This window comes from Rattus norvegicus, chromosome 7, assembly GCF_021556685.1.
Source record: "Rattus norvegicus strain SHRSP/BbbUtx chromosome 7, alternate assembly SHRSP_T2T, whole genome shotgun sequence".
NCBI classification, from domain to species: Eukaryota; Metazoa; Chordata; class Mammalia; order Rodentia; family Muridae; genus Rattus; species Rattus norvegicus.
Genome location: NC_141540.1, coordinates 143,796,539 through 143,857,486, shown reverse-complemented (window position 1 = coordinate 143,857,486; position 60,948 = coordinate 143,796,539). Strand labels below are relative to the sequence as shown.

The 60,948-nt window shown below is 49.8% G+C and overlaps 3 long non-coding RNA genes across 7 annotated transcripts; 1 reads left to right on the top strand and 2 right to left on the bottom strand.

Moving 5' to 3' along the window:
* Nucleotides 1-521: 521 nt before the first annotated feature.
* LOC103692988 (uncharacterized) lies at nt 522-5,519 on the bottom strand. 2 transcript variants are annotated; one of them, XR_015626079.1, is made up of 3 exons: nt 5,147-5,519; nt 4,548-4,616; nt 522-1,405 (listed from the first exon to the last, which is right to left on the bottom strand). It is a non-coding gene; the product is annotated as an uncharacterized LOC103692988 (long non-coding RNA). The 2 variants fall into 2 exon arrangements; XR_015626078.1 differs by having other exon boundaries at nt 5,361-5,519.
* LOC102547667 (uncharacterized) lies at nt 5,215-46,127 on the top strand. The gene is made up of 11 exons (XR_015626077.1): nt 5,215-5,282; nt 13,468-13,604; nt 14,931-15,141; nt 17,944-18,261; nt 38,077-38,995; nt 39,721-41,283; nt 41,650-41,939; nt 42,794-42,968; nt 44,647-44,782; nt 44,865-45,007; nt 45,976-46,127. It is a non-coding gene; the product is annotated as an uncharacterized LOC102547667 (long non-coding RNA).
* Nucleotides 33,391-38,685, bottom strand: LOC102547478 (uncharacterized). 4 transcript variants are annotated; one of them, XR_015626073.1, is made up of 3 exons: nt 38,210-38,685; nt 35,850-36,115; nt 33,391-34,208 (listed from the first exon to the last, which is right to left on the bottom strand). It is a non-coding gene; the product is annotated as an uncharacterized LOC102547478 (long non-coding RNA). The 4 variants fall into 4 exon arrangements; XR_015626075.1 differs by having other exon boundaries at nt 33,391-34,204; XR_015626076.1 differs by having other exon boundaries at nt 35,889-36,115.
* Nucleotides 46,128-60,948: the final 14,821 nt, after the last annotated feature.

The following is a 60,948-nucleotide window of genomic DNA, read 5'->3' as shown; positions in this document are numbered from 1 at the left end:
TTTGTTTATGTTATCTTATATGTATAAATGTTTTGCTTGAATGTATGTCTGTGTACCACACATATGCCTGGTGCCCTTGGAGGCCAGAAGAGGGTATCAGATCCCCTGAAGTTGGACTTGAACCACCACGGTTGTGAGCTACCGTGTTGGTGCTGGGAATTGAACCCAGGCTCTTCGAAAAATCAGTAAGTGCTCTAACCACTGAAAAATCTCTTCACTGTTTTGAGTGTGTTACATCGTGTACGTGTGTTCCTTTAATTTCATTTATAGGTTGAAGAGATGTCTAAGTGATTAAGAGCACTTGCAACTCTCATGGAAGACTCGATTTTGGTCCCCAGGACTGATATGGTGGCTCATAACTGTCTGTAACTCCAGTTCCAGGTGATCGGACACCCTTCTATGACCTCAATGGGTACCAGAGATGCACATGGTGTACATACATACATAAATGCATACATACATACAGACAGACATACAGACACGAATATATCCGTACAAGCACTCATGCACATCAAAGTAGATACATCTTTAAAATTATTTATTTATCATTGTGTGTATATATATGTGTATATATATATAGACATACACATGTGTGTATATGCCATTGAAGGATCATTTGAAGGTCAGAGGACAATTTTATGGAACCCACTGTCTCCTTCCACCTTTACCTGGATTCGGGGATCTAACTTAGGTCTAAGTACCTATACCCATCGAGCCATCTTGCTGGCCCTGCCTGACCATGCTTTGATGGAGGGCAAGGAATTGGTGCTGGGAACGGGACTGATAAGCCTTCTGGAATGGGGGGAGACTTGTTTATCATTTGAAACAGACTCTCATGTAGCCTAGGCTATATTGGTTTATTATTTGGAACAGTCTCGTGTAGCCTAGGCTATCCCGGAACTCATTATGTATCTGGGGATGACTTTTAACTCCTGATCATCCAGATTCCATCTCCAGAATGCTAATATTGCCGGCAAACACCACCCGGTGTGGCTAGTGAGATTTTTAAAGCTGCTATCTGTTTCCCTTTATTTTTATGTTAGGAATCTGTGGATTAAGTTTCAGGTTCCTCTTCGGTAGCTGTACATTCTGGGCTTTTCTGTCCAGGAACACTTCTCATTCTGCTTCCTTATCTGTTCCGGTTCTTTCGTGGGTGGGTCTTAGATGGCAGGCCATCTCTGGTCCTCTAGGTGTGGAAACCGGGAAGACTGAGGTCCTGAAGGTGCAACGTGACAGCGGTCCCACTGTGCCACAGCGGCTGTGTGATGTGGTTTCAGTTGAGTTGTTGCCCTTCCAGCTCATTCCCAAGTGAAGGGGCTCCAGGTTCTACGCAGCCGCACCAGATTCTGCTGCAAATGCCTGGGACGCGAACAGAAGGCCAGCTTGAGGTTTGCGACGTGGCCTACTAGGAAGAGAGAAGTGAAGATTGGACAATAGAAAGAGGGTCAAGGAAAGAGGCACAGTGGGGCAGGGGCATGGGGTCTCCTGGACTCGCACCACCAGGCCTTAGCGTGCCTCTGTGGGACAGGTATGACAGGGCTGTTTCAGGAATCAGTCAATCAATACCCATAATGTTCTGGAGTGTGTGGTGGCCATAATGAGTAAGGCAATGCTGTCTGACTCACAAGGGTTCTTTCCTGGAGGTCAACCTGCTGATGAAAGGGACCTGCCAGAAGGAGGCTGACTATCTGGGCTCTGCTCTACTTTGGGGGTCCTCTCACCCTGTGATCTGGTACCCAGAGGCCAGGCACCCCAGGATCCCTCTGGGCAGGCTTGGTGGCGGTGGAGGGAGGGAGGCCGAGGGAAGCCAAGCGAAAGATGAGCTGGGAGGAGGCCATGGAGCCAGCTTCAGATTGTGATCTGGCAGAAGCCTGGCAGCTCTGCCTTGTGGTTCCCTCCTTTGTCTTAAGCCTGTTTCCCAGTGTCTTGCTTCTCTACTATCCTGGCTTCCATTGCTCTCAGTACACCTACTCCAGCTCTAGCTCCTCTCACTTTCCCATATCATCTCCATTCTCTACCTTGCCATTTATTTCTATTGGGGTGGAGGACTGGGGGTGGGGGAGGGGAGGTCGCCTTCATCTCATCCTTGGCTTCCTCCTGTGCCTCTGGCCCATCCTTCTCTTTCTCCGCTGCGAGTCTGCCATACTTTCTATTCCTGTCCGTTCCTGTCTTCCTCTTAGGTTTCTGCCTCCTTATTGACTCTTCTAGTTATCCACACAGCCTTCCGTGTGTACCTCAGTCCTCTTGCACCTCAGTATCAGTCACACCATTGGGTCCAGGGAGGCTACATTCAGAGTCCATGCTCAACCTTCACTTGCCCACCTGAGGAAGTCATAGTAACGGCGGGGCTAAATTTAATCAGTACTTACTCCATAACTGTGTTTAATCTCGTGTAATTCTCTTGGTAACTCCGGAAAAAAGACTCTTATTGTGCCCATTTTGTAGATGAGCAGAGCAGGTCTAGAGAATCAAAATAGCTTGCTGAAAGCTTTTCAGTCAATCCCATTGGACAGGCAAATGGAGGATGCTCAATCAGAGCCCTGGGGAAGGTTGGTTTCACTCTCTCAGTGAGACTGAGAATCTCGACCTCAATAAATCAGAGTTTGCCTCTGTGTCTGTCTCTGTCTCTCTCTGTCTTTCGTGTGTGTGTGTGTGTGTGTGTGTGTGTGTGTGTGTGTGTCTGTGTGTGTGTGTGTCTGTGTGGAGGCTAGAGATTGGCTTCAGCTATCCTCTCACCTTGCCCTTCTCCTTAGCTTCTGAAACAGTCTCTTACTGAACCTGGAGCTTTTCAGCTAAACCGGACAGGGAGCCCTGAGATCTGCCTTTCTCCACCTTCAGCACTGGGGTTCCAGCCATGCCTGTGTTCTATATGGGTGCTGGAGATCCAAACACTTTCTCATGCTTGCAACATAAGCATTTTACTCACTGAGGTAACTTCTCAGCTCCCTCCTCTTTCTTTAAACATTCTCCTGGCCCCCCTAGAGTCTTCCAAGGGTCTGACAGCCCGGCCCCTCCTTTAACATTCCTAGCTTGGCCTCAAGAGATTGTTCTGTAACTTGAGGCACAGATGTAGGCACTATATCTCATTTAGTCACAGAGACTCTAGGAGGTCTCTGCTGGTGAGACAATGGCCCAGGGAACTTGCCTAGGGGGTCACACAGTAAGTGGCTGAGCAAGGATCTGAGCCCAGGGAATTTTGGCTGTCCAGAACCTACCCTCTCATTAGAGACTCTACTTCACACAGCCCCTCAAAACAGAGTTGTGGCATCCACTGTGACTAGCCCAATGCTTTAAGCTGTTCTTGTAGTTCTACCCCAGCCCTTGGCTACAGTCTGCTTCTTCAAGCACTGCCCGCTGTGGCATCCTCTGTGTCACCAGCACTAAAGTCTGTTGAGACTGCTCTCCCTAATGGGTGCCTGAGGGGGATTTATAGACAGGGATCCCCAGGGAGCAGGGACAAGTGTTTTCTTCTCCAGCCCCACTGTGCAGCCTTGCAGCCCAACATCTCCCTCGTTCCGGCCCATCGCAGCAGCTGATTTAACTCAGTGGCTGGGGGATTTAGCTTTAGTGCTGGTTCCTACTATAAATCCCCCGGGCAAATAACCAAGTTGTGCATCAAATCTGCCCAGGAGTGAGTAGGAGCAGATGCTTGTATGGCCATGGCACAGGGCAGGTGGGGAAGACTCCAGGCTTTACCATCCATCTCTGGCCACACCACCAGGACACAACACCTTGTTCAGGCCCACCATCCAGTCAGTCAAATCTTACCAGCCCTATGTGACATCCCTCGGGCGCAGGCTCTGGCCGGTGGCAGACTCCTATCTCTACAATTCCATTTGGAATTCGTTCACCTGATAGCCCTCCCCAACTCCAAAAAGGATAAAACTGACTACTGCTTTAGGTTCTGGTCTTGCTTCCCAGTTGGGCTTTGCTTGGCCTCTCCTGGGCTGACCAACGTAGGCTCAGTGTGAAGGGATGAGATGTAGAGACCATTAGGGCTGAGGCAAATTTGCAGGCCCGAAAGGGGTGGGAGAACCCCAGAAGGTAGAGGCATTTCCTAAGAGCAAAGGGGGAAGGGGTGGGTAGTCATAATTGGGATCCCAAACTTTCTATACTTTGGCCCATATTCAGGAAGGCAATGAAGCCTCTGAGGTCTGCATGGATCTGGGGGGCTAGGTAACATTGGGTGGGATCACATTCTGTTGCGCCTGCTGACTTCTCTGCCGCTTCCAACTCCTCTCAGTTTTTCCAGTGGCTCCTCCTTGAGGCTCCCCTCCTCTCCCATCTGCTTCTGTGTTTTCTTGTTCTTTTCCCACAGCTTTCTCCCTCCAGACCTTGAAAGCACCCCTCCCTGGGCTGACAAGCTAGGGCCAATGAGCTCGAGTTGGAGCCTGGTTCTGGTTCCGCTCCCTAGAAAGCCCCTCATTCCGAGCCCGTCCCTGGTGTCTATGATATCTCCTTCCTCATCCATCTTCCCTGTCCTCCTCCCTGCCCCTGCCGACCACCTCTGCCTTGGATATTACAGACACTGAATCAGCAGCCCTTACCAGTGTTCTGCTGACAGGGAACTTTCTGCCTCTGAAGGCTCCTGGTGGGATCAGAGTCTCTCCGGGAGCCTGCAGACATGGGGTTGGGGGGGGGGGAAGGAAGGAAGAAGGAAACAGGTGGATGCAGAGGGAGAGATGAAGGGCAGATGGTAAGAGGGCAGGAGGGAACTTGGAGAAACAGAAGAAGAGCAGAGGGGACTTGGGAAAATATGGGGTGGTATAGTGGTATGGACTTAGATTCAAGCAGAGGCAGGTGGAGTTCTGTGAGTTTGAGGCCAGCCTGATCCACACATCAGAGCTACATAGCAAGACCCTGTCTTGAAAGAAAAGAAACAAACAACAACAACAGAACAAAACAGGGTTGGAGAGGTGGGTTCAGTGGTTAGAGCTGGGTTCAATTCCCAGCACCCACGTAGCAGGCTCAACCTGTCTGTAAAGTCAGTTCCAGGGATTCTGACAGCTTCGCATAGACATACATGCAGGAAATACATGCACCGATGTTTTTAGACATACATACATACATACATACATACATACATACATACATGCACCAATGAATATAAAATAAAAATAAATTTAAAACAATAGTGACTCCTTACCCCATTGACAGGACAGTGAAGGATAGTTTGTTTTGTTTTTTTTTAAAAGAGAGACATGAAAGGTGGGAGGAACATGCAGGAAGGAAGTGAGAGGCGGAGGATGGGGAGAGAGGCAGGACGAAGGATGGAGTATATGGTAAGCTTGTCTTGCCAGTGTGTGAGCCTCCCCACTCCCACCCCTGAGCTTGCCCCAACCCTTGGGCCCAGCAGGTACCTTGGAAGCCCATGCTCCCTAGGCCTAGGTTGAGGGGTGCAGGCTGGGCCTGCTTCTCTCCCCTGCACCTCCCTCTCTCCCTCTCACGTGGTGGTTTGCACTTCATCTTGTTTGCGGGGCGGCTGGGCCTGCTCTCGGGGTTTAATGATCTGTGCCATTATTTATAGCTTTGCACGCCGAGAAACACACTGAATTTATCGCTTGCTTCTATAAATAACCCTGGCAAATGGGTACCCAGGGATGAGGGAGGGAGGGGGGAGGAAGAAGCAAAGAAAGGAAAGGTAGGGGGTAGGGCAGGGGAGGTCTCTGTGGATTCTGTCCCTAAAACGGGGTGATATGCTTGCACAAGGATAGCAGAAGCTGGAGAGAGCGTGGGTGTGTGTTTAAGAACAAGTTAATATGAGCAGGGTGGCCTGTGCCTCTGTGAGGTGAGCAGATGCTCCTGTGTTTCGGAGGACGCTTGTGGGTTGACTGTTACTGCTTGTGTTTGTTTCCGGTGCCATGTTGATGACAGTGAGATTGAAACAACATAAATGAACCCCAAGAAATGGCTCATTTGTACATGGTTGCATACAAGAGCAGGGGCAGGCAAGGGAGAGTCTGACTCCCGACTCCCTTCTCTATAATTGGGGTGACAGACTGTGGAATGGGTCCCCCTTCTTCTTCTGGTGTTCAAGGGCAAAGGCAGGGAGAAATGAGGCCTTGAGGATGCATGTTAAACCAGTAAGAGGGAGGGAGCTCTCCGTGTCCTGTGGGGCAGAAACCAGGGTCATACTTCACGAAAGCCAGAAGGACCGCAGCTTTTGGGCTTGGGGGATGGAGAGATGAGGGCGTGGCGAGGAGAATGGTGCACTTGGCCCCAGCGTTACTCCTGCTGGTCCTGTTCCCGACAGGAGCAGAGCTATGCTCTGTCCAGTTTGCCCAAGCGTAGCCAAATATCCTATGCAAAGCCTATAGCAGAAGCCTGCTGGTTGCTGTCCTTTGTCCCTGCCATAGGCTCCTCCCCCTTCCCCTCCCGAAGCCTGCCAGGGATCAGCCTTGGGGGATGGAAAGCCCTGGCACAACTCTTCTCCTTCCCATAGTCCCCTCTCAGCATATCTTCACAGAAACGAGGCAGCCATTAACTCAGGAAGTGTTCTGCATTGCTAATGAGAGAATTTGCATATGTAATGAAGACCCTTCACAGGTGTTGGGGAAGCCCCCCCTCCTCTCCTCCCTTTCTTCTCTCTTGCCAGCTGCCACTTTGACCTGTGGCTCTGGGGCTGAGGAGGGAGTTCCTCATCTGGTTTGGAGATGTGCCAAGGAGTTAGAGGCAAGTAAGCCGGGGTTCCCTTACCTGGGTCAGAAACAGTCAAGGTGAAGTCCATCGTGTTAGTGACAGGTCCAGGGACATGGGACCGTAAGCTTGTGCATGCTCACAGAAATAAGGTACAAGGTCATTGTGTCCAGCTCTTTCTCGTGCACTGTAGCACATTAGGTAACGTGTCCCATCAGTGCCAAGTGTTCAAAACGCATCCCGGGCTGCACCCACGCCATGTGTACAGCTGCTAGCATGCACTTCACACACACAGCCTGGCACGGCCTGGCACAGCCTGGCATGGACGTGGGCAATTGGGGATCACACCTGCATTGGCATTTACTCCTGTCAGCTTCTTTCCCTTTTCCGCTCATGGAGGTATCAGCACCCATCTGGTTAGGCCAGAAAACTCTTCATCTCATTCAGACTAGGTAAGCATACAAGAGGCCACCGTTCTTTAGAAAGAGAAAAATAATGGGCCTAAATCAATGACGTGTAAGGGCAGGAGAAAAGGCTAGAGCCAGGGAGGCGGGCCTCGGATGAGGAGCTGAAGGCAGATGGAAGGATGTCTTGGGAGACACGGTAGAGCCAGGGGCACTAAAGTCCCTACAAGGTCATTCTTAGGTTATCCCCAACAGCCCTCAACTCTCCAGCTTCAGTCCAGCCAATCCCTAGCTCAGAGGCCTCCCCTCACCCTCCCGTTGGTCCTGCCCAGTCACGTGACTCTTCCCATCTCTGGCAGCTGCCCCTGATGATGGATGCTGCTGCTTAGCTGTACCTGTTGGGGGACAAGGACTGCACAGCTCCTAATTACCTCCTTCTAGAACGAGGACTGGGGGCTGGGCTGTGTGAGGCAGCTTTCCCTCTGGGGCCAGGGCTGCCATCCTGAGCTGGAGGCAGGTGTTCCTCCCAGTGCCCCTGGTGATGGGGTTACAGGAGCACCAGTCAGGGGTGTGAAATGAGGGGAGCTATTCTGCAAGGCTGGAAGTCTGAAAGCTTTTCAAAGCCACGGTGCCAGTGGCCTGGCATATTGGCATAGGACTTAAAAACAGATGGCCTTTTCCTCGTGTCCTTCTCACAGAGGGCAAGATCAAGGACAAGTGTCACAGAGAAATGCCTGGTATAGTCAGGGCTAAGGCATATTTGAACAAAAGGCAGAAGTGAGGGCCTAGAAGCACAGTGACACTTGTGAGGAGGTGGATCTCCTTCTCTTGCCCACAGACCTCAGCCTCAGAGATAGTGTGGGGTTAGAGCAGGAGGGCAGGAGAAAAAGCCTGAATCACTGTTCGGAGGGGAGGAGTGGGTGACACTGGCTGTCTGAGAAGGGTGTCTGTTATAGGCTGGTCCCGGAGGCTGGGTTGGCCTGGAGAGGGAGGAGAGACCCTCCCCAAGGATTGAAAGGTTGGTAAGCTCCTGCTGACCTTTCGCCAGGGCACCAAGGTCTTAAGGGTCAGAAGCATGTATTCAACAATTCCCCATGTCCAGAGCTTGAGAATCAAGGAAACCAAAGGACCAAGCTTTGTCAGTTCTCTGGGTGGTGGAGGCTGCGGTGACGTAGATATGATAATTGCTAACCACTGATAATTAATGACTCATTGATAGCTCAGGGATGCCTACTGCACCAGGATCCCTATCTGTGGGGGTCTTGGGTGAAGGAGAAGGGATAAGGCCCGACCTAAGCACCTGGGCACCAGGGTCCCAAAAAAGGGCAAAAGAAACCAGTTGTCCAGAGTGGTGATGTGATCGTGTCCTCGTGACCACAGTACCTGACAATCAGCTGAGAGAAAGATTTATTTTGGCTCCTGGTCTAATCCATCATGGTGAGGGAAGCACGGTGAATCAGTTTAGTTTACAGTGGGAGGGGTGTTTGGCAGATGTCCCTCATGCCACAGCAGAGCAGGAAGCAAAGAGGAACCGGTGGTTGGGTATAAACATCCAAGATCTTCCCATTGTGACCTATTTTAACCAGGTAGGTCTACTTCCTGTACATGTGCTTGTATTCACACGTGTGCAGGTGCACGTCTATTTGTGCATGTGCACACGAGTGTATCTACAGATGGAGGTGAGAGGTCAGCTTTGGGTGATTTTGTCTTCTTGAGACAGGATCTCACTGGTCAGAGGTTGACAGTCAGCCTAGGTCGGTTGACCTAGCCACAGCATCCTTCTCTCTCCGTGTTCCCATTGCTGAGGTGACAAACATGTGTCACCACACCTGGCTTTTTACTTAGTTTCTGGGGATTGATCTTAGGTCCTCACACGTGTGTGTTGAGCACTTTACCAACCTGGCCATCTTGACATCCCTGGCTAGGCTTAACCTTCTAAAGGTTCCAAAGCCTCCCAAAGTAATGCTACTAGTTGAGCAACAAGCACTTGAAATGTGAGCCTTCGAGGGACTGAGGGACGTTTCAGATTTAAACCATGCCAGTGGATCTCCCTGACCTCAGCAAGGAGAGAGAGAGAGAGAGAGAGAGAGAGAGAGAGAGAGAGAGAGAGAGAGAGAGAGAGAGAGAGAATATGAGAATGTTGGGGGGAGGGACAGGAGGTCACTCATGTCCCCCACTGATTCCTCTTCTGCATAATTCCCCAACTCTATTTACGTCTTATTTCATATCTATTTCAGTTATGTCCCCACCTCAGAGTTGACATGTCCCCTGGGTTGGCCCCCATCAGCAATGCCCTTCATTTCATCCCAGCACCCGATTCTTCACTACCTTTAGGAGCTGACATCAGACTGGAAGATGGTCATTCCCCATCTCATGCTACGGTGTCAGCCACTACTGACATTAGATTTGGGAGCATTACCGGGTGGGGGAGATGCTCACTTTGTTCCCGGCTGTGTATGCGTCTGCAGGAGTAACTGCAGGAATAGACTGCAGTTAGAGCAGGTGAGGGTGGGCCTGGATACACCAGGCGCCTGGGGTGGTGGTGGCAGCTGCATTCTTGCCCATCCAGGTAGTTAGGAGGATGCAATGAGGAAGGGAGGTGATGGTTCACAGTCTCCCCACCACAGCAGGCTGGGGCAGTTTGGTTGAAAACAGGCTCTCCTAGACTGAAACAGGCTCTCCTAGGTTTATGTATGTATGCATGTGTCTGTGTGTGCGAGCACACACTCACCACCAGAGACGGTATCACACCAACATGCTTGTTGCTTAAAGTTTTCTCACAGGCAGCCTGATCTGTGAGCAGCTTCCAGGGCAGATCTCTAGTCCTGTTGCACGAGGCTCCTCTCTCTCACTCCAGACAGAAGCCTTCTGTCACTCCCCAGGACTGATGAAGGGTAGTTAAGACTTCCAGCAGGAATTCACGGCTTTCTCTGATCTAGTCCCAACTTGCCTCCAGCCTTATCGCATATGAAGATAAGTCTCCAAAGAAGACTAATTATCTACATTTGCACTGCCTCTGCCTGAGTGGCCAAAGAGCCCCTCAATAGCTGCTGGTTTGTGCTTGTACCCTCCAGGAGGCATGGGGACTCGGCAGAGGAAACCTTTGGTGTTATTTCTCAGGCTACCCCCACCTTTAAAAAAATATTTCTTTTTATTTTATATGTGGATGTTTTCTTCTGCATGTTTGTCTGCTTAACATGTAGTACCTAGAGAGTCCAGAAGAGGGCGCGTGATCCTCTGAAACTGGAATTAACAAATGGTTGTGAGCTGATGTGAGGTTACTGGGAATAGAACCTGGGTCCTCTGGAAGAGCAGCAAGTGCTCTTAACTGCTAAGCCATCTCTCTAACCCCTCTCTAGCCCTGGCTGTCCTGGGACTCACTGTATAGATCATGCTGGCAACAAACTCACAGAGATCTACCTGGCTCTGCCTCTCAAGGGTTAAAAGCATGCTCCAACATGCTTAGCTCTCTCAGGTCCCATTTTTTGAGGCAGGGTCTTGCTGTGTAACCCAGACTTGCCATGAACTCCTGATATAGTTCCCTCCTCTTGAGTTCTGGGATTACAGAAGCTTGTCAATATACTTGGCGCAGGAGGTGGGTTTGTTTGAAAGGGTCTCATGTAGCCCAGGCTGGATTTGAACTTAATATATAACCTTAGACTCCTGTTCTGCTTTTATTTTCCAACACGTGTTTATCACTACACCTGGCTCATGCAGTGCATGCTTTTTGATTGTTCTTGTTTATATTAACTTCTTCCTTAGGACTTTGTGCTTGGCATTTGGAGAGGGTATGTCTTTTTGCAAGTCCCCCCCCCATGCTGGTCCTCAGAAGCAGGGTTTCTGTTAATTTCCATTTCCCTGGCCCTACCATGGTGCCTGGCATCTGTGTGTTTAAATGGGCCGAGAGCCTGGCTCCAGAGGAAAACTAGGCTTGGTGGTGCAAGCCTTTAATCCCAGCACTTGGGAAGCAGGGGGCAGGTGGATCTCTGCGAATTTGAGGTCACTCTGATTTATATAGTGAGTTCCAGGACAGCTAGAACTATGCAGAGAAACCCTATCTCAAAAAGCAGACATACAGACAAACAGGGGAGCTTAGCTCTCACACACAGTACTAGAAGGACTCCAGTACTGAGTTTTGTCTGGTCCCCTCCCTCTCATTCCCCTCATGGGGGCTCTACTCTGTTTCTCTTCCCCTTGACAACTGCTCCAGAGGATCCACACTTCCCTCCCCTAGAACCAGCCCAGTGACTTGGCATCAGGCCTTCTCGGGGTCCCCACTGGGAAGTCTGGGCTGCAGAAGCTTGGCAAATTTCCAGTGGGCGCCCCTGGTGAGGTCTCCTCTGCTACTGCTGCTACCTCAGGGACCAGAGTTTCCCATCACCCTGGGTTCCCATACTTCTGTTTTCCGGCCCATAGCCAAGATATCCTGCCTTCTATCCCTGACCCTGACCTCTGGAGCCCTTCTTAGCCTGAGAACAGGCTCCTTGTTTTATCACCCCTTCTCTGAGAATACTGAGGCTGGAATTCTAAGAGACCAGAAAACATTCTTCCAAAGTGTGAAGAAGGGGGAGGGCTCCTGAGCGGATGAGACCCTCATCTGACATTTCTGCTTCCGAGCAGCCCTCATTTTCTCACATCGCCCCTGGGAGAGGAGTTGGCGGAAGCTCCAGAGAGTACCCCCAAACTTCTGAGCTTTACATACCTTACAGACAGGAGATGTTCCTCGCAGGGAGCAAAGGGGAGTTAGTACATGTTCAAAGCACCCTAGGGTCCTGCCCCAACATCTCCCACTCTCTGTGGTCCCTAAGGATCTTGGATAAATCCAGAGACCCAGGAGCAACTGCCCCTCGGCCCTGCCCTAGAGAGAAGAGGAGAAAGGCCATGGGAAAATCCCCAGGAAAAAAAAAAAGTTAAGGAAGGGTGGTGGCTCCCTCTTCCCAGCAGCCTAATAAAATCCACCTTTGAAGACAGGCAGAGGAACCCAGGGGTGATGTAGAGGGCAGAGGAGGGTCTGTGGTTGCTGGGGGCTGAAATTGCTCTTAGTGAGTCCTGGCAAGATCCCAAAAAAGGAAAACGCCAGGGCTCTGTACATAAAATTTGGCTGTGAGCATGAATATCAGAGAATCTCATCTTGAGTAGGTGTGAGGGCCCCAGAGCCTGGAGCTGAGTCACACATTTCTTATTTTATGAGCTCTTCACTTACAGGCAAGCCAGAGAGGGAAAAGATCCAGGCGGAGTCACACAGCATTTGTGTGCTCCTCATGGTTGGCTGGGCCTGACTTTCTCCTGCTCTCATTTTTTTTCCTTTGTATAAATTAAAAAAAAATACTTCTATTCTTCATTCTTACTTTAGCAAACCCCATGCTTATTCCAAAAACCCTCTTCCTCCTCGATAGTTACCTGTGAACTTCGATCTCAGGAATCCACTTTGGGGAGAGCACTTTGAGAAAACGAGATAGATCCCCTTAACTCCCAAGGGCTTGCAGACGGCCTGCTAAATTGCCCCTTCAAAGGAAAATTAAAGCAGTGTGTTTTATGGAGTGTTTTCTTGGGCTGTAGCTAGGGTGGAGTTACAGACTCAGGACTGAGACACGTCAGGGTGAAACACCTGGACCGGCAGAGCATTTGCTCCACTCCCCGGCCGGTACCCCACTTCCTGTCAGAGTAGAAAAGCACGAAGAACCTACCCCAGCTACCCCAGGAACTATTTCCTGGGGTCTTTCTTCTCTCACAAGGAAGCCCTGAGGAGCACATGTCCCTTCTGGGGCCCCACCTCTTGGAGCATCAGTGGTGGGAATTCTGAGACCACACTGTCAGAGTCTAAGTCTGGGATCTGTGACACCTCAGGGTTTTTATGACAGACTGCCAGGGTAGAAGGAAGAGGACCCCTCTGTTTAGGCCCCAGGCCATCTTGCTCTTGGCCCCCCGCATTGTTTTCTTCTGACAGTCAACCCAATTCTCTCTCCTCTCTCTCTCTCTCTCTCTCTCTCTCTCTCTCTCTCTCTCTCTCTCTCTCTCTCTCTCTCTCTTCTATTTTTGGCTGTGTGACGACAGGGTTTCATTTAACCTAGGTTGGTTTGGAATTTGATATGTAGCCAAGGATGTCCTGGAATTTCTGATTCTCCTATCTTTACTTCCTGAGTGCTGGGAGTATATGCCTATATCACCACACCCATCTTATAATGTGGTGAGGATTGAACCCGGGGCTTTGGGCGTTTTAGGCAAACACTTTACCAATTCTCCAGCTCCTTGGTCCGCTTTTGTTGTGGGATTCAGAGTGAGTCATTTTTGTTTTTCTTCTCATTCATTATTTCCAGGGAGGTCTTTTTGAAAAGAGGATCTAAAGTAACCATCCTAATAGAATGCTCACGACAGAGGAAGCCACTGCCTGCTTGTTATGGTTTTAATATGAAATATTCCCTCACAGGCTTGCATGTGGAACCAATTGGTCCCCAGCTGGGGGCGCTGTTTTAGGACGTGGTGGAAACTTTAGGAGGCGGGGCTTAGATGGAGGAGCGCAACTGGGGCATACCTCTGAAGGGTCCTGTTCCTGGCTGATGTAAGGTAAGTAGCTCTGTTCCCTACCTCATCACAACTGTGATGCTCTGCTTCAGTGGACACAGTGTTGCCCCATCCATAGCTAAAGGCCTGGGACTGTGAGCAGAGACATGGCCCTTTAAGCTGTTCCTCAAGGTATGGTCACAGTGACAGGAAACCCAACACTACCCCAGATGAATTCTTCATTGTTCAACTAAGGGCGGCATGTCTCAGGGAAAAGAGCCTGGGTAAAAGAAAATCTAGGTTCTGATTCGGACACAAGTCTCTTCTTTCTGGGCCTTAGTTTCCTCATGTGTAAGACATGGAGCTGGGATCTGTAAACTTCAAGGGTCCTTTATAATGAGTGCGAGACAGTGATAATAGCCAATGTATTTGACCCCTAGGATGTGCCGGGTGCTACGTGCTGTGCATGTTCCATAGGTTGTCCTATTTAAGATTCAACCACATGATTGCGCAGTATTGCGTAATTACATAGTGAAACTTGTTCTCCAGAAGAGACAGTCCTATGAGGAAACTAAGGCACAGAGAAGCTAAGTAACTGAGGCCTGTATGCAGCAAAGGCAGATTCAGGACCCAGGCAACTCCTATCCAGGGCTCTCAGTCACATGGGGGCTGGATCCATGTCTCTTAACCAGGGTTGAGAACCTAGCCCTGCTGTCTGTGGGCCAATATTCCACTTGGTTCGGCCACCTATTCACTCAGGACAGTGGCATCATCTAGCCTTTTGGAGGCCACTGGGGTCTGCTGAGCTCAGGCTGGATGACAGAGTGCCTTACCACATACACTTATAGAAATGGCCTTATGGCAGCATGGGGATTCTTTTTGTTTGTTTTGTTTTGTTTTCTTATTTTGAGAGAGGGACTTGGTGTGTAGTTCAGTCTGATTTTGAACCGGAGATCCCCCTGCTTCAGCCTCCTGAGTCCTGGGATTGCAGGCACATGCTGCCATGTGAGGCCAAAACATGGCTTCTTGGAGGAGGCCTTGGAAAACTGAGAAGAGGTTTAACTTTGCAGAGAGGGGCTCGGGAAGCTCTGAGGGTTCTTGGCCAGAGCATCACATGTATAATACTGTAGAAAAATCTCTTCCCTGGGTTGGGGATGTGGCTGCATGGTAGAACACTTCCCAAGCAACAGTGAGGTTCAACTCCAAGAACTGGAAAAAAAAAAAAAAAGCTGGCTTTTTAGCCAGGTGCAGTAACACACGTCTCTAATCCTAGTGCTTGGAGTCTTAGGCAAGAGGATTGTGGGTTTGAGGCTGGACTGTGTTACACAGTGAGACTTGTTCTCCAGAAGAAAAAGTCCAAAGCCCTTGTCTGTCTCTCATCTGTCCCAGGAGGCCTTGTGCCAGGAGTGGGAGTAGCCCAGCCCACAGAGCCCTGAGTGCTGCCCCTACCCCACCCCATGCCACACACAGTTCTTCCGCTCAGTATTACATCCGATTCTGCAAGGCTGTGCTGCTTGAACTCCGTGTTGGATTAGACTTCTTCCTCAGAAGACAATTTATGGCGACATGTCGGAGACTCTGTTTTAATGAAGTTGCAAAAGTAGGTTAATGGGCTGTGGGTGTTTTTCATCCCCTCCCCCTGCCCCATCTCCACCCCTGGGCAGATGAGTGATGTATCTACCAGTAAGAGGCAGAGTCGGATCCAGCCTGGACTCACAAGCTCACACATCCATCCTTGGCAGCCCCCTAGGCTCCTCAGTCTCGGTCATCTCTGCCACTAGGTAGGAGCTCAGGATGTCTAGCCCTAGTTCCTCGGATGCTTGGATGGATCTCCCTCTCCTGCATTGAGGGAGGGGTAGGCCATAAGTTGAGTGAGGATTCTGGAAAGAAGAAAGCTAGAATGCAGGAGAATGAGTGTCTTTGGACATTGGGGGCCAGGATGTGTAGACCTGTGGTGAGCATGAATGCTAGTGGCCTTAAATGTCTAGGTCAGGGAATGGAGGGGGGAAACTGAGTTTCTGGAGCTCTTCCGGTGCCCTTCCTGCCTCTCAGGTTCATGTCTTTGTCTCCTGGTCCTGTGCCTGCTGTATAGCTGCTCTTACCATGAACCATAGGAACAGGAGGCTCTTTCTCTACCCCAAGTCTCAAGGGCATCCTTGCTTGTCTCTGAATGGACCTCAGTTTTCTTCTCAAAGACTGTCCCTATGCACCTCTCCACCCAGTCCCTGCCCATACATCCATCTCAGGAAGTTTGACAGGATTAAGCTGTGGAAAACGTTCCTGTTTGCTTGCCTGGATATTCAGTGAAGGTCTGTCATCCCTGGTAGTTTGGGATTTCCTGTGAGAAGGCTCCAGATCTTCCTCATGGACTCTCCCTGTGTCAGGAATACCTAAGGCAGGATTCTCAGCAAGAAAGGGAGCCCAGAGCTTGCTTGGGAACACATAAACATACCCTGCAGGATCTTGCTGGAAACCACACCCCTCTGCCTGGTCCTTCCACCCTGCAGGAAGTCTGCTCTGTAGTCACCCAGAGCAGCAAGGGTCCTTCCTGGGCTTAAGACCTTCACAGCCAACGAATGAGGCTGTGGATCACGGTTTGGATTTGGACACTGGGACAGGGTAGAACATGGCTCAGCTGCCTGGCAACTTCATTTCCTACCTCTGTGGACACCTTTGTCCTCCTTCCCAAGGCCCCTCACTCTCTCCTGCCTTTACAAAACTCTTCCCCTTAGAGATCAAACACTGCCTGCAACTGAACACAGGCTGCTTTGGATGGGCTCTCCCTCCATGCACGTCTTCTCATATCCTTCCTACGCTTTCTCCCCAACTCAGACAGGTCTTCACAACTTTTCCTGGTCCTTGCTCCTACTGAGTGTTGCTAGGGGCAAGCCATGGTGTGTCCACAGAGCGCCCCTGGGCTCCTACAGGACTTAAGTTGTGACTGCAGGATCTAGTCAGTGCTTCCTTGTCAGGTGGTCCAAGTAGCGCGGCAGGAATCAACTGGGTCTGGTCGTATCTGGAGATTGGTGATGGTATGGCATCTTTCCCTGGTCCCAGTTGAGGGACTCCTTCCCTTAAGATGTCAGACAGGATTCAAGAGCAAGGCAAGTCAGATGTCTCCTGTGTATAGAATGAAACCTAGAACTATGCTTGTATTCCCTGGAGCTTCTGTGGGATTTCCCCTGATGCAGAAGGGCCAGGATTTCCATGGCCACACATGTACACATGTGGAGCTGTTGGGGTGTGGGTTTATAGGGAAGGGAGCAGTAGTGAACACATAGGTTAGGGGGAGCAGAGCCCATGTCTGGTGAAAGAAAAGAGACATCTAGGACCTGACTTAGGAATGGCTCAAGGTGTACAGGGAGAGATAGGAGAGTAGAAACAAGGGTTTTAATTCGGGAGGGTTGTGTGGAGGAGGAGAGCTGGCTTCGAATCGAAAAAGAAGACACCAACAAAGGGAATTTCTGAGATGGGGCAAGCATATGAGGCTGAGTTGGAAGACTTTGAGACCCCAGTTGACTGCTGCTTTGAGGGTTCTTTCCCCCTCGTTTGTAAAGAGGGATAAATAGCATGGGATATTCCTGATTTTATTCAAAAAGCTCTCTCTGTCTGTCTGTCTGCCTGTCTGTCTGTCTCGCTCTCTCTCAGTGTGTGTGTGTGTGTGTGTGTGTGTGTGTGTGTGTGTGTGTTTTGTCTATACGAAAACTACTCTAAAGTCTACAGGAAGCCTGGGATTTAATATAAACAAACACTGTCAGCTTCTTCCTTCATGTGACAGAGCAAGTATTAATGTAGCTAAGACAGCAGTCCAGCGTTAAGTCTGCCACCATCCAGTTTGTTCAAGAGGCCTCAGTTTCCCCTACATCAATCTCACATAATAATTTATAAAATTCAAGGTCCTAATGAGTATGGGGAAGATCATAAGTCCCAGGAGCCACCGTGGGCTCCAGGAAGGGTGAGGGCTCCTTGGTGGGAGAACCAGGGGCTTTGACATGACTGTGAGTCTCAGTCTTTCTAGGCTAGGACCCCTGGCAGGAAAATGGGCATGTAGCCCACCCCTCGAACAGCCTGTGCGCCAAGGCTACATTCCCTTCCCCCTTCCCGATCCACTCAGGATGGAGGGGGGGCAAAGGGGGTGGGAGCCCCCTCCCAAGTGGCTTTGAGCCGGAGCACAGCAATTACGCAGGAGGATTTATGTCCCTCTGCCTTTAATCGGAAACTCCGTGTCAAGAAGAAAAATCTGCACTGTCCTCTGGCCCAGCTTCCTGCTTTATCATTATTATTGCAGGAAGGTTGATTTGGAAACTTAAAGAAAAGTGGGGTTGGGGGTGGGAGCCACCCGGGAAGGGGAGGTGCGGGGCACAATGATGGCCGTCTTTGACGTGTCTGTCTCTATTTCCAGACCCTCATTGCCAACAGATGAAGCTGTGGACCATGGTTTAGACTCCAATATCAAGGCAGACTGGAACGGGGCCAGGGTGACGGCAACCTTCTTGTCCCCTTCTCCTGGACACCTCTGTCCTCCACTCTAAGCCTCCTAGCTATCTCTCACTGCTACAGACCCTTCTCCTGGGAGATCTCAAACTTTCAGAGACGAGAGACCTTTATCACGAACCCAAGCAAATAGGGGACTCTACTGCAGCCGTTTCATCCGAGCCAGGTGGTGGGGTATGCTGCGGCCTTTTAAGGCAAGACCCCAGAACATGACAAAGGACAAAGGGTAAGGCAGTATCTGGGAGTTCTGAGGGGTAGGGTAGAAACTAGAGGGGCATTAGGAAGGGCCAGGGCTAAGTGTCCCATGAGGCAGCTGGGGGGACACCGAGAGAGAGGGGCAGGGTGGGCAGTCACAAGAGACAGCTAGGGACTTGCATAGAGAATCCAAGAGAGAAGGAGAAGCCAGAGGCTGCGGGAACTCTAGGTGGGAGGGGAGGAGGTAGTTGGACCAGAGGGGGCAAATAGAGACCTATCAGGGGTGATGGTGACTGGAATCTGCCAAGGAAGGGGTATTCCGGCAAAGATGGAGAGAGAGGGCAGAGACCAGAGGAACAGCTGGTGGATGGCTTGGGGGGCAGGGCTTGGAGTAGGGATGCTGGAACCAGTTGTTACGGTCTGTACTCCTCCCATGAAGAACTCTCCTGGCTGGTCCACTCAGCATGCACGTCTCCCATTTCTTCTGAGAGGAGCTTCGCTTCTCTCAAAGCACCTTCTACTTTGGAAACTGTCATTTGGGTGACTGGGAGGAATGAGCCCCAGGAAAGAAGGTTCCCTTCAGCCACCCCCCCTGCCCGCCAGGATTTCATCCTGACAGATGGGAAGGGCAAGGACCACCCTTTGGAGTCAGTTCTCTGACATCGATTTCCTGTGCACACTTCTCAGGGCCCCAGGTTTTGCACCTGTGGCAGGACAATAGCAATAGTTACAAGTCAGGGTGTTACAAAGTGAGTGGGCATGATTGTATCCAGTTTGTGTGTTTGGACAGCGCCTGTGTCATACATACTAAATTTCTTTAATAGTATGCGTGAGCCTGCCTCCTCTGGTCCTCACGACAACTTCTTGAGGGGCTCAGGCAGCTGACATCCTGAATAAAGCATAGAATAGAGGAGCTGGGTGACTTGCACAAGGTCACACAGTACATCCCAGGAGCAGCCAGATGAAGCCTGGGGGCTTCATGACCTTCCTTTGGGTCACCTTCCTCCATGATGCACTGGTATATGGGGTTAATTTTGGGGTATAGGAGGATCAGAAGCTGAACCACTTCCGATCTTCCTGCAGCCTGGGCTCTGTGCCTCCTCCCCAGCTCCAAGAGGTTTTATAGCTGTTTATGAGCAATTTCTGCCCGTATATCACTGGAGATATATGGCCAGGCAAATATTAGGGACTAGAGTGGAGGTTTTAAGAGGCACATTTTATTGCTGCTGAAAGTAGGCATGATAGACAGCCCATGGAGACCCACCTTCCCTCCTGCCTGGCAGTGGCCGGGTGGTGGCAGCATGGACTGGGGTTCAGCTGAGAACCATCTGCCAGACTTGAGTATATGCTGGCACTCAGAGGTGCCCTAATCACCTCATACTCAAAGGATAAGCTGTGTCTTTCAAAGAGTCATGAAAGTAGGGGTGTGTGTGTGTGTGTGTGTGTGTGTGTGTGTGTGTCACACATGAGGTCAGAGGGCACAGCCTGTTTGACAGAACTCTCTCTTCAAACCCAAGTGGGAAGACACTGAGTTCCAGAGGATTCTATTCACAGAAATGCAAATTAAATCAGGACGAGCTTGCTGGGGTGGTGGTACAGCTTTATTCTCAGCACCAGGGAGGAGGCAAAGGCAGGCAGATCTCTGGGTTCAAGGACAGCCTAGTCTACATAGTGAATTCCAGGACAGCCAGGGCTACATAGGGAAGCTGGGTCTTGGGGGAAAAAAATTAAAACAACAACAACAACAACAACAACAACAACAAAAAAGACAAGCTCAAGGGAGAACCCTGACAAGGCAGGCCCTTGGGGACAAGCTGCACCTTTATCTTCTTTATCTTTGATGAGAGTCTTTAAGACTCTCAGGAAAGAGACCCCCGCCCCCCGCCCCCCCCCCCCCGCCCCAGCCTGAGGTGGCCGGGTACCATGACCTCATCTGCTCCGGGCTCTTGTTAGGAGCCCCTGGAGGGAAATGTCTACTCAAGCAAACCTGTCCTCTTCGGCCTGCTCATGCTGGGGAGCCGCAGAGGGGCGAGGAGAGGCTTCTTGGTTTGCAGCATATGGAGAGAAGATGTTCGGGGGAATCCTCATTCCTGATTTAAGCAGCTCCGACAGCTTTATGGTGCCTCCTTGAGTGAGCCCCCAACGTTGGCCGTTTAACTTTTTAGCGTCGTTTAACGCTTAGGCTCCAGCCGACAGGCAGGCCTCTCAGCCCCAGAGGCAGATGCACTAAATCAGGACACTCTGAGGCCTCGATAAATAATTTTTACAGGGCACACAGCCCATAGATCACCAATGGGGGAGGGGGAGGCTGTGATATTTCAACCAATCGTCATATGTGACTACCCCATGCTTTGACTCCAGATTGTCCACACAGCAGCTGGCTTTATAACAGAGGATCCCCAAGAGGGACTTGGGGAGATGGGCCTTGCACAACCTATTACCCTCATGGGCCTGGGAGTAAGGTGCGTAAGTAACTCAACTTGAGGTTAGCCAATGAGCACCAGTGTCCCGAGCCTCCACCGCAATGGGACCGGGAACTTGAAGCAAAGTGCAAGAGAGGAAAAGAATAAACATCCTGCAGCCAGAATGTTGTCCTGGTCCTCTGCCACTGCGGAACCTAAGGACTCACAAGAGACCAGCACAGTGCATGCAACGGGAAATAGGGCCATGCCAGGCCTGGCAAGGTGGAAGAGTGGCACTGAGATCAGAGTGAACAGAGACCAGGCAGGCCCCTCAAGTTATTTATGTCTCTAGGAAAAGACACAATGGCAGAGATCCTGTATGGAAGAAGAGGCCAGGTAAACAGAGGGATAGAAAAATGTGTATGAGAAGAAGATATGTGAAGACTAAGACAGAAAGATGGACAAGGGGAGACCAGTTGGCTACTATGCAGGAGTTGGTCTTTCTCTAAGGCCCAGGGCCACTCAGGGAAGAAAGAACTGTATCTGAGCCAGGCTGCCCTGCTGCATCTGCCAAGGCACCTTCTGTGGTTCCAAGCTTGGGCTTCCTCATTCTGGATGTCCCTCCCTCCGGTGCCCTTGCCCTGTCCCCTCATCTGTAAGGTCCTGGGATTTGCCGGGACACTTAATCCATATGGGACTGATTCATTCCCATCTAAATCATCTCTGAGAGCTTCTCTAAGAGCCCTCTGATGTGCCAGCCACCATTGCTCTCCCGGGCAGCAGCGGGCTGGGGGCTGCCAGTAAACAAACCTCGGCCGTCATCCATCCATCCTGACTCTGGCCATCAGTCCTGCCAAGACCATTCATCTCCCCTCCTCCTCCAACCCTCCCTCTCCTGTCAGTCCCTCTCTGGGTCCCCTCCTCACCAGGCCTTGCCTAGAATTTCCACCTCTCCTCCTTGTCCCAGGAGCTGTTGGGGGGGGTCTCCCTGGACATCCCCCTTGGTGTAGCAGAAGCCTTACATTACTTCTGGTCTAGCAAGGTGAGGTTCTCCTGGTTCATTGCCTTCCAAGAAGAGAAGCATTCCAGTCTGATTTATTGTTCAGTACTGATGTTCCACGGGAGTTGTTTTTCTTCTGTCTACCTTATTGACTTGAGATTCACATGTCATCGTATGTCTGGATGGGTGTGAGAGCAGGTGATAAGGTTCCTTTCTCTCTCTCTCTCTCTCTCTCTCTCTCTCTCTCTCTCTCTCTCTCTTCCTTCTTTCCTTCCTTCTTTCTTCTTTTTTGGAGACAGGCATTCTCTGTGTAGCCCTGGCTGTCGTGGAACTTGCTCTGTAGATCAGGCTGGCCTCAAACTCACAGAGATCTGCCTGCCTCTGCCTCCTGAGTAAAGTCATGTGCCACCACTGCCTGGCCAAGTCGATAGGGTTCTACTAAAGTTTTGGAGCCTCTGAGATTTGCAACATGGCCCTGTATGAATTAATGTGGTATTTGGGGTACAAACCCAGTGACATAGATACCTCTCTCCCCTCTTTCCCTGACCAAAGTCCCACCCACTGCCAGAGGCACACAGTTCAGCATCTATGACCTTGTTAGTGTCCACGAGTGTAACATAGTGCTTGGGAGGTTTTCATTGGAATAAATTACTTGGGAGACCCAGTCTAGATCCCAGGAAGGGGCAGACTTCAGTATTTCTGTTCAACCAGGCCTATAGTAAATGCACAAGAAAGTCTCTTGCATTTCTGCCCTCCTTTCAACCTTCTTTCTATTTTTATTTTCTCTTTTCTATTTCTTTTCTTCTTTTGAGACAAGGTCTCATAGTATTGTCCAGGCAGGCTTTGAACTCCTGACAATCTCATGGTGACAGATCCTCTTGCCTCAGCCATCCCAAGTGCTAGGATTACGAATGTGTGCTACTATGCTCTGTTTATTTCTCTCCCTCCCCACTTCTCCTTCTCTTTGTCTCTATGGCTTCAAACATGCTAAGAAAACTCTCTACCAATGGGCTCCGGAGCCCCAAATAGCCAAGCTGCAGATGACATAGCTTATTCAAAGTACCCTGAATCCTGGTGACATAGGGTAGAGGAGGATGAACTCAGTGTGTGGAGCCTATTCTGGCTCTGAAGTAGAATGATTCCATTCTCGGGATCCCTTTATCCACCGGCACTGGCTTGTAACACACCAGCATTCACAAGGGGAGCATGGAAGGCACCCTGTTCCTGACTGGGTCCTTGCCCCTTCCCAGCTCTGCCAGGGCCTGAGTGGTAGGGGCTCTGGTAGCCCCTCAGGAAAGGAGATAAGTGGTTTTTGTAGCCTCATGGGGTTAAGCTCCAAGACCTGCAGTTCAGGAGCTAGTCTGGGTGGTGAAGGAGGCATTTCATAGATATATGTCTTTTTCTTGAGCCCCTTGTCAGTAGTAAAGGGAAGAGGCCAAGGAGAGTGAGGGACACAAAACTTTCACATGCCCCACTGGCCATCCCTGCCACAGAGACATCAGGAAGAACCCCCGCCCTGGACAATATTTCACTCTGTAGCCCAAGCTGCCTAGAACTCACTATGTGGCTTGGGCTGGCCTTGAACTCACAAGCACATTTCCTGCTTCAATTTCTGGAGTGCTGCGATGGTAGGCATGATTCACCAAACACCACTTGGCTGGGATCCTGGCCAGGCATTTGGTATGCCCCAGATCTGAGCAGGTCAGGTGGAACACTCACTGTTAGAGTCGTTCCCTCCCCCTCTGGCAGCACAGCCCCTGAAGAAGTCATGTTGAGTGCACAGAATAGGTGGGGCCTCCAGCTGTTGTCCAGCTGTGAAGGTCCCTTACAGGGCCCTTCCTTGTTCAGAGAGAAGTATGGAGGGAGAGGGGGTGGGTGAGACATGGCTTAAGAATGATGGGGTGTTTCTTAGCTCTCTGAGTTTAGGACATATGGGGTATATAAGACCAGGCACAGTGAGAATGATTGCCTACTGAAGAGGATGTGGAGGAATATGAAAACATTCAGGTAGAGGGACCCCATCCCTTCCACCCATCACTGTACCACCCAATCCATCTATACCAGGCTGGATAAGAGGGTGGTGAGGGGCCACTTGAGAACTGTTCTTCAGGACTGGTGTGATTCCAAAAATGTACCTTGTTCTGACGAGGCACAGAGCAGGATCTGTGGATTCAATAGAAATTCTCCTGTAGGAAAAAGGCATGGAGCTGGTCCCTCCTCCCTGTTTCAGTCCAGTGCCCACTTTCTTCCAACATTTGCCATGCCTGGTTTAGCACTTCACCCACCCACTGGCCTGCTGCTCGAGGTGCCCCTAGTGCCCTTTCTTCTGGAAGACTCTGGTCTATGTTTCCTTTTAACTCCTCTTCTTGTACCATACCTAGGCAAGCTCCTCTCCTCTCCCAGTGTCTCCCTTGAAAAAGTCTACTTACCAAAACTTGCATCGATGACAGGTTTTCAGGGGTACTCAGAAGCCTCTGGGATTTGTATCTGAGTTCATCATCCCCATGTCCAGTTTAGGCTGTTATATGCACAGTGCAAGTAGGAATCCTCCAGTCAACAAGGGTACCAGAGGCTTTTGAGGAGCTGAGAGGGATCCACACACTTTCCCCAGAAGCTACCTTAGACTGGACAAGCATAAGGACTAGGCTCTGGAAGGAAAGATTTCCAGGAATCTGGGGAAGTTCTTGATGGGTGGGGGAGTAGGAAGGAACTCCATCCTTTCGAACTCTGAGGTAGCAGAAAGGCTGACAGGCCTGGAAATGCTCACTTCTATCTCTGCAGAACTGACCCCAAAGAGGGACAAGCACTTGCTTGTTCAAGAGCCCGGATTCATTGGCTTTCAGTCCAATTCTGTGCAGTTTCTTATGTGATTATTTGTGTTTTGGCCAGAAATATGGCTCCTTGCCTTCCTCCCCTAGACCCCTGATCGGAGAACCGTTTTGGGGAAACACCTACAGCTCCATCTTATGGTGTTGGGAGTATAGAGGTGCAGAACAATTTCTGGACAGCAGCCCAGCAAACTAGGGGTGCCTGTTAGGGGAAGAAGCCTGATGAGCAAGCAGATTGGAGGGAGCCAGAAATTCACCCCCCCTTCAGCACCCTCCAAGTGTGCACATGATGGAAAGGCCTTTACAGCCAAGTGCCCTCCCTCCAGGAAGAAAACCCCACAACTGGGGAACATCTGGATCAAACCGCTGCCACGAAAGCTCAACATCAAACGAGGTTTTCCAAGCGACCCTCCCACAGACCCTGCCCACAGGCCCTGGTCCAAGAAAAATTGCAGGTCTTCCTGCTTGAAGTTCCTAAGTGTCACAGAACCCCTCAAATTTGAGATCTGACCTGATTTCACCAGAGACAGATGTCCCCAATGAGCTTGCTTGGGTTTGATCACCCCAGCAGGAAAAGGTTCCTGTGTGACCCAATCCTGGCTGAGCTGGGGCTCAGGAAGCCTGGGATTTAAAGCTGTGTGGTGAAGGGCCCCAGCAGTTCAGGCACGGGGCCGGGAAGCCACAGGACAGGTGGGCCTTTTAAAACGTGCCTACATCAAAGGTTCCCTTCCCGGCTCCGGCGCCTCTGGGGGGTGGGTGGAGAGAGGAACTTGGTGAGTTCACCACATAGCTGCACGTAGGGGAGGCTGTGTGTCTGAGAACTTGTGGGGAATGTGCAGAGGGGGAGGGCGGCCTCTCCCCAGAGGGGAGGGAGGGCAAGGGGGTTTCTCATTTCCCAAATAACCTCCCCGGGCCAAGGAAAATGGGGCCATATGCTGTCTCCCTCCCTGTCTGCGCCTGGAGGAGAGCAGAAGGGGAGGGTCGCATTCTTCCAGTGTGGGGGAGGGTGGAGCAGCTGCTGCAGGAGTGTATCCCCACTCGGATGGGAGCTGGTGAAGTGTACACAAAGGCGGGAAATTAGAGGGCCGTAGAGCAAAGAGACCCTGGGAGTCAGTCAGCTCTTCCAGGGGCTCCCCCACTCTGGACATCTTGCAGGCTGATGTTGTGAAGTTCCCCAGGTCAGGCAGGAAACTCAGTTCAGATGAAATCATTTGACAGGAGCTTGGGTGAACTAGTCTGGTTGCTAGACTGTGACCCTGGTTTAAGAAGCCAGGGCTTTAGGTAGCCCTCAGCTGGGCAGATCATAGGGTGCTGTTGATGTATTCCCTTCAGGAAGTCAGCTCAGTGCTTTCCCCTCCCTCTCAGAAGTGTAGGTATGTAGCTCCCGCCCCCCACCCTCCAACACCCCCCTGCAAACCACCATGCCTCATGTTTCTAGTTTGGGGATCTAGTTTGAGCATTGGTGGTTTCTCTTACCAAATAGGCAAACAGCGCCAACATCTCCTTTTCACTCCTAGAACTGGGTAATGCTACCCTAGTACTAGGCAGTGTCCCTGCCATACATTCTGGAGAAACAGAGAAAGCAGGCAATGACTCCTTAGCAACCTGAGGCCTTGGAGGGATGCTTTGCCTTCCAGATTGCACAGGTGGTACCCAGCTGACCTCTTCTTGGGGTCTTTGGGGTGTGGACAGACCTTTAGCCTGGCTCTGAAACTCATTTTGTAAGGATCATTCTCATTGTCTGGTTTATTGTTGAGACTTTAAATAACCTTTCTTTCTCCTTTCCCCTCCCCCACCCTCTCTTTCCTCTCCTCTCCCTTGGTCACATGAGGCCAAATGCTTGTTGGGTCCACACTGCCCCTCTTCTGTCCAACTCTGCATGAGGGAGGCACGAACAGGTGGGCTAGCTGAACTTTCCCAGAGTGCTCCATCTTTAGGCAATTTCCTGGATCTGCTCTTTGGAGTTTTCCACTTTTTGGAAGAGTAGTTTGGGGCCTATGTAATGGTTCAGTGGGTAAAGGCATTTGTCACCAAGCCTGACAACAACCCGAGTTCAATTCCTTGGACCCTTATGACATAAAGAGAACTAACTCCTGCAAGTTGTCTCCTGCCCTCCACACCTGTGTGCCACAGCATGCATGCGTGCACACACACACACACACACACAGAGAGAGAGAGAGAGAGACAGACAGACAGACAGACAGAGACAGACAGAGACAGACACAGAGATAGAGATAGAGAGGAGACAGAGACAGAGAGATAGAGAGAGATGTTTACGGACAGAGTCCTGTGGAGCTCTGCGGCTGAGCTTCTGTGACCTGCCAAATTAGGGTCTTATTTGGGTGACTTGGGGTTCTGTCCCAATGTGATAAGGACCCAGGGGCTTGAATGGTTCCGCAGTGAGAACCTGTGCTTGAGGGGTGATGGTGAAGTCAGAGGACAGTAGGAAAATAGGGTGACAGCTGAGAGGAGGGAAGGAAGGGTAGGGTAGAGAAAGGAGGGGATATGCAGAGTTTGGCAGACATCACAAAGGTAAAGCAACTTTGGTTGCAGGTGATGCTGCATGTGTGAGACGGGTGGGCTGGTGCGTGGGTGCCCTTGGGCAACTGTATGCATTCATCCTGAACTCACCTCTCCATCACCATGTCTATTCCTTCACTGTCCAGCTTTCCTTCGTCACCTGTTCACGCTCCCCCTCTAACTCCAGGCCCCACCTGACTGACATTTGGCAATATCACCCAACACTGAGTCTGGGTGTCACCCTGTATCCTGGAGGGCTTCTCCCAGGGCTTCCACTGCCTTTGAAGTGGATGGACTGAAGATTGGTGAGCTGTGTGCTGAGGGCAGATCTCTCCACTGTCAGTTTTGTGAGGAAGATCTCTACTTTGAGCCCTTTTTAAATGGCTGAGGTGTTGACACCTCAGTTATCAAAACTTGGGTTTTTATCCCAGAAGGTGAGGCTGACAGGTTTGCTAAGTATCTCTGGACTGCTCAGTTCTGGAGACAGGCATTGGCCTTCACTCCCAGAGCACAACTCTAGGTGGAGCCATTCACATAGAATTCCATGTGTGGATCCACCCCTCCCACCCCACCCCAGCACAGACCGGGAAAATATGGGTGGTGGGCCCTCTTAACGCTCATTTGAGAACTACCGATACTCAAATGAGACAGAAATGGACAAAATGATGGTTGAAATTAAGTCCTCGTCAGAAGTAGGCGCCAGAAAAACGGAGCTGTACCCTGGAGAAGTGTGCAGTCTAAGATTAGCAGGGAGCAGAAATGACAAAGCGCTTCCATCAGGAGGGGAAAATGCTCTTTAAAATCCCTAGATGGAAAGCTGGCAGTGGTCACACGTGGATCCTGCCATTACCTAAGCACTCAGGAGGCTGGAAGTAGTAAGGTCATGAGTTCAAGGTCATCCTGGGCTACAAAGAGAACCCTGTCTTAAACAAAATGGCAAACAACAGTCAGTCCCTAGGTACAGAAAGCTACCTCACAGGCAAGCACCCAGTGGGCTGACACACATCTGATCAGAGGTGAAGAGGAACCAGCACCTGCGAGCGTTCCAGGATTCAGGTTCTTGAGAGCAGAGTGGCTTGGCCACCACACAGGTTACACCTGTGCTTGTGAACAGGGAATTGCTGAAATCAGACGTGGAATCTTGGTCCAGATGGGGGTCAGGAATTTGTTTCCTTCCTTTTCCTCTTTCTTAGGAAAGCTCGGTTCATTGTTTAAGATGAATGAAGGGTCTTTGGGAATGATAAGTAACACCCTCCAGATGTGGCCGTTGAGCTGGGCAGGATTGGCTGTCTGGAGTGGTCATGGTGCAGCTGTAACTCCCCTTCCAGAATGTCTTTGGGATCTGTGATTCAGTTTTTGGATTGCTATTTGTGTGTGTGTGTGTGTGTGTGTGTGTGTGTGTGTGTGTGTGTGTGTATGTGTACATGGGCTCTCCCTTGCCTGAATGTGTGTATATACACCACATGTGTACAGGAACCCAATGGAGGCCAAGAGGGCATTGGATACCATGGACCTAGAGTTACAGGCAGTTATGCATGTGCTGGGAACTGAACCCAGGTCCTCTACAAGGCAGCCAGTGTTTAATGATCCACTGAGCATGTCTTTAGCTCCTAAGGCCATTTTTTTCTTGTCTGTTTATTGGTGTAGCTCTGGCTGCCCTGGAACTTGATCTGTAGACCAGGCTGGGTTTGAACTTGAAGATCTGCCTGCCTCTCTCTGCCTTCCAAGTACTGGGACTAAAGGCATGAGTTACCATGTCTGGCTTCCTAAAGCTAATTTTTAAAGATGGCATCACAGAAATATTTTTTTTCTTTTCTTTTTTTTGGAGCTGGGGACTGAACCCAGGGCCTTATGCTTGCTAGGCAAGTGCTCTACCACTGAGCTAAATCCCCAACCCCCACAGAAATATTTTTATCAACAGAGGTGCATTTAAAAGTGCCTGCATGTCCTCCTCCCAGGACTGTTTTGAAGATCAGCCCTCCGCTGTCCTACTGCATTGGCTCAAAGATGCTGATAATAGACAAATATCCTGTATTCTGCCATAAGAGAATTACTCTGCCACCTCCCTTCCCCTACAGCAGGGACAGCAATGAGTTCTTCTTGTAGGGCACCACTCATGTTTGACTTTGACAAAGGGAAGAGGAGACAGGGTCTCATTGCTGTGCCCACAGAGCAGGTCCAAGGGAAGAAATGTGCCAGTATCTGATGAGGAGGTGGGGTCTTTATCTGCACTGTGGCAATACCCAGCTACACTGACTCTGGACTGGCTCTGTGTTCACTCTCAAGAGAACTGGCTTAGCTGGGAAAGGACTGCACAGTTCTATTTCAGGGTCCAGATTCCTTTTCTGAGATTTAGTTACTTTATATGTATGAGTGCTTTACCTGCGCGCGCATGCGCGCGCGCGCGTGTGTGTGTGTGTGTGTGCATGGTGTGTGTGTGTATGTGTGTGTGGTGTGTGTGTGTGGTGTGTGTGTGTGGTGTGTGTGTGTGTGTGTGGTGTGTGTATGTGTGTGGTGTGTGTGTGGTGTGTGTGTGTGTGTGTGTGGTGTGTATGGTATGTGTGTGTGGTGTGTGTGGTGTGTGTGTGGTGTGTGTTTGTGTGTGTGTATGTATACCATGTGTAAGTATGGTGCCCAAGGAGGTCAGGAGAGGGTGTCAGATTATGGGTGGGTTGGAGTTATAGATAATTATGAGCCACAATTATAATAATTGTGGGTGCTGGGAGCCAAGAACTCCTCTTTAAGGGCAGGGAGTCCTTAACCATTGAACCATCTTTCCAGACCTACGATTCTTTTCTTTAAATTTATTTAATGGCTCATTCCTTTAATTTCAGCACTCTGGAGGCAGAGACAGGTTGATCTCTGTGAGTTCAAGGCCATCCTTATCTACCAACTGAGTTCCAGGCCAGCCAGGGCTACCTAGAGAGACCCTGCCTCACAAAACAACAACAAAATTGTTTATGGTGCTGGAGCTCAAACTGAAAACTTTACACAAGGTAGCCAAAAGCTGTACCCTTGAGTTGACTTACACTTCCTCAGCCCCGGGTTAGTCCCTTATTCATCTACAGTTCACTTGCAAAAATCAGCCCTAAGGTTTAAAAGGGGGAACCTGTCAATTCATAAATTAGGTAAACTGCATTTTTGACAGAAGCTAGCCGTGTTGGGAACCTATGATCTCAGCTTTCAAGAGGATGAGGCAGAAGGATCATCAGCTTGAGGCCAGCCCGAGTCTCATGGTAAGTCCCCTGTCAGACAATAAAATGAGAGGGGCTGTGGGACTCATAGCAAACCTAAATGAAGGGATGTAAGTGTAGAAATTTCTAGAGCATAGGAAGAAGGCAAGTCAGGGAAACCGAGGCAAGTGGGAACTCTTGCCTGCTTTGGGAAGTGGGGTGTTGTTTCTTTTGATAAGCGTCTGTGTAGGGCTTGAACCTCAGGTGGGTAAGGTGGATAGCTAGGCTGAGATCAGGAGGGGGTGACCTCCAGGAGGCCCCACCAGGCAGAAGGTTCATTGAGGCTTTGCTGCCAGCCTAATCTCCATGTAATCCAGGAAATCACTGGGAGAAGAGATCTATTTCCCAGGCCTTTATAGCCCTTATGATTCCTGAAACTCTGGCAAGGGGCTTCCTCGCGGATTTTAATTAGGCGATTAATTTTCCTATTGGGTCCCTTTGATATTTCAGAGCTGGTCCCACTCTCCCTTAGCTGTCCACCTGCCTCCCAAGTGTGAGGAACAGAGATGAGAATTGCTCCACCCTGCCCTAGCCCAGGAAGCGAGAGAGCTGGGACGTCTCTTTGTCACCTCTGGGACCAGTGACACTGTCCAAGGAGCTCTCCAGATTCTCTGGGTAATGAGTAACACGGTGTGCAGAGCATGCCTCCAGATCCCTTAGTAGCCTTTTTATGCTAAATCCTGGCTGAGCTCGAAGCTGTTTACCCTCCACCAAAGGATTAGGAACTTGTTTGAGTTAAAAGGGCAGAAAAAGGCCAGGGCTTGGCTCTGCCTCCCACCTGCTTTCAGGAGGCTTAGGCAGGGTGCTGAACCAGCAGGAGAGAGAGGGTTGGAGAGAGAGAGAGAGAGAGAGAGAGAGAGAGAGAGAGAGAGAGAGAGAGAGGTGTGTGTGAGAGAAACCTGTCTCCAATCTTTCTTCCCTATTGATCTCCTGCCTTGCAGCTGCTTGGCCAGCTTTTGAATCCTGATCCTCTCTCCACCCAGCTTCACCTCTCACCACAGCCCTTGTCAAATATCAACATGTCTTGGAAGTGCAGTGAGGAGCAAGAGAGAGGAGTGTTATGTTGTCATTGTAGTGACTGGGATCCTATATGTGTTCTCCTAATGAGGGGGAGGTCCCCTCCGAAGATCCCTGCCCGACCTCCGACTTCATCTTGAAAGGAAGAGAAGGTTAGACTCTAGGAAGGACTTACTTTTAGCAGCAGAAGCAGCTCTTTTAGAGTTTTATGAGAACTTAAGCCCAGCACTTTATTGAGAGCAACAAGGTCTTAAAATGAAACAGAGTGAAAAGACTGTTCCCTTGGGTGTCCTGCTGGTGGGGATATTGTCACTTGCTGTTGAAGCACAGAGCTCTTCTCTGGGAACGTGTGCCTGCATGTGTGAAAACATGCATGGATGCAGGTTTGTTCACCACGGCATGCCCACAAAGTTATGTGCCACTGACACAAACATACAATCTGGCAGAGACCAACAAGTATCATCTATGGAAAGCAGAAAGTAAAGCCTCTACCCCTTAGTGGTCCAGGGTGCTGCTCAAAGAAGCCTCCGGTGACTGTCGGTGTGAGGGCTGCTCTCCCCCCATCCCCCGTCCCTCTATAGGTCTGGAGAACACAGGTTTCCTTGGGGAGCAGGTCTAGAAGAAGCAGCATATTTTCCTACCAGAGCCCCCCCCAAACCACAGCAGGTTTGTCTCTGTTTGTCCAAAAGGCTCAGCAAGCAGTTCCTCCGCTGGGATTTGAGGTGCTGTGGTGCTGGCACTAAAGGGTTGACTTTCTTGGGACACAGTCCTGCTTTAATGGAGAGAAGTGCATATCTGCTAACCTGTCCACCATTCCCGAAGCTGTATAGAAGCCCAGGACAGAAAGGGTATGTGGCGGAGATGCTTTGTATCCTTGAACTGAATAAAAGCAGATTTGGAGGGAACATGGGATTAGCATAGTGCAGGACCCAAGGATCCCAAGGAGAGGGAACAAAGGGCCGAGAGAGAAGAGGAAGGCTGTGAGTGGGTGTGGAGTGTCTGTGTCCATCTGGAAGGGGAGGGAAGAGGAAGGCAGTGGTGAAAAAAAATTAAAATGAAGGCCTGAGCCTGCTAAAGAGGGCCAGATTCACGCAAAGGGTGGGAGAAGCAGTGTGTAGGCTGAGAAGGGCTAGCAGGCAGCGGGGTTCCAAGCGAAAAGCCCCAGAGAGGCAGTAATATCTTCAGGAAAGATGGGCAGGAAGGCAGGGAGGAGAGGAGCTGTAGAGGAAGGCCCGACCCACTGGGTCTCGCAGAGGGTGATGACTGGACTTGCTTCTCTCTCTTCGGGTTCCAAGCCAGGGTTTTAGCCCCCACCAGTCTTCCTGAGCCCAGGGCTAAGACTGGCAGGGCTGCAGCTTCTCTGGGTCCTGGGTAGATTTGAATAATTAAGTCATCTGGATTCTTATGATTTACCATTTTCAATGATAAATAGACAGCGCCCAAGCCAGCCAGTTGGCAAAACTCTGGCTGCTAGTTATAATCTGTCAAGCTGCCAGCAGATTCATGTTTTATGCTAATGGAGAGAGACTCATTGACTAGGGGCGGCTGCGACCCGGTCAGCTCTTTCCTCAGGCACCCCAGAGGTCGTGAGGTCGGGGAAGAAGGGTTGAGGCTGATATGGATTTTCTGTAGGGGTCAGTGTAATTTTGTAATAATTCAGCGGTGCACACAAACTGGCACACGGAGGATCACGTATGCAGAGATATGTTCAGGCCCCATACACCCTCGTCACCCTTCACAGAGTGGCAGATGGACCTGTGCAGACCGGGGCGCCTAAGACAGGACTTGTCCACTCCTGCAACCATCTTGAACACGCACACCCTGGGTTCACCTTCAGAGGTGCGATTGTACCAAGATAAACTTATAGACGTATTCGGCAGCCTGGAGAAACAGATGACGTCACCCCCACACTCACGCACCCACACTGGGACAGAACCGGCTGCATTACAGAGCTGGGAGGTACCCAGGACTTCCATCCATCCCGTTCCCTTCACTTTAGGACGTGAAAGCACCAAGCCCAGTGCACTTTCCCGATGGGGAAAGCAGTGGGCTGTGTGTCATCTGCCAACCGAGGTGGCAGAGACAGATCTGAGAAGACAGGCGAGTTTGAGACCTGATGAATGCAAAGGTTGCGGTGAAAATCAGCTGACAGACACCAAATTCGTCTTTATTTTTTTCCCCATCTGTTTATTTGCTTATGTATCCACAACACACCGAGGTCTCAGGGTGGCAAAAAAATCTTCCAGTTCTCATGGCACTCTGAAGTAAAGGCCATGCTTTGCCCGCGATGAGTACTAGAGAAAGCATTAACAGAGCAGAGAGCTGCAGCTACTGGTTGCAAAATGGGTCAAAATGCTCATTCATTTTCCTTCCCAGGGCTCCGCCTCAACAAATGTGGAAATCATGGCTGGTTTGAGGGGTCTGAGAAGAGGTGAAGACCTCTTGTTCCTGGATGTGGAAACCCTGGCCTTTGGTGTGATAGGAAATGCTAATTCTAGACCAATTAAAACGGCCTGGTCTCTCTTCTGACCCCCAGGTGCCCTCACAACAGATCAATGTGTGCAGGGAGAATGGAGAAGGAGGCAGCCCCCCTTCTGCTGAGAAAGAGAATTTGAATTTTCTTTGATTATCAGCAGAGCTGGAAGCTGCAGGTCCTTCCTCCCGGCGGCTTTGAGGTTGACAGGAAGGGGCACAGGGAAAGATGAGCAGAGCGGGGGGTTAAACATTCATTTTCCCTTCTCCAGATTTGGGGAAGGGGTGAGGACAAACCGTACAAAACTGAGAACAGCAAGGAGCTCAAAGGAGGAATGGAGTTTTTGCCACCCAGCTTCACTCATGGTCTTTAAGTCTGTTGGGGTCCTGGCTCCTTCGAAGTGCGTGGGGTTCTCTTCTTTTTCGCAGGGTCACAGGGAGTAAGGAAGTTAGTACGGGTGTATAGTCCACATCCTTTCCACAGTCACCTGGATTGGTCCACCTTTCTTGAGAGGGGGATAGATAGTGAAAGCCATTCTTGTTCTAATGTTCAGGGGCCAGAATTCACTAGCCTCTTCACTCAAGAGAAACAAGATCCCACCCCTGCCCCAATGCACAAATAGGGACATGTGCTTTCCTTTTTAGAAAGTTTAAGGTTCTAGTTTGTGCCACTGACCCTTGCCCCCAGAGAGCAGTAGCCTTGGGGATACCAACACTTCTGTTCCAGACACAGGGATGGAGTGGAAACGGAAATGCAGGGTTGTCTACAGTGAGTTAAGGTCAAAGTCACGACTGGTACAGAAAGCAAACCAGTAAGTAGCCTGCCCCTGGTTAGCAGAGCTCGGCTTTCCACTTAGGGCCTCTTCTTGGAATCCCTGCGTTTGCATCCGCATTATGAACTCCAGAGGCATAGTGTATGCCAGCCAGCCTCAGGGTCTCAGAGCAGAGCCTGCTGAGATACAAAAAGCAAGAGTCCTGGCTTGGCATAGACAAAGGGGGAAAGAACACTAGAAACAAAGGGGGAGGGGTGTGGAGAGAAGGGGAGAAGAGGAGGGGGAGGATTGGAGGGCAGAACAAGAAGAGGGGGAACCATTCTAGGAAGTGCTGGACAGAGGTCTCCTTGAAGAGGGTGCTGTGAAGATTTCACTGATGCCTCTCTAGCTGTGGACTGGGGGTTCCTCAGCTGATGTCCAGGGGTTACACTGCTCTTTTTTTTTTTCGGGGCTGGGGACCGAACACAGGACCTTGCGCAGGAAGCGCTCTACCACTGAGCCAAATCCCCAACCCCAATACACTGCTCTTGACCTGATGACTGATCTCACCCCACTTTGGGGGAAACAAAGGAGATGTACTTTTATTTTTGTAGTGCTGAGGATTGAACTCCAGGACCTCACAAGTACTCACTCACACACGCAAATGTACAAATGTACAAATGTATACGTATCACACACACACACACACACACACACACACACACACACACACACACACTGAAACCCGAGTCACAACACGGAGAAGGGGACAGTGGGGCAGCACCTGCCTAGCACGCAAGAGATAACTGAGTTTGAGTCTCAACACCAAAACAAAACAAAAGCTTGAATCTAGTTGGGCAGTTTCCACAGGAGCACTATGGTGGACAAAGCACAGGGGATGTAGTACAGGCCCAACAGGCGGCAAACACTCAAATATACGGAGTTGATTCTTCTCCAGGCAGAGTCTAAAGCCATTTTGACAACTCATCCCTTGTATGGGTCCTGTGAATCACCTTATGCACTCAAGACCTACTTGGCCCAGAGACTGTCGCTATCCTCTTTCTCACACAGAATTCATTCTTTGATCCCTCCAGAGTATACAAACCTCATACCAAACTCCTCTCAAATGAATCTCACCTGTCCATTTACCTTGTAGTCTTTTGGGGTAACTGATGGAAGGGAGGGTAGCAAAGGTTTTGCTAAGGATAGAAATTTTTTCTTTAAGCAGTATATGGTGTGGCTTATGCCTGTAAATTTCAGCACTCAAAAGGGTGAGGCAGGAGGACTGCTATGAGTTCAAGGACATCATGAACTCCACAGGAAGTACCAGGCCAGCCTAGGCTTTAAAGTGAGACCTTGTCCCCAATGAAGAAAGCAAAGACCCCTCTCTCCTACCTGGTGGAACAGGCCCCATCTTCTTCCTTCTCCCCGTACCTGTTCAGGAGGCCAAACCTGCTAAGCAATCTTGCAGTGCAAAGGGCTCATCTGACAGATGATTAAACTAAGAAGCAGGGTCACGGAGGTGAAGCACCCAGAGTCCAGAGCAGGGTGGCCCGGTCTGCTGATCCCCTTTGGCAGCAGGGTCAAGACAGAGCGCTGTGGTCCTCAGGCTTTGGCCTACACTTGTGCAGCAACTCATCTTGGCTGTGGGATAGAGAGCACTGCAAGCCAGTGAGATGGGCTAGGAATCTCTCTCTCTCTTTCTCTCTCTCTCTCTCTCTCTCTCTCTCTCTCTCTCTCTCTCCTTTTACCCTCTCTTTCTGTTTTACGTCTCATTTTAACACAAAACCAAACCAAACCCAAATGAGCCAGATTCTGCCTCTCCATTCTGCCCTCTACCAATATTTCTTTTCTGTATGCTTGCCTCCTTCCTGGGGCTTCTCAGAGTCTCTTCCTCTGGCTGGGCACTTGGGTTTTTACAGGCATGCAGACACATCTTCCCCGCCCGCCCAGTCTCTTTGTTGTTCTGCATTTCCCTGGCACATCTTGCTATCTTTCTTTGTTTCTAAGTCTTCTCTCTACAGTGTACAGATGGCATAAATGGGCCTTTTCCCAGAGGAAGGCCTGGTCGGCATCCACCCACCCATCCTTCACACTGTTCTTAACTCCCCTCAGGTTGCGGCCCTATTCCTGGGTGTCCTTTTACTCTACATGTCCTGGTGGGTGGGACACACTACAGGCTTAGAAAAGCTCTCCCAAACTGCTGTCGCTCCATCAATCCTAAGAGAAAAAAAGAGGAAGAAGGGAACGCAGAGAGAAAAGGGGAGACAAGCCCACATTTCGGGGGAGCAGTGAGGAGGCAGAAGCAAAGGGAGCAGATTAATTGAAAGCTTTGGTTTTGTTTTTTTCCCCAGAGCTCTAGGATTGCAGGCATGAGGCACCATATCACACTCCTATTTGAGTACCACTGCCTTGGTGCCTGCCTCTTTTGGGTTCTTCTCAAAGGTTCAGATTCGGCCACCCATGGCAAACTTATTCTAGGCAGTGCCCCCTCCCACGCAGCTGTTGAGAGAACCCAGTTCCTAGACAAAGCTTCCCCTCCCCGACAGATGCTCCAGGCTAAGTGGGGCCTAGCGGCCTGCAGAGCTAGAGACACCATGCACTCCAAGTGATATACACTGCCCTTCCCCAAAATTACTCCAAATGCAACTTTTAGTTTTCGCCTTTGCCCTTAGTCTGATTTCTCCAGCCTCGGGTTCCCAGAGGGCTCTGATCTAAAAACCTCAAGCACCCCAGTTAGGTGGTCATCCACTGCACCTGCGGCAGCCTGTCTGGCCCACTACTCCCTAGACCACCTGCAGTCTACTCCTGTGTCCTGTCCTCTCCTCTAGTCTGGTTCCAACATAGCTCTCTGAACTACTTCTGTTCTTAACTCCCTTTGAAAAGAGATAGGGAGCTATCTCTTCCTGTAGGGTGTCCGTCCAGGAGGGGCAATCGGCCCCCCAGAGCAGCCTGTCTCCCTGGCCTCCTTGGATTACTGGAGAAAGTAGGAAGGTTGTGGGTTGTGGAACCGGGATGGGGGTTGGGGAGGTTGGGGTAGGGAGAGAGTTGCATACTCCCTTGAGACCATTTTAGAAAGATGAGTTTCTGAGTCAAACTAGGTTAGAACAATAGTAGAGGCACTGGGAGTGTTCCTTCTTGTACCTCTCCTACATTAAAGTCAGTAGAGGCATCCCAGGGAAGGCTGGGCCTTATCCCACCTGCATCCCAGCATAGCCAGAAACTCTCTGGGGGTCCTCTCCCTTTCTGTGGACCTGTTCCTGGGGGATCTCTGAGGGTCCTAGGGCCTATTGGGGTCCTAGTAGTGTTTGGGACTACTAGGTTCTTCGGATGTACTTAGTCCAGTCCCTGGAGCCAGCAATACCTAAAACCTCAAACCCAACTCTGCTTCTTCCCCCAAGCCTTTGGCGGGGAGGGGGGTGGGGTTGAAGTTTTTTCAGGTTGCATTTGGGGAAAAGAATCCCCTGCAGACTCTGGGTCTCTCTACCCCTGTTTTCACTTTTCTTCCCCAGTCTCAGAAGCATCCCCACTCTTCCCTCCCCTGCCAGCTAACACCCTAGCGCCCAAACTCAGGAGGGAGAAGATACTCTAAGCTCAAAACTTATGATTGCCCCACTCCCAGCCCAGGTATCTCTCGGCCAAAGGCACGAAGGTCAGAATTCCCCAGCAAAGAGAGCAGGATGGAGAAAGGGAGAGAGAGAACCGGAGTCGCAAATTTCCAGACAGAAGCTTCGCGCGCTCCAGGCCCCGCTCACCTGCTCCGGACAGGCTCCAATAGATTTTCGTCCACTCAAAAGTTTGTCCCCTTCGCAAAGGATTTCCAGAAGAGGCTCACATTTGACTCTGGGGGTGGGGGCGAGGAGCCCGGGAGGGCGCAGATGCCTGATCTAAAACGGCCGTGGGAAGCGGGACGCATGTGACCATCCCAAAAGTAAGGACGAAGCGGCGATCTACAGAGCATCGGAGAGGGCCCTGGTTGCTTCGGGACAGCCCGGGCCACAGAGTGCTAACGCAGGGGTGGAGAACACCCGGCAGCTGAAAAGAAGGATAGAGCTCTGAATTCTGGCGACGTCTGTCGTGTCCTCCAATTTCTGCCCCGGCGGGTGTGCCCCAGCCCACAACATTCCCTGGACCCCTTCTGGGCAGCGCTCAGGACCCCCACTTGTCGGAAAAGGAGGATGAGGGTCCCCTTAGCCCCACCCCGCCCCGCGCTATTACACCCCCCCCCCCCAGAGCCGAGGGACAGACAGAGAATTGCAACTAGAAATTCGATCTATTGGTACGAGACACCACGTGCTCGCGGGCTGGCCAATGACCAGGACGCCCGGGATGAGCTAATAATGGAAGCAATTTGTAACTTTCAGTAGCTCTCTAGGCCTAGGTACCGGTGGGAGGGAGGCTGGCGGAGGGGGGGACAGCACCCCCAGTTTTTCTGCCCAGCTTGTTTGTCTGGGGAAACTCGGAGCCCCTGGCCCTCCTTTTCCCTTACGAGCAATCTCGAGCAGAGTTCTTCGTTCACTCCTGACCGGACACACAGCCAGGTAAGCTGGTCCCTGCCCCGCAACACCCACTTTTTCCAAGCACCTGCAGACTATAGCCTCCCTTCCTACTCCACCAGACAATTGAAATCCAATTTTTTTTCTCTTAGTTGAAAGAAAAAGGGATCCTCTTGTTTTCTTTAGCTTAATCCTATTTGGAGGGGAATTAGGATCCTCGTACTTTCCGCGGGGGGTCGGGGGGTGGGGACGGGAATGCTTTATTCTTTCAGAAATCTTTCCTCCCTTCTACTCCGGGAGAGTTTACTTTTCCCTGGGGGGGGGGTGAATTACATCTTTGTACTCTAGTTCTTTAGCGATGTCAAGTGCACCTCTCTTCTCCACCCCACTCTTCAGGCCAGCATTTATTTACAAATAACCATTTTCCATATTTTAAATTTGTCTTCATGAGGTTTAGAATCTCCAGTTTTTTCCCCCTCCAGGTGGACTGTGATTTAGTTTTGTATTTGTCCCTCTTTTTGTTTTGGAAATGACTTTATTGTTTGGGAAACCCTATAGGATGTGAACAAGCTCTTTGGTCAGTTCCAATGGGCCTATGGGAAGAACAATGTGGAATATTTTACATACTCCACTCTTTTTAACCTTGATTTTTATGTGTTCACTTCAGTTAAAGAAACCTGACCTTGTATTTACTCCTTTGTATGCTAAGCCATTTTTTATTATTTTCTAAGCTTCACCGTCTTGGCACATTCCTCCCCTTTCTATTCTAGATTCCTCCATCTCAGAAGTCACACCTTCCATAATTCTCAGCTTTAAATCAGCCCGCCCCCAGCCTCAGAGGGGTGCCTGGGAAGAAGAATCAAGACTGACCTATTCCTACACTGTCCCAACTGGGGACACCCCCATCTGTTTCCAAAGTCAGCTGAGATAGAAAAGAAATACAATGTTTACTTTCACTTTACTTTTGATCAAGCTGGTTTCTCCAGTGGTGGGGGAATCCTTTTGTGTTTGTTTGTTTTTTTTTAGACAACATCTTACTATGTAGCCTTGTCTGGCCTGAAAGTCAACTATGTAGACCAGGCTGACTTCCAACTCTGAGCTCCACTTGCCTGTGCCTACCAAGTGCTGGGATTAAAAGTCTGTGCCGTCACTCCTGGCTAATTTTCTCTTTTAAAAGATATTACTAAGAAGGCAAACTATTAGAGTGTGTAATCTAGAGTTCTAATCTACTCAGAATTATTGAAGCGTACAAAAGTTAGATTGCAAGAGTAACTCACACTCTGGGGAGATGGGAAGATGGCTCAGGGTGACTGCATTTGTATCTCTGTGCTGGGCAGAAGAGTAGCTGCTCCTCCCTCTGGTTCCAGCCCCATTGTCACATTGACATTCTGGGCACATGTGGCCCAGCCCCCACCCGCTCCTCCAAGTATGAATCTAAATTACTATTAATAAGGGGCTGCTCCAAGCTAATTGGCATTAAAAGAATTCATTTCAATTTGTTAATATTAAATGAACACTCTGCACTTTAGCTCCCTTCCTCGCCCTGGATTCCCAGATGAGTGATGGGAAGCAGGGCGGGGGAGCAGGCAGGATTTTATGTCTGGCTTTCTAGCTTGGCCATTGCTGGGCCTTCCCTGGGGTTGTGAGACCAGGCAAGGTGGAGGCCTGATGGGGAGAAATAGGTCTTATTCTTTATCATCCTGTAAAGCAGGAGCTGTGGGTTAAGGGTGGGTGAATGAGGGTCAAAGGAGAGACACAAAAAGATTTAGGGGTTAGTGTGGTAGAGAAAGGCAGCGGCTAGGAGACTAAGAAGGAAAGTCAGTGGGCTGAATAGAAATTTCAAAACACAGGGATTGTGGGTAATGGGTGAGTTAGATTTAGGAGGAAAGGCCCATGCAGCTGAAAATCCAACCCCAGGGTTTAAGGCAGCAGCTGTGGTCCTGCAGTTGCTAGCATGGGACCTTGGACTTTTCTGTCATTTCAGTTTCTGGTCTGTGAAGCAAGGATTGTATAATGAAGGATCTGTCTTAGGGTTGTCTGAGATTCCATGAGACACACATGATGTATTCTGCATGGTGCTGGGTACATAGATATATGCACTACTACATGTTGGCTCACTTTCTGAACCAGTAGCTGCTGGATTGGACTCCCAGACCTGACTTGAATTAGTTGTATGCTCTCCAAGTGGTTATCTGTTTTCTTATTGGTAGCAGAGTGAATAGCTCCTGGGCTCAGGCGTGGAAGGTAGAAGGGCATTTCGGTGCGAAGTGCCTGGGACAACTCAAGTCTCATCATGCTACATGAAAGCTTCTGTGGCCGATGTTGCCCTTTGGGTGAGTGAGCAAGGTGAAAGTGGGCAGGTTGAGAAGGTTCCTTACAGCTGAGTGCTCTGGGGTTGCCTAGACTGTGAGCACAGCACCTATTTACCATCCTTAGAAATCTGGGGGTGTAGGAAGGCAGCCTGGAGGCTGTAAGGGCTCAGTTCTTCCCTGTCTCCATTCTGGCTCTTGGGTTGATAGTACCCTCCTAGCACTCATCCTCTCGAAAGAAGAAGCCCCTTCCCTTTTCCTTTGGGTGCTATTGATGGAGAATTTGCTCTCTTGACTCCACATCTCCCTATAATGACAGAGAGTCCCCAGAGAGTGGGCTGGGAGATGGGAGAGAGTCGAATACTTACTAAACACCCTCTTATGTTCTAGACCTCACTCAGCAGGAGCCAAAACAAGATCCAAGGAGAAGGGGACCTGACAAAGTGCAAGGGACAAAGTATCCACGTTGAAACTTGAGCTCTTTTTTTCCTCTTTACTATAGAAAAAATGCACAGGATGGTTACATGCTTGTATAGTAGTCATGAAGTCTTGACTTTTGGGTTTTGTTATGAGACAGGATCTCTCCTGCAGCCCAAGCTGGCCCGAAACTTGCTATGTAGCATAGATGACCTTGGACTTCTGGTTCTCCTGACTCTGCTTCTCAAGTGCTGGGCTCACAGGTAGGAGTTACCATGTCTGGTCGATAGAACACACATCTCAATGCCTCCTTCCCATGCTGTATATTTCTGAAGGAGGCGGTAAAAGCAATCGCCTGAAGGGAAAGGCAGCACATACGTAAAGTCAGGGGCAGGATGGGGCCAGATCACTACAGAAGATGGAGTGTGCATCGGGGAGGGGGCTAATATTCTGATATTCCGTCTGAGACTTCCCAGAGCAGGTAACTATGGGTCAGGATTTCAGTGGATGTGAAAGGTAATGAGGACAGAAAACATAGGGACGGAGTTACACATTCTAGAGGAAGGAGAAGAAGAAAAGATCCTGCCAAGGCTGGCTAAGAGTGGAGAGATAAAGCACATCTGCCTTGCTGGCACCAAGTCAAAGCAATCACCACTCACTGAGGGCACACACTGTGTGTAAGGCACATAAGAGACCTCAATTGGTGCTCACAACAGTTTTGACAAGTGGGTTGTAGCACCTCTGAAGGCTCCTGCTCCTGAGAGTCTACGTTGGGTCTTAGCATAGTTGATCCGCACAGAACTCATGCTTAGGATAATCACCCTTGCTGTCTGTCCCTCCTTCCATTCCAGTTTCAGGCTGTCCAGTGGCCCCACTTTTATAGTCACACTTAGAAACTGGGGGAAAGGGGTTAGCAGTGGGTGAGACCATGAGAGGGAGTTGTGGTCAGGCAGTGGAGACAGGAACTGTTCTCATCTCTACACCAAGAAGGATGAAGGAATTCTCTATGGACAGAGCTGCTAAGTCACTCTTCTGGGGCTGCTGCTTGTGGGTGAATCACAGGGGCCTGACTGGGCTGCAACACTTCTAGGTGATGGTTTTTGTGGCTTTTCCCCAGGGACATCCAGTAGAGATTTGAGTCATCAGTAAAGAGTGTCAGTTGTCACAGAAGTCTATTCTCTGTTTGTATGACCACAGAGAGCCTTCTATTCTAACACCACTTCCCAGCATCCTGGTCAGGTGTGGCCAGTGGAAGCAAGAGCCCAGTGAGGCTGCTCAAGCCCTAGGGCATGGTAAGTTCTTTGTGCACCATTTCTCATGTCATGGAGGATACTGAGATGAGGTCTGGCTAGAAGCTTAAGGAGCAAAGCAACAATGTTGAGAGGAACCCAAGTCCCCAAGCAACAGGTGGAAGAGAGCTGACTGCACTCTGCTTGCTCCATTGTACTGCCATTTCCATGACAGATACACTGTTTCCTCTGCCACTGTTTGAGACCTTTTTTTTTTTATAACTTTTATTGGTTAGCCTTCCTAATACACTTTCCCACTGCACACCTGCCAACTTAAACTCATGTTAAGGGTCACACCTGAGGTGGAATGGTGATAATGATGACATTAGTTGAGTCAGAGGCTAGGCTAAGATGTCTAAGTCTGCATAGCCCTGAAAACCCTCTGAGAAAGTGTTAAAATTTCCACGTTATGAATAAGGTTTAAAGAAAGTAGCCGAGCTGCCTTACACCATTTATTTATTTATTTATTTATTTATTTATTTATTTATTTTTTGAGATAGAATCTGTAAGACAAACTGACCTACAAAATCACCATACAGCTCAGGCTGGCCTTGCATTTACCTCAATTCTTCTTGCTTTGGCCTTCCAAATGCTAAACTTGGAGTTGCGATCCCCCATGCCTGGTAATCTTTGAGGGATGTTGATATGAAGTCTAGGCTAACCTTGAATTCATAATCATCCTGACTCTTAAGTGCTAAGATTAAAGATGTGCTCTGTCATGTTAGACTCTAGGTGCATTCCTCCTCATCTTGGGCCAAATCCACTCCTCAGGTTAGAACTAGAAGGAACCTTGGAGAAGAATCCATACTAAGTTAATCAGAGAGGTCTGGGAATTCCAGTACTTCTCTCAAGAATCATGGGGGATACTCACTTTAAATGTTGGAGTGCTATGTAAGGCTTTAACAAAGGAAGGGGGCTAGGCATGGTGGCACAGACCTATAAAGCAAGCCCTGAGGAGGAGGAGGCAGCAGGAGTTCAAGAACAACTTCAGCTGTACAAGTTGAACACCCTATCTCAGAACAACAGAAGAGCCAGACATTGCAACTGGTCAAAACCTCTGATGGCTATGACTCTCTCTGTGCCTCTGGATAGCCTCGGTCATCTAGAATGAGGGGTGTGCACACGTGTTTTTCCTTCCCAAGCCAGAGCTTGGGAGGTCAGACTGCATTCGGACTCCCAGGCTCCTCCTGTTGGCTATCTGCCCTGATGTGCACCTTTTCTCCACCCTCCTTGTCACCAGATGCTAGGGAAGGCATGCAGGGGCCAGAGCCAAAGCAGGAAAAGGGACCCCTTAGCCCTCTCTAGTCTTTGCACATTTCTATGTGGAACTAGGGCCTCTCTTCCCCTAGGCCACACCTCTTAGCCCACCAGGAAGGAGAAAGGGAAATTGTCATAAATCCCCCTATTTATACAAGAAGACAGTGTGTTTCTTGTGCCAGAAAAAACACAGAAAGGGAGCTGTCAGGGAAGAAGGGACCCAGCCCCAGATCTTGAGGGGTCAATTTATCTTCCCCAGTCGTGGCTTGGGGACTACCGCAGCACTAGCTGTGGGAGATGCAGGCTGGGAGTTGGGGGGCAGCCAGGATAGCACTGCCTAGCCTTTGTTTCTGACCTCAGCCTTTCTGCTTCATCTGAGAGGCTCCCTTCCCTGACACTCTTTTTTCAAAACAACTTTCCTAAGGTGTAACTCACACGGAGCACAACCCTACTTGGAACGGACAGTTCATGGCTTTAGAATTTCCATGGACATGTGCAACTGACAGCACAATTGGTATAAGAGTATTCTGAGTCCTCAGAGAGCAGCCTCCTGCTCACAGGTGACCACTTCCTTATCCTGGATATCCCTTCTGATTGAGCAGCCAAGGAGCTGCCTTCTACCTCAATGTCTTTCCTATTCAGGACTGCGATAGGAATGGCTTCATGCAGTAGGTGGCCTTCTGTGATTGGTTCCTTTTCCTTGGTTATGCCATGTCAAAGCACACAACTACCCTTGTTCCTTCTCACGGATAAGTGACTTCAACGGTTGACAGACCACATTCTGGGTATGTATTCATCAGTACATGGGCATTTGGGTGTTCCCATGTCCAGACATTATGATTCTCTATGTCTTTAGACAGTTTGAATCATCTAGAGTGATGTCTGTGGCCAGAAAGAAGCCTGACTTGTGAGTGGGAGCCTCCGGTGTCCATGGAAGCCAGGCCTTTGCACTTGGTTCTGGTGCTTCTCCCCGGGTTAAATTGCTGAGGATGGCCTCCTTTATCCAGTAGCTCTCCCTTTGGACCCATGCTGTCCTGAGACCCCTCTCCTGCAGCTCCAGAGTCTAAGTGGATAAACAGAAATACTTCCCCAAGGACGGCCCCATGCAATCCTTTGTGCCAGTAAATGGAAACCCCTGGGCCAAGGGAAAGTCAAATTCTTGAGGGTGTGGCTGCTTCAGAGTCCATCCAGGTCTCCTTCCCATGTCCCCACCTCACCTCTCTCAGTCTACTCTTTCTACTGACACCAGACCCTGCCCTACCTGCATCAACCCTGCTATACCAGTGGGACCAGCAGGATGCGTACAAGAAGTCCAAATAGTGCCAGGTTGCATTTGTTGAACAAGTGGATGAGGGATGACTCCTTACTCTGGGAATGCACTGTGGAGAGAATCAGTTAGAAAGCCTCTTTCTGGCTGGGGATTTAGCTCAGTGGTAGAGCGCTTACCTAGGAAGCGCAAGGCCATGGGTTCGGTCCCCAGCTCCGGAAAAAAAAAAAAAAAGAAAGCCTCTTTCTGCTACTACCCCCTTCCTCGGCTGGAAGTCAGCATTTTTCCCCCACAAAGGTGGGTGTAGGAAGCACAAAATGCTACCTATATAATAACTGCTCTTTATTGGACCAGCATTTATGTATCAGATTGGTTTTCATCTCTTTTTAAAGGCAGACTTTCACGTAGCCCAGGCTGGCCTGGAATTTTCACAACGTAACTGAGAATAAACCTTGAACTTTTGATCCTCCTGTTTCGAATCCTCAGTGCTGGGATCACAAGTTCGTGCGGAGACACTTGATTTACACGGTTCTGGGAATGGAACCCAGGGCGTCTTGCACGCTATTCTACCAACTGAGTCATATCACCAACCTGTTTTTCACCTCCCGAGCAAGTATAATAAAACTCATTTTAATTTCTCTCTACATTTATTTATTATGAGTGCTTGCGTGTATGTGTGCGTGTGTGTGCTTGTGTGCATGTGTGTGTGTGTGTGCGTGTGCATGTGTGTGCGCACACATATGCTCAGAGGTGTGGAGGTCTGAGGACAACTTGCGGGAATAATTTCTCCCTTTCTGTTCAGTGTATGGGCTCCAGAGATCAAACTCAGGTTGTCACACTTGGCAGTAAGTGCTTTTACCAGCTGAGCCATCTCAACAGCCCTAATTACGCTCATTTTAAAGTTAAGTAATAACTGACCACAGCTCCATGTTGCCCCAGCGGCCTCTCCCCTCCCACCCAGAGCTGGTGGGCTGCACTCCTCCTCCACTGTGTAGTGGCTACTCCTGTCTCAGGGAGAGGATGGGAGGACCAGTTGTCTTTCCAGGACTTTGTTCTAGCACTTGCTGAGCTGCCCGTTTTTATGAGAGGGATTAGAAGAGGGCTGGATTTTATCAGGGAAGACTCCAGTAAGACAGAGAGCTGCTGATGTGGAACCAGGAGAAGGACATAGCAGGACAGATAACCCCATGTCAACAAGTGACTGCTGTAAACATTCCCTGGCACCTGCTCGACTGGGCTTCCTATGTGATCTGGATGACACACGGCAAGCTTGAACATGGTGTTATTTTTGTTTGTATGACTTCATTCCTCGCAGAAAACATAAGAGAGAGCCAAGGCTAGGCTGATTATACAAAGAGGCTTATAGGACTACAGCCTGTATATATCCTGTTTAATTTTGCCTGGTGACATTTATGCAGGGCTTGCCAGGGACTGTAGGCCTTTCGAAGTTTTCCTTTTGAGATGGAGTCTCATGTAGCACAGGCTAGTCCCATGCTCACTGTGTAACTGAGGCTTGCCTTGAATTCCTCATCCTCCTGCCCGTACCTCTCAAGTGCTGGAATTACAGGTGTGCATCACACGGCCCGGCTTGCCAAATGTTTTGTAACTATTAACTTGTCTCTGTTCTATACCCACATGGAGTAGCTATCATCAGTATTTGCAATTTTAAGATGGGGAAATCGAGGCACAGATATCCAGTATCTTACCCAAGGTCATAGAGCCAGCAAGCAGGCAATCAGTGCCCAGGACCTGGCCTTGAGTCTGTGAGGAATTGCTTCCCCAGGTGTTCCTGGCGCAGCCATAGCATTTGGGAGCTGTAGTTTGTCTGGAAGGCCCTCCTCCCCCGCCTTTCTTAGTCTTTATGGCCCATTGGAAAAATCAAACAGAGCTGTGGCTCCCAGGGTGATGATCCTTCAACTGCTTCCTTGGCACCGCCATCCTCTCCTCGCCTCTTGGCAGAGGCTCTAGCCAGGAGTAGCTCAGCTGCTTGTGCGGATCAAGATTTCTCAGGAGAAGGAGCACACAGGGAAGCTGCTGAGCAGGGAAGCAGCTTGCCGTCTCTCCTGACTGTCAAGAACTGCGAATGAGTCACTGCACGTCTGAGCGCGTATTGCCACAGAACAGCGCGGCCCACTGTGGAGAAAGCTGGCTGTGTGGCCAGCCACTGCACCACTCCGGTGACATCTAAAGCGGAAATTGCTGGGAATGTAGGTTCTACAGGGCTTGACCTTGAACTCCCGGTCTTCCAGCTCCTAATTGCTTAAACGTGTAGGTGCTACCCATCCCTGGTTTTATGCTGCTGAGGGATTGAACCCAAAACTTTGAGGATACCAGGCAAGTACTCTACCAGTTGGGTCATATGCCCAGACCATATCTAGAGTTTAAGAACTCTAATCTTCAGTTCTTCAGTGAGAAGTCTGATATGTCTTTGTTTTGTGTTGGAGCCCGAGGAGCTTGCCTGAGCACAGATGGGTGGAGACAGGACAGACTAGGCCCAGCCAAGTCTTACCACCAGTCTCCAAGATCCCTGAGAGCAAGAGCAGGGATTTGGATGAATGAATGTTTCCAACTTTCTCCTAATGGTTTCCATTAAGTAATGAAGAGTCATTGCTGCTAGTTCCCTTAAAAACAAAAGTAAGAAATATATCAGGAAAGCTTGTGGTTAGATCACAGGAGGAACCAGTAGCTGCCCAGGACCTGTGCTATGTATGATGACTAGTCTGATGAGCATCTAACTATTATTCCCTCTGACTCCCTTATCCTCATTTTGAAGGTGAGAAGACACTGGCACACATAGGTCAGTGCCTTGGGTGCTTAGGTAGACAAGCCCCACCTGTGGTTGGGCACTGGGAAGGGACAGAGACAAATCTTGGCTCAAGTGCCATCCCTTGGTGGGGTACCATGGATCTGGAGCCAGATTATTGCAGCTCCACTTCTGCCTAGCTGTGTGGTCTTGGGCATATTGTTCACTTCTCTGTGCCTCGAGCTCCACACTGATGATAGCACCTACTCTACAGACGTTTCATGCAGGCCTACAGGTGCTTGGGAACAAGGGCTAACAATGCAGCCTTTGGTAGTGGGAGAGGTGGCTTAGTAGTGAAGAGCACTTGCTGACCTCCCAGAGGACGGAGGTTCAGTTCCTAGCATTCACACTTCTTGGCTCCTGAAAGTCTGTGACTCCAATTTAAGGGTCTGGCACCCCTTCTGGCCGGTGAGGGCAACTGCACACATGTGCACATACACATAGACACATGTGCACATAAATAAAAATTAAATAAATTTCAGTGGAGCTAGAGAGGCAGCTCAGCAGTTAAGAATACTTTTTTTGCTATTTTATGGGGCTGAAGTTTGGTCTTTTATCAACACAAGTTTACAACCATCCCAGTTCCAGGGAATCCAACACCCTCTTGACATCTGTGGGCCCTAGGCATGCATGTGGTGTGCATGTGCGTGCACGCACACACACACACACACACCCCATATGCATAAAGTAAAACAAATAAATCTAATGACTTGGTGGATAAAGAAAGGAACTTGCTGCCAAGCCTAATGACCTGAATTCTGTCCCTGGCTAAGGTTCCAAGATCTGTTCTGGGAACCCACACAGCTGTAGGAGGAAACCAACTCTGGAACTCATTCTCTGACTACATGCCTCCTGTGGCACTTGCACACTCTCATACATATACACATACAAAATGAGTAAATGTTAAAGGAGGTATTTTAGCTGGGTGGTGGTAGTAACCCCAGCACTTAGGAGATGAAGCCAGATGGATCTCTGTGAGTTAGAGGTCAGCCTGGTCTACAGAGTGAGTTCTAGGACAGCTAGGACTACAAAGAGAAACCCTGTGTTGAAAAACCAAACCAACATCCAAACAAACAAACAAACAAACAAACAACTAGCCATCCATTCAACCAACCAATCAAAAAACCAACCCCAGTATTTTAAATACAGCCTCATGTTGCTCCTGTCTCCTACCTCTTGGGAGATAGTCCCAGGATTCTGAGATCAGGGAAGTCACCCCAGATCCTGAAAATGGGAGATTCCCCCATAGGCGGGTATCCCATAGGTGTGCTACTTTGGACACTACCACAAGGATAGACATGCCTGATGAGACTAGGACCAGGGGGTCAGCCTGGATCTACCATGAGTGCGAAAGGTTCCCATGAGCCCTCAGCTTTCCCAAGCTGCAGGCAGGCATACTGGAATAATAGCACACCAAGCCCCTGCCTGTGGAAACTTACATTTAAACACAAATTAGAGTCAGCAAATGACTCTGGCAGTCAAACCAGTCATCCCAGGAGAGTGAAGAGCCAAGAGAACCAACTGGGATGGGGCAGGAGTTCAAACTTTAGGAGACACTCTTCATAGCAGGCCAAAACAGGATTCCAGAATGAAGAGCCTCAGAAACCCCCTGCTCCCCTCACACCATCTCTGTGCTCCATGCCAGACAGGTTGGGCTTCCCACTGCTTTCCTCTAAGTATGCAAGGCTGGGTCTCTGAGACTTGTGAGTTCCAGTGTCTCATGGGAGCACTTGAGGATGAGAGGACAAGGACATGTGGGGACTCTCCTGTCCTCTGCCTTGGGAGCTTATCACTGCTCCCCAAGCATGGCTGGCTGCTTGGCTGGCTTTTGGGAGCAGGTGCAAGGGCACCCAGCTGCTGGCTTCTTTGTAGGTGTCTGCAGACTTTGTTCATGCCATGCCTAGGCGGGCAGAGCAAGGCTGCCTTTCTGGTGCACGCAAGCCCACTGGTCCCAGTATGGGCTGGGGTGCTGGGATTGTCGCTAACCCCTGGGTTAGGGCAACAGATGTTCTCTCTGTCACAGCACCTGTGAGGTGGCTAAAGAAGACAACCCCCAAAGGGCAGTGCTCAACTCTCTCCTCAGTCGTTTCCTGCTTTCTCGGGAGACTGACCATGAACATAGAGGGTATGCATCACCACACCCGTAAGAACCTCCAAGTGTGGGGCTAAGGTTCTTCACAGGAACATATTTTGGCTACAGCAAGAGAGAAGAGAGTTGGGCCGCAGGCTGAACATCTAGGTTGGATACACAAACTGATGGACCCAGGGTGTCCTTTGATGACCTTTGGACCCAGGGATGTCTCTGAGGCTTGGGTTCCTGACAAGGACAAGGGCAGGGACAATGATCTCAAAAGGCAATGCCAGTTTGGGTTCCTATAACTGAAGGAAAAGAAACTTGGCACGTTGCCTGCCCCGAGACTGGGAGATGGAGGTGTGCATCTGCGACTGGAAATGCAAGAGCCAGCTGTTTCCACCACTGTGCTTTCCTCCCTCCTTCTTTTGAGTGTCTGGCTGCCCCTAGAGCCCCAGGCCTGCCCGCCATCTGGGCAGCTCAGAGGACAACCCCCTGCCAAAGGCATGCCAGCATTGATTTATAGCTACACACACATACACCTTAGCAAACTCAGGCTGTGTGCCCAGAACCTCCTCTGCTCTGAGAATTGGCACTCCTCTTAAAGGGCTAGAGGAGGGGAATGTGGAGATGTTCAGGAGGCAAGTGAGGCATTCTGAGGACTGACAAGAAAGGACCCTGCCTACTAGGGTATGGTGCCTATCATTCTCTGGGAAGCTTCACCACCCATCATAGCACACACCAAATTAACCTTGTATCAATGTCTCCTGAGTAACTAAAAGCTCCTTCAGGCTGGGACTGACTATGAACCTGGTGCCCAGCACAATGCCAAGATATAACTGAGGCTCAGGAGGAATTTGCTAAGCAGGGGATAGGATGAATCCCAGAAACTCCTTCTGGGTGGGTAAGTGGGTAAACCTGCCCTTGCATATCAGGGTTGGCAAGCCCTGACTGCACCGGCTGACACCTCCAGGACCTCTCTCTAGAATCTTCCCCCCACCCCAATCACATGATCCTAGCACCAATGCGGCCAATTGGCTACCCAGACCCATGAACTTTCCCATCCCTCAAAAGGAATGAGTATGAAAAAGCAAGGCACAGGCAGCTGTGGCACTCATCAGTCAGAGGGCTAAGGCGATTACAGAATGGAGGGGTGAAGAACCACTAAGATGGGTGCCTGAGAAACCTCAGAGTGAGTGCTGTTTTGGCCCAGAGATGGGCTCTCACTATCCTTCTACTTCCGCTGCTGGAGTGAGAGGATTACAGATGTGCCTCACCATGCCCAGCTGGGGTCAAACTTTTAGGGTGAGAAGGAGCCCCAGGGAGGCTGGAGTACAGCATTCCTGAAATAGCCCAGCCACCTGCTGTGCAGTCAAGTTCCTTGGCTGGCAGAGTCCGGTGCTGCTTTCCCAAACCTCACACTACATCTCTTCCAAGTTCTGAAAATTCATACCCTTCAATGCTTAGGTCATTGCCTACAATCCCAGCAGCTCTGGTCTCTCCGGGATACTGTTTTAAAACAACTCCAAACACCACTCTAGAGCTATTGAATGAGCCTGTTTCTAAAATGAACCCCAGGTGGCTGGCTGCACACTCAGGATAAAGAGCATTGACCTAGATCACACACCTTAAGGGTTGGACAAAATGTTGGATACCTGGTGTGGCCAGGGGTGAGGCTCTGGATTTAAGTCAGAGGTGGGGTCTAAGGGGTACACATGCATTTATATATGTTTCTGTGTTGTGCATGGGTAAGCATATTAGACACATTTCTTGTTGCTGTAACAAAATATCCGACAAGAGCCACTTAAGGAAGGAAACATTTATTTTGGCTAACGGTTTGAAGGTACAGTCCACTACGGTAGGGTAGCATAGATGAAGTGGTTGAAGCATCTGGTTCCATTGCGTCTGTAGCTGGGAAGCAGAGAGAGATGAACACTGGCGCTGGGCTGGCTTTCTCCATTTTATCCAACCGAAGACCTCCAGGTTATGAACTGGTGCCACCCACACTTAGGATGAGTCTCCCCATTTCGACTGCTAATCTGGAAAACCTATCACAGACATGCTTGTAAGTTTGTTTCCATGGTGATTCTAAAACCTATCAAGTTGGCTAGAATATACCTCATGCGGTGCGTATGGGCAACCATATGACTCCCGTGTGCACGTGTGCCACTTGGGGGTGTCCTCAACCCTAAACCTGTGTCCCTGTGTCTAAGGCTGTCTATATCCATGATCCTTTTATTCCATGGGTGTGGATTGCTGGGCAGCCTTCTTTACCCCACCTCTGCCTACAGCTATAAGAGAAAAGGATCCAACCTCCCACGGGTGGAGGGGACACCTCTGCAAGAGGGAAGGCAGGAGAACTCTTTGTTCCTGACCTCATACAATCCATTCCTCTGACCCAGTTTCATAAAGGAGTCCTGATGAGCCCACGTGCTTGCTTGCTGATGGTTATGAGCTGAGACTTGGGGATTTATGGCTGAAGTTCAGTAACCATCAATAGGCACAGGCTATTCAGGAAGTCAGGCCCTGGATATCAGGACAATCTCTACCCGGTATTTGGGCAAAGAGCACCACCTCCCTGTATGGGAAGGGGAATCTAGGAGGAGAAAGATCTCTGAAAGCAAATGATCACTGAGTGTGAGGGAAAACAGACCTCACTGCTGTACGCGAAGGGAAAGTAATTTGTACAACAGTGGAGCAATGGGAAAAGGAAAGGGGGATCAGAACCAGTTAACAGGCCCCTAGCTTGGGAGTCTCATTTTCCTGGCCTGGAGACATCATCTCAGTTTCCAGCATGTTGGTGATAGATACCTGAAGTACTACTGGGTTAGAGGCGGAGATGTGGAGGTGACTCACTGCCACTGTGCCTGGCAGCTCAGAGAGAGAACACTCTCGCCCTCCGTGGTGCCATCAGTGAGGACCACCTCTGGTCAGGTGTTAGGAATCCAGGAGCGCAAAGGTGATTAGGAAAGACTTTGCTTGGGTGTCTCAGAAGGCTTGACCCACTCATGTGTTCTGCAGGGTTATGTCTCAAATAAAAAACACTTCTCTCTTCTTTTCCACACAACAATACACATATGGTATACATATTTATGCATGCATGTATACACAGAGATGGAGGGAGGGAGGGGGGAGAGAGAGAGAGAGAGAGAGAGAGAGAGAGAGAGAGAGAGAGAGAGAGAGATTTCATAGAGTATGGCCAATTAAAAGGCAAGTCAAATATATTGGAAAAATACCCACAAAGGACCCAGATAGAAGAGACAAATGAATGGATTCCCAAACTCCAGACTTGAACAAGGTCTTCCTGCCTTTTCCATCTTCAAAACAGCTTGAAGCCAGTCACGACTAGACTGGCCTCCAGATACTCCTCTGGCTCTGGCTCACCCTCCCCCCAAGTACCACAGCCCAGTGTTGAAACCCTGGAGTTCTCTGGGGATGTGGACAGCAGCCAAATCAGTGACGTTTCCTGAGCACATGTTCTGTGCCTGGCGATGGGCCAGGAGCTGGGGCGAAGGAGGGAAATTAGACTTGATCCCTGTTCCCAAGATGCCACAACGGTGTAGAAGGGCAGTCTCTATAAACAATGCCAACACCACGTGCTCAGGGACAGTATTGCATACGATCACAGGTGACCTGCATTACTGGAAAGGGAGCTATATAGAGGAAGATATGTGGTGCTGCTTTCTTACAAACCTGCTGTGAAAGGTTAAAAATATACAAAAGCAGACATGAGGGAGCAATATCATAACCTCGGGGGCTCACCATTCAGTGCCTGTTAAGGTGCCTACCACAGAGGTGACAAGTATCTTTCTGGCAGATAACAGAGAAATCCCCCTACCCACCCACGTGGGACCCTCATTTTGGCCAGTATCGCCTGTTCTGGAAGGGGGAATCAATAGTTCGCCAGTCATTCAGAGCACAGGACCTCTGTGGCCAAGAGAGGAATCTGGAACCGGGGCTCTAAGCAAGGCTCTGAGGCAGGTGCGTCCTATCTGATTCACGCTGAAAACACAACTGACCGCCCCTACTTCTGGGCTATTTTTGTCACTCTCTTGGGGAGTCCCCAGGCGCCTTCCACAGAGAGCTGCTAGGAGCAAGAATTCGAGGCCTGGTAAGGGTGAGGACGGGCACTGCCGGGCACTGCGGGCGCAGGGAGCCCTCCGCCCCGCCAGGCGCGAGGCCTTAAATATTACCCCGGAGTTTTCAATTATCTCTTCTTAATGGATTTGCAGGGGCTCTTTCATCAAGCGCGGGGTGGCTGGGTGTGGGGGTGCGGGGAGCGCGCGGCGAGGGCTGGAGCTGGGAAAATGGCCCATATTTCAATATTAAAGCCCTTTACGATCGTCAGCAGCATGAAAGATGCTGCAAATAAAGCGGAGCCGCCCGCGCCAGCCTCTCCATCTCGCAAGTTTTAATTAACGCTGAGGGGGAGGCAGCTGCCGGGAGGGGTCGGAGCCGGGCCAGGGACCGATCGCGCAGCTTCTCGGACCCGAGTCCTGAGAGGGGTCACAGGGGCGGCTCGTGGACAGAAATGCCAAGATGACTAGGTCCTGAGGCCGAGGAGGATCGCGCTAGGTGGGAAGGTCGGATGGCTGTCGCTCTTCTTCAGGCCTCCATCTTCTGCCTGTCTGTCCCCGCCAACAGCCCCCAGTCATCCCAGGAGCGTCTCCGCCGACTCCCGCGGTTGACACTCCTAGGCCCGGGTTAAGGGAGCTGGAGCTTCCTGCAACCCGTCCCCCACAACCTCCCGCGGCTTCAGTTCCTGGACGTCTGCTTTCCCCATCACCCTCTCGGCTTTCCCGCCCGCCCCACTCTCCGCTTGCAGAGCAGCGCACACAGAAGCGCCACTGTTTGGCCTTGGCAGCGGCCTGGCCCAACAGCTTGCTCCTGAGCGGCAGACCCATCCGTCAGGCGGGACGGATGGAGCAACGTCAGGCTGCCCATTCCGAGGACTCCCTAGGGAGCCACCTCTGGCCTTGGTCCAGACTCCCTTCTTTCCCTCTCTCTGCCTCGCCAACTTTGCCCCCAATTGCCAGCTCAGCACACTTCTGCATCCAGGCCCTTTGGATTCCCAACACCCCTATCCTGGGCCCTGGGGTCTGGAGGGCCCCCTCCACTCAAGAATCACAATAATAGTTCTTCTCTAACCTATGTCCCCACGCAGGTTTGAAAAAACTCAGAGATCCAGTGGGCCACGGTTTAAACAAGCAATAAAAGACACGGTCTTTATTCCCGAGAATCTTCAGCTACTTTGATCTGTATTGAAAAGTTTTTGGAGAAGTTAAGTTCTCTTATTGTGCTGCAGAGCTGGCAATTACTCACTTGACAATTTCAGTTGTGGTTTTTGGTTTTTTGATATTTTGGGGCGGGGGTTGTTGCTGTTTTGTTTTGTTTTTGAGACAGGAACTCACTTAGCTTCAAATTCACTCGGTAGCTGAAAATAATCTTAAACTTCTGACCTTCCTACGTGCATCTCCTAAGTGCCCAGATTACAGGGGCCACCACTGCCACAAGTGCAGTGCTGGGTGTGAATCCCATGGCTTTGTGCATGGTAGGCAAGCACCCTACCAACTCCCAGGACAATGAATTCTATGTTAGATCAAAGAAGGGAGAGGAGAGGAGAAAAAATTCTAATGTGTAGTTTTCTCGTGGTGTCAGTTTGTGATAATTATCTATGAAACCTGCTTAGGCATCAAGTTTAGTGAGCTACAGCACACACCTCAACAACACAGAGAACAGGGATGGACTGTTTAGAGCTGCAGAAACCTATAGAGCAATGGGAGAAAGACTGAAGATCAAAACACATCGAGCCTACTGCAAGAGGTCCTGGAGGAGAAGAATCTTGGTTTGGAGAAACATGGCTTTTTTTTTTCCCCGCCCACCCCGAAACATGGCTTCTAAGGTAGAGTAGATTGTATATTTTGCTTCAATTGAGAAACAAGTACTTTTGAATGTAGCATATTTTCCCTGGCAATAGACAGGATGTGTGCAGTAGTGGAGCTCTCAGGGTAGGCAGTAGGACTTTCAGTGAGGCTGGAGACGAAGATAAGTGGGCAGGGAGCCTGAGGACCCCTTTCCAGAGGAGTCCTCCTGTCCTTGGCAGTGGACTACAGAAAGGACACCAGACTACTGTGAGACTAGGTTTCTTCCCCTTGTACCATTAGAAGCTTTGAGGATATAGCCACTGTAGGTCCATTCTTACATTCTGATATCCTCGGGCAGGGAGAAAAAGCAAAGACCTTGACCTCTTACCCAGACTGTGAGGAGAGACATGGAGCCCAGGTACCATCGTTCACACAAAGAACCAGGTGATGGAAGCATAGGAGACATTATTAGCAAGGAGTTCATGGTCTCCTTGACCATGAGAAGACAGTCTACTCATTTGTTCAGTCTTCTCTTAGAAAGCACAGGTACTGAGGACTCCCTGCCTCCCAGTAACTGCCTCCACTCAGTAACCAGAGTCACAACTATGACAAAGAAGATAGGACTTCTGCCCTGTCCCTATTGAGCATCATAGAAGACACAAATGGGTGGCTGGGATCTAGGGTTATGTCTATGAAGGTAAAGGGACACTTGCTATTGGTAGGACATATGCAGCACCTAGCCTGGGCTAGAAGGGCCTCACAATGACACAGAGAAGGCACCTCTCAGTCTTCCCCAAAGGATGTGGACACTATCTATCACATGGCAGGGAAAAGGCTACTCTGGCCTGGAGTCTAAGTGCCTATTAGTGCCTAGCCAGCAGTTTGTGGCTAGCCAAACTCAGGCAGATTTCTTGCTTCTAGTCACAGGGTGTCCAAGACTACACTAACGCTGTCCTTCCCACTCCAGCAGGGAAGCCCCATCATGCTCAACCAGTCTGAATGAGCTTATCAGTTCTCTGTCTTGCTCACACCTAGCCTCAGGGTTGGGATATCTAACAAGACCTGTGAAGAGAGGGCTCTGTGGAGGGTCTTAATCTTTCCTCCCTCCCCTTGCAGATAACAGTTTTGAGACAAACCAGACTGAAGGAAAAAAATAATAGCACCCACCACCACCACCACCACCACCACTACCACCACCACCACCACCACCACCACCGAAGAAAAATCCCCCCAGGCAATCTATCTAGGTGCAGGCCAAGCAAAGAGAAACATATATCATTGCCCCCAATGAACCTAGGAGCCTTCATCAGTGATTCAACCTCTTCCTATCCTATGTCCAGTCTGGGGGCAGGAAAGGTGGAAGATAGGGAGGGCAGGATGACAGAAGCCACAGTAATACAGGCAAAGCCTAGGGGTAGAGCACCTGGGCACTGAGGTCTCTCCAGCAGATCAGAGGTTGGCAAGAGGAGGTGAGCACAAGCTTTTGGAAAGTCTAGCAGGCCAAGTGAGCAAGTGAGGGGTGTAGAAAGTGATGGACTCCACGGGTCCTGTGCGTCAAAATTTGATTTCCCCCTACAATACGGAAAATGAACCAATTTAGCACCCTGGTGTTTGTTATCCTGTCTTCAGGTTTGACAAGCTGCCGATAATGTTTCTTCATCACTCCTCTTGAGTTTTCAAAACAAAATAAATCATTTAAGATAAATGTCCCTTTTGTCCCCCTTGCCAGCATGTATGCCTCCTGCCTGGAGGCATCACCATCATGAACTTAGGCTGGTCTCCCAGTCATGCTTTCATATTTATAATACGTAAGGGTATCCAAGAATAACAGATTGCTTCAGAGCATTCTAAACGCTGTCCAACTGCTACAACTCATAGAAGTATTTTTTTCCCCCTGCACTTAAAAAAAGTCTTTATTTAAAGTCTGTGACAGAGTGTGGGCGATGACAAAACCACGCTTTATGGCTTCCAGGGACGGAGCACTCAGGAGAACTGGCACCCTGGGTCACCTACAGAAGCCTGTGGGGGGCGTGAGATTGCAGTGCGCAAGCTGTTTTTCAGCACCATGAACAGGGCCCATGACCTTGTTGAAGATGCTCCGTGTTTGTTGACAGAGAAGCTTACCAGGCTGAGAGATCCAGGAGGAACCCTAAGTCTTTAGCCCAATGGGAGTCATTGAGTGACAGCCCCAGTCCTCAAGAGGAGAGCCCTAGCAGAAGAAAAGGGTTGCTCAGAAGATGATTCCACAGCTGATGAGGCTGACTGTGAAGAACCACTCTTGTCAGTGGGCATCCCGGGCTCTTGGTCGTCAGTTCCCAGAGAGGGCTTGAAGGAAAGATTTAGTCGTGCTGGGTGCAAAAAAACATAGTTGATCCACAAACCAAACCTGAGCTCATCTTTCCCAGGAGGCCAACTGTAGAGCCAGGCCTTTGTGCCCACAAGCAAGCACCTGCTGCCCTCCAAGCAGTAGCCTCCTGCAGTCCATTAGCCAGGGCAGACCAGAGGGGGAGGAGGAAGAGGTCATCAGTGATTCTGGAATCATAAAGACCTTGTCAGACACCCACACTCTCATTTTGGTGCCCATTCTGTATTCATCAACAAGACAATCAGGCAGTGATCACAATTGCTTCCTGGAGATTTCTTGACCAATCTACTCTCTCATTTAGGGAAGAGAGTGAAATACAGCTGCTTTGCTTCTGCTGAGACCCAAGGCTCTGACCCTGGCTCAGAAGTTTGCCTTCTGCAAAAACAAACAAAACAAAACTCTTTTGAGCTACTAAAATCTCTACCTACTCTGTCCAGGTCAAGCCTCTGCCCACCTGCTTGCTGCTCATGCACCTGCCAACAGACTCCTTCCTGTGACCCCAGACTTCTCATTCCTTTCCATTGCCCACAGCACCCATTTTTCTGAGCCCCAGTATTCTCTGCCTTTGTCCCTCTTCTTGACTTCTCCTTGAGCATCCCATAGCATGGCTTTATAATTATTTGGGTTCTGGTTCTGGTTAAGTACCGTGAACTTACTTCCCTTATTCCTGGAATAATCTTGAACTCTATTTCTCCTGCCTTTAAATCCTGATGGTGTCTTCTTCTTTGGGTTCGACCCCTTCAGTCACCAAAAGACTCACCAAACCAGCCTGTCTCATGCCGACTTTTGCAGGTTTCTCATTTTAGTGCAGCACTGCAGCCTACAAAATACTACTTCTCTGTACACCCCCTCCCCCTATACTCTTCAGAGTAGAGTTCTGAACATCAGGCCATGTAGACTCCTACCTTAAAGGAGTGTGGGGGAAACATGCGATGCAGTCATGTGACTTGCTCAGCTAGCCAGGGTGTTCTTCATAGAGTGCAATCAGGGAAGAGATGCCTGTTGAGTCAGATAATAAAACCCCGGGTAGGTATGTCCTTCAGTCTTTCTCACAGGTCCAAGACTGCATGGGGACAATTAAAGGCAAGGCTGCTTCAAGCTGTGAGCAGCCTGAAGGCAGAGACACAGAGGTCCCTTAGGTAATGGGCCAATGGGGACGACCATCAGAAAAGAAGAGTGGATCTTGACGACCTCCTTCCAAGCATAAAACTTAAAAGGAGCCGAGTTGTAGATAGCTTTGGGGATTTCCCAGAAGAATCCAAGGAAATTCCAGGCCTCTTAGTGGTTGTCTATGAAGTGTGACTACTCTGTTAGTCGATGACGTGGATTTCGCTAGTAATTATTAAACAGAGGTTAACAATAAAGTCTGAAGCTAAAATTGCACATGCTCCTGCCACGTTGGTACACATCTTTAGTTCCAGCACTCAGAAGGCAGAGACAGGCAGAATTCTGTGAGTTCAAGGCCAACCAGGTCTACATAGTGAGATCCTGTCTCAAATAAAAATAGTTTTTAAAAGAAGTTACCATACAGCTGAACATGTTTGCACATGTCTTTAACCCCAACACTCAGGAGGCAGAGACAGGCAGATCTCTGAGTTTGTGACCAGTCAGGTCTACAGCTCAAATTCCAGGCTCCACAGAGAAACCCCGTCTGGGGAAAGTCCCCAAAAATTTAAAAATAACATAAGAAATCCCTCCCACACATCATGGTCTTAATGTAGAAGGAAAAACAGTATTTGTTCAGTACTACTCTCTTGAAGAGAGAAGGGGTGGGTGACATGGCTTACTGGGTAAAGGTGCTTGTCACCAAACCCTAATGACTTGAAACCCACCTTCCACGACCCACACTTTGGAAGGAAAGAACTAACTCTTGCAAATTGTCCTCTGAGCCCACACAAATATGGTGGCTCACTCACCCCCAACCACACAAAATAAACAAATGTTATAATACCTTAAAAGTGAAGAGGAAAACATAAAGCCTGTGGTTTTGCATTGCAAGTTGTACCCTTATTATTGTCCAGCCTACTGTGTACAATTCTTTCTGTGTACTAAATAAACTCCTGTCACAAGGTCAAAACAACAACAACAGCAACAACAAAAACAACAAAATCAAAAACAAAAACAAAGAAAAAATACCTAAGGGTGAAGAAGTCAGAAACCCTGGTTCTTGTCCAAGCTCTATCCATCCACTCAACAAGGGGGTTTCAAGCTTCTCTGCCAAAATCCTTTTAATATTAGGGGATGGAAGGTAAACTTGGACCCAGGAGTCAGTCTGCAAGGACCTGTCTTCTCTCCCTTTCTTTCCCCTCCCTCTTTCTTTCCTTCTTTCCTTCCTTCCTTCCTTCCTTCCTTCCTT